Here is a 71,741-nt window from a genome sequence, read left to right on the forward strand (position 1 = left end):
AATACATGCCAAAGTTCTTTCAGAAAAATTCAAAAGAATCACTGGCTGTTATCCAAGGCAGCTTGTTTTCCATGAGAGAAAATCTCATGGGAATGCGTTGAGCTCTTTCGGCGGACAGACGCCCGCACAGCCTAAGAGATGCGAGTGCTTATCTGCGACCAGAAATATTGAGGAAGAATTCTAAAGGTCTCCAAAGGACCCTTATGTCCCTGATGTTGCGCGTGGGCCACTTGGCAGACACCCGTGAAGATGACCAGACCCCAAGGAAGCAGGAGGACCGGCCGGGGGCGGCTGGGGGTCCAGGGTCCAGGACTTGGGGACAAGAGCCGCAGCCAGGTCAGCCCCATCCCCAGGAGGCAGCTCCTCACTGAGCACAAGAAGAAGGGGCGGGCTTTGATCCAACCCTCCCTCGGGACAGAGTGCTGCTGGCGCAGGCTCCATCCTCCCCTCATCCCCTTGTCAGATATAAGAGATTCCGGGGCTCCAGGGGCAGCTCCTGGAAAGAGGACGCTGTCTTTCCCCAGATTCCAAAAAGGGAGGAACACACTGCCTGGGCGTGCTCCCCACCAAGGGCGCCCCTGACCCTCCACATCCTCCACTGAGGTTCAGATGGACGTGTCTATACCACGTGCTGTCCACACATCCTGAAAGGGGAAGTGAGTTGCCTCCCGGCTGCCCCCGCCTTCCAGCGAGGCTGCTTCTGAATCGCAGGACCACAGCAAGACGCTCTTCTGTCCAATAAAATAATTTTGATTTTTCTCTTTTATTTTCATTGCTGTCAGTTTTTATTGGCTCACATGAAAACTTGCTAGGATTTTATTATTCTTAGATAATGTTTTATAAATGTAGATGATTTAAATGTGACTCATAAATTAATTGATTCCATTATATATGTTTTTGTAGATAATGTAATTATAGTATCTTTATTGTGAACAATCACCTAAACTCATCCCAAAAGATGACAAAAAAATTATTTTGTCTTTCTTCTAGAATAATTTTGAAATTTTTCTGTGTTGGGTTTTACTGATATGATTTAAGTGGTTATACGACATCTCAAAAGGAGACTTGATAGCATAATTTTTAGGATAATGTTCTATAAGTATATATCACATAAATGTGACACTTCTTAAATTGTTTCCCTCTTATTTGACTTCTGGATGGTGCAATGGTATTTTTGTTATGACTACTTAACAATGTGTTCTACTGATCCAGAAGCAGTCAATTTTTGCCTTTCTTTGAAATAATATTGAATTTTCTCACATTTGATATTGCTGGTAGAGTTAAGTGATTATACAAATGCTCATACAAGCTCAATAGAATGTGATTCTTAGGGTCGCGTTTTTGTCCGTTGCTCATTTAGAAGTGACTGTCCCCAGCATGCCGAGCATTTCCCTCTGAAGTTGGCACGTCAGCTGTTCGACAAAGCCCATGATGTGAAGTGCGGTGAGAATTTTACATAAGCTGTCTCACAATTGGAGAATTTGGAATCAAAGTTTCTTTCCGTTTACCAAAGGGTAAATTTACTCTAGTTACCAGATTAAATAAATTTTGGTCTTCAAAAGCAGTTTTGGAGACACTGAATATGGCCTCAGATCCCTTGCTTCAGTATTCATTACGGGTGTTGGCGCGTATGTGGGAGGGATGGGGGAGGGTTTATGGAGGGCTTTGGATTCCTTCACCAACTTCCCCATTAAAACCCGGCACCTGCTTTGGTCAGGTGAGGGCTAGAGACCCTCATCCTCTCCCGCCAGGAAAGCACATGATGAGTGTAGGGGGAAGAGGAGTGGGAAGGGGAGGGAGAGTCAGGAGGTGAAGGGACGTTTGGGCCCACTCTGCGACGTCTGGCTCGGGTACACACACCATCACTTCCCAATAGTAGTGAAATAGGATCTGGTCCTTGGGTCCATCACACGATTGACCACTTACCATTGAAAGTGCTCTGACTTGTGTTCACGTCAGCAATGAACAAACACTATCTTTACCTGAGTGTTTCTTCTGAGTTGGAGGAAGGGTGAATGGCTGGTTGCTCCTAAAGAACTAAATTCATGGAGTCGCATACTGTAGTTTGAAATTTCATGACAGAATGAAGCTGAGCCCCTTCACCTCTTGTCAAAAACCTACAGCTCTTGCTTCTTAGACTCGCAACATGGATTCTGGCGCACAGGTTAGCACCTGCCTAAGCTCTGCTCAAGAAAGGGGCTGTGTAAGAGACCAAATGCAGTCTATTCTTTTGTTTAGAACGAGCAAACTAGCCAAACATGTCTAGATCATCGAGAAGCAGAATACTTTGACCACATGACCTCAATTATCCCCCCAGAAATGTTTTCATTCACTTATGAAAACAGCGTGGAAGTGGAATACACCTCCCCGTTTAGATTGCCTAAGGGTGGTTCATACCCTTGACAGTTTACAAAGCACTGTCACGTGAAGCGACTTCTCGTGTGACCCTCATGCTAGTCCATGGTGTGCCCCGTGGACATGGAGAGGGAGGTTCATTTCCACAGCACTCATGACGGATGGGTTTTTCATCATCAGACAAGGGTTGAATCCTTGGAATTAATGTCAGGAGCTCTCTGCAGATGTATTTGTGTGGGAACTTTTGTTTAAAAAAATAATCGTGCACCCAAGTGTTTCACTTTTGACTGGCGTATAGGAAACTCAGAGCTAAATGTAATATTAACCTGTAATAATAAGCTCGTCTCAGGGTGTTGTTACAGCTACTCCTTCTGCATCTTTAAGATGGTCTTTGTTCTTAATTGTACGACATCTCATTATGTTCACTCATGCAGGGTCTCTTAGGCACGTAAAGGATTTTGGATTGTATCCAAAGGGCAGTAGGAAGCCATAAAAGGGTTTTGGCAGGGAGATGACCTGATTCAGTAAGAATTTAAATGGAACGTCCTGGCTGTCATGTGTGGGGTGGAGAAAGAATGGGAGGAGAGAGACCAAGCAGGAGACGACTGCAGAGGCCTGGGACAGGGCAGTGGCAGAGGAGGACAGGTGGACAGAGTCAGGTCATGTTGGAAGTAGAATCGATAGGCTCCAGTGACGGTGTGACAGGGGGGATGAGTCCCGGGAGACTGGCTGATGGATGGTCGCTTAGTAAGGAGGGGGCGGGATGCAGGAGGAAGTTTGGGGAGAGAAGGGGAGGGGCATCCATGGGCGCCCTACTTCCCTCCAGCACACCAGACTCTACTATCTGGGAAATTGCAGGGATTGGAAGATAACAGAGCAGGACGGGAAGGGAGCTCGCAATTCTCAAGGAAATCAGAGGCACATGTACAGATCAGTGGTCCTTGGTGAGTTACTGTGGTTATCAGTGGGCACCCTTGGTGAGGTTTCCTCTCTGCTGGGTTATGGCTGGGGATCTCCCACTGTGAGCCAGGATGAAGACCCCTTGGTGGTGCTGGGAGGGTCGCTCACCTCTTCCTTCCTTTTCCCTCTCAGTGTGAGATGATGAGGGTGCCACTAGCTCAGTCTCTTGAATGTCGCCCCCTCAGGCTTATCCTATTTCCTCAGCTTAGGGACCCTCCCCTGTGACTCACTCCTCCCCTAACTGCATATTTTTTAGTTGGTTATGTAGTGAAGGCCATGTTTCTCTAATATCAGGATGACTGCTTCTCTTTTCTCTGTGACGACGTTGTCCTTGCCAGGTTCCCTCGGGGGGAGACTTCAGTCTGTCTCTTGCCTAATGTAAGTCCAAGACTGCAGAAGAAGTACAGGGAGCAGGGCACCAGGCAGGCATGACCTCTCCTGCCACATCTGGCTGGTCCCGGGGCAGTGCAACTGTCTTCCATGAAACAGACCTCTGAGTTACATTAGACAAGAGAGAGAAAGGATGTCCCAAACTTGAGCACGTCACAGACGCGGCCACATGGCACTCACCCAACAGCATTAGTTGCACAAACATCTGTTTCTATAAGATTCTGTCTTCAGTTTCACTTAGCGAGCTTTCCTAACCTAATTATGTGTGTCAACTCCATGGTTGTAATCAGTGCTCTTAGGTTAGCCTTCACAAACAGTCAGATTTAGATGGCTTTACGGGCTGGCGTAGGGAGTCCTTGGGTTACACTAGACATGACTGATTGCTGCACGATGTAACCCAACCATGCAGCCTGCTGCCCTTTCAGAGCACATTAGTAGTGACTGAGTCTTGGCACCACCTTGCCTTTTGGCTCTTGCACTGCCTTTGTACCTTAACGTACGGATAATAGCGGCCATGTCTAGCAAATTGCAGAGTGACCTGCACTGGCTCCAAGTTATGAGTACTTAGTGAGTTTGCTTAAGAGGGAGTCCAGCAATTGGCTCTCAAGCTCACCTCCCGTTCATAGCCCGCCCCTCACCTGCCCCCACCCCAGCCCTGGGTTAAGTGAAGGGATTATAAATTAACCCACTTTGGTTGGCCATCAAGATAAAATCATGTACATCGTCTCCTTGTAAATCCTGAAGGATGAATGAGCATTTTTTTTCTTTTTTCACTCTTTTTAGCTGTTTCTCCTCTGGCATAAATATGTGGGTACAACATAAGTGACAAGGGGACTTCTAGTTGCCTTGGATGTTTATGCTGAGTTATTTGACGTGTTCTGTAAAAGGTATTTTCCTAGACTTTTCAGGTTGTTATTGAAATTCTTTTATGTTTATGAAGCCATTTCTCTTTCTGATGGTTAGTTCTGGAGTTCCCTTTTGCTCAAATTCTCTCTTTGCCCTGGGGAATCCTCGTGGAGTAGACATTGTAAATCTGTGCCCAAGATTTTGTCAAAAGTGGTCATTTATTTTTAAATCAGGAACCATTGACCCTAACGTTTCAAGTCAAGCTATGGAACCACTTTATTTTTGTTCTTCCTGTCACTAAAGATAAATCTAAAATGACAGAATCATCTCGTGAAGGTAGGTAAAGTGGAATCAGTGTTTTTGGAGACATTATCAATATTCAACCATAATAAAAAATTAATGGGTAAAAGCAATCCTGACATGTAATAAAGATTAGCCTCATTTTACAAGGCAGACTCCTCGCTGGTTGAGAGGAATTGAAGACAAATAAATCAGCTTTCCCTTTTCTGGAAGATAACAATCTGGTTGCGTTTGATGTCGGGTACAGTGTGTATCTTTAGGGCTCACAGCCGAAAGCATTCAAGTTTCCTGCATTATTTTGCAGCTACCCTGTCTCTTATAAAAAAAGCAAAGTCAAATTTACTCAAACTCCCCTCTGCCTTTTCCAGAGCCAGCTTGTCTGGTTCTGTTGCCAAAAACATTTTTAGCCCTTTGGCATTTATGAGACAAGAGAACCTAAGGTACTTCAGAGCCTAAGTGAGGTGGTGTCACGTAGGGGAAGAGACACAGACCCAGGGCTGTGCCAGAGGCGGCTTGCTCTTGCTCATGAGAGCTGCACGTTCAAGGTTCAGGTATCGGGGAGCCAGCTGCCTTTACCTTGGTAGCTTGAAATTGGCCAATGTGCAAGTATTTATTTACAGGATGGAAGCTGGCCAGTGCTCCAGATCAGGGCTTTCCCACCCCAGCCACCCATGAGGTTATTAACATGTCCCAGCACACCGCTGCCTCATCTAGAATAGATGACAACCTGGGTACAGAGCCCTTCCCCACCTCCAGTGACTCAGACGCCAAAATGGGCCATTTTTGAGGAAAGGCCTTGGAACGCACTAAGCCTCTGTCAGTAGCCCGTGTAGCAGGGTATCTCTCACTCACATCCTGTTTCTCTTAAGTTCTGGAATAAGAGAAGCGGGTCTGCTCTGGGTCCCTTTCCTGTGCTCAGTTACCAAGCATTTCATAGGGACAGACGAGCTCCTGGGGACAAGAGGAAGTCCCGAGGAGTAGGAGGTGGAGAAGGCGGTTGGCACTTAGTCCCGACACCCGAGGGGGGGGGGGCTCTCACAGAGAAAGTCCAGGTAAAAAGTTTTATGAATAAAAACTGGGAAGGAACATTTAAAAACTCTCATTTTAATCCCAGTCACTGATCTTACCCATATGGAAAAAAAAATCCAGCAGAAAAGGTGTTTTTGAGAGGCCTCAGGGGGGCAAAGAGGGAATTATCTCCCTGGCTTTCTAGCTTGCTCTGGGCTCTGAGAATGAAATTTCACAGCGCCCATGAACAGCATGCGTTTCTTTCTGTGGATTTCTGAGTTAACAGCAAACTGCAATCAGATGCTTTGAAATCTTGGGTCAGGCTTTCCCCTATATCCTTACACTGACCCACAATTCTGGCCACATTACAGCTAGCAATGAGGTCTCTGAAGGCTGGTTCTCAATTTTTACAAACTTATTTTGTGTTAGCCAGCCAGCCGGTTATTTGAAGAAGTCTGAGCACCCGCTGTCCTGTTTCGTTTCATTTCAACGTTAGCTCTTTGGTTTTCTCCCTCTGCCTGCCAGCTAAAATGACAGGAAACCACCATGTGCAGGTGGCAAGGATATATTGTGAAGTTCATTTGCCGAGTTGTGTGCTCTGAATGCCCTTGGCCCCAGAGGGAAATTCTGAAGGAGTTACATTGCCGTGCCCTCCCCTCCTCTCAGTCACCCCCCCCCCCACCCCTGCCCCACTCCTTCCATTTCAAGGGGCCTGGGCATCAGAGCCTTTCAGGACTATTTCATCATCGAGGACTTTCAAAACACCAGTTTTCTTTTTTTTTCTGTTGTTACTGTTAACTGAGCATTATGCTTTCAGTGGCTTCACAATCTGAATTAAGCAGACGACTTGGGAACAGGTAGGAAATTCATGCAATTATTAAGGTTGGAACCTTGCAGTTGGAGGGACCCCAATCAATCATTCTACCCTAGCGGTTCTCGGTCAGGGTGGCTTTGCCATGCTCTTAGCCATGCCTGGACATGGTTGGTTGTACCTACTGGGAGGGAAGAGGACCTAGGGGCATCTAGCGGGTGCAGGACAGGGGTCTGCTCAACACCCTGTGGTGCCCAGGACGGCCCTGCTGAGCAGAGAAGAAACAGAGCCCAAATGCCGGTAGTGCTGAGGGAGAGACACCCTGGTCCGCCCAAGGACTGAGTCCCTTTTGGCCTCAGAATGGATGTGAGACTATTCACGGGAGAAGCATCCACCACCCGGAGCCCACCCCCAGCATAGGGAGCATGTGGCCGGTTGTCAGAGCAGCACGGGCCAGAAGACCCAGGAGAACCCATCTGGGGACAGGAAGTCTCCGGGGCTTGGTGTCTGTCTTCTGTGCTTGGAAGGGCATATGTAGTGATTCTAAGGGCAGGCTTAGAAACGTTGGGTAGAAGCTCTAGAGATGTCAGATCTGGCTTGGGTGGATGACTTGCCAGATCTCACCTAAGGGAGATTCACGACCCCCTGCCCTGTGCTGTCAGTTCTCCCAGATGTCACAGTGCAGAAAATCCCGAGGGTTCCTTTGTGCACTTTGTTTACTTCCATCTCCAGCCTCCTGCCTCCTGTTTGTGTGCGGTTGATTTTTTGGCCCCAGCAAAGCTCACATGGGGCTGGGGGGTGAGGAAGGGACAGCGAGGGATGAAATTCCAGGAGCAGGCCTGCGAGTCACTTCCAGGCCATGAGCACATGTCCCTGGCTCTCCTCCTGCTGGAGCGGCCTCCCTGTCCTGTCGGTAGGCTGCCTGTCACATGAGACCTGTGCATCTCGCCTGAATCGGGAAAAGGAGAGGCTAGCCGTTACTTCAAAGTTTAGGACGCAAGTGGGGCCTGAGTGTGGGGATGGCTTACAGGATGTCGCTTGCTTTCCTAGAAACTCTGAATTGCGCGGCAGTAAAACAGGGAGCCTCCGTGCTGGGCTGAGGAGAATTGGGGCGTCTCCTGGGGGCGTCTTTGACAGGCTGCCCAAACCGCAGCCCTAACCACCCCGACACGTGCGTGGTCTGCTTGGCCTCTGCATGCTCACCGAGTGGAAGCCCAGGAACACGGTCACTCCAGAGAACTAACTGCACTTCTCCCCTTTTCAGCTCCGACCCCCTCCCGCTGGTCAGCAAACCCCCTTCTTGGGCAGTTGCGTTGTCACGTGGTGCAGTGACTGTCTGCACAGCGGCCTCCAGCCCACGGCTGAGCCTCAGCAGGGCTCACACGTCTTTCTGAGGGGGTGGGACTCAGCCATTTGGCACTGCGGTGCTTGTTGCTGTAGTAATAATGTTTTACATGAATAATGCTGCTTTCACCAGACGGATTCTTAGGAACTCTACAAGCTTTGTTAAGTAAGTAGAGCAAGTTATGACAATTTAACTTGTTTATCGCTGGGTGTAGTTTCTGGGTGAATCACCGGGCTGTTGACCACACACAGGAGCAGGGTATTGATCACAGGCAGCATAGAACCTGGGGTCCCGCTGAGCTGAAGGGGGGCCAGACTCTGGTCTGAACGGCAGAAGCACTAAGTCCAACAGCTCTGCTGTACCTGCCGTGAGTGAGTCACTGGTGACCACGACGAACCTGGAGATGGAGGAGACACTGCTGAGGCGTTTTCCGCATTCATGGGGCATGCTTTTAAAACTGTCCACAAAGCCCTGTGGGATCCCAACATAAAGATAGGAAAACAAAACAGGACAGACTCTGAGTCTTGAGAGCAGGGACTCCAGGGGCCTGCAGGGCCTCCTGGCTGGCAGTGTTCCAATCTGCGCGTCCAGCTCCTTTGAGGGGTTTTGCTGAGGGAGGTGAAGGGTCACCAGGAAGCTGTGAGCCTGGTCCCTGCCACGGGCTTCCAACTGGCTTGGACTTCCATGCACGATTTCAGCTAGAGGAAAGAAAGGTTCCAATGTTAAAGAAAAGGAAAAGAACATTTGGAAAACTGAGGGGTGTAATGCCTGATGTTATGCGGGATGACCAGGGAGGGTGTGTGAGTGGTTTGAGGTCACGGCTGAAGTGGCCCAGCCCAAGGGGCCACCAACGACATGCTGATTTCAGAAGAGAGCAACTACTTCTGGGGCCAAAGGACTGGCCTCAGATGGAAGAGCCACATTTCTGTCCCTTTAACTTAAAAGATGGGTCCTGAGCAATGGGGTCTGGGGTGGTTGGTGCCTCTGCAAGATCAAAGGAGGGAGAGAAAGCTAAGGGCAGAGAGAGGGGAGTGCAGATCTGGGGGTGCTCGGATGTGGGCTCTGGAAATCAGCACACCCGCTGACCACATGGCACTGTACTCAGCACGGCTCCGTGACAGGCGGTCTCAGAGGCACACACTGAAGTCGTCCTCCCTACACCCCGACGCGGAGGCAAGCTCAGCTCCACTTTGCTGCTGCGTAAAGGGCATTTTGCAGAAGGTGACTGATCTGCGCAGAGATGCTCGGCTTTGAAAGTGGTGCTTTTGCCCCTGTTCACCCACCAGCCACCCCTCCCACTTGTCATCAATCTTAGGAGGGAGCATGGATGGCAGCCACGGCCCAGCCACACAACTGCTCCCCTACCATCCCTTGCACTCCCTTAGGGCAGTGGTGGCCCATTTATCCTTTTACTCTGAGCACCTGTCAGAGCACCTGACACATGGTGAGAATGCGATGGAGGGGCCTTGGATTTACTGCACCCCATTTGACCTTGGACACTGACCTCAGCTGTTTGGGGATCACAATCGCACTGGTTTAAGGTAATCTGTGATTGCATTTGCTTGGGGGAGGCTCCCTAGAATGCGATCTTGCAAGCAGGACTGTGTGACATCTCATCACTCCCTGGAAATGTGCCTGTGGGGGCAGAATAACACTCCCAAAGGCGGGCCTGTCCTAATCCCTGCAACTGGTGAACATGGCAGAGGGGGCGCTCGGCTTGCACAGGAAACTAATTAGGGGACCTTAAACCCGGGAGGTTATCCTGGCTTATCCTGTGGCCACAATGTAACCACAAGGGTCTTTAAAGTGCGGAAAGATGGTAGGAGAATCAGCGAGGGTCAGCAAAGGAGAGGTGGGGACGGAAGTGGAGGCCAGAGGGATGCAGCTTTTGGTTTGAAGATGGAAGAGGCCAAAGGCAAAGGAATGTGGGGGCCTCTGGAAGCCAGGAAAGGTCAGGGACATGTCCTCCTGAGAGCCTGGGAAGGAGGGCAGCCTTGCTGACACCTTGACTTCAGCCGGATGGGACCCTTGTCAGACCTCAGGCCTCCAGAACTGTAAGACAAGAAACGTGTGCTGTGGTCATTTGCTACGGCAGGAACAGGACACTAACACGACGCCCCACGGCCTCACGGGGATCAGGCTGTGGACAGCCCTCCCGGTTTCTGCAGGGAGAGTGGCTCCTCGTGACTCTGATGGGGCGAGTTTTGCCAGGATGTTTTCTGCACACAGGTGCCTTCTGTACGCACCTGAGAGACCAAATGGGTTCCGCTGTTGCCACTACGGGCCCCAGGGAAGGGCTAAGATGGAGGGGGAACCCCATTCCCTAGTGCAGCCACGCAAGGGGGGTCCTGGAGCTGCACAAGCTGGGCTTGGTCACCTGTGTGTTTCAGTTAATCTCTCGCCAGACTTGATGTAGATTTTTATAAGTGAAAAACCCCCCCAAACAGTAAGTGGCCCAGCCAAGGTGTAATTCCAGTGACCGATTTAAAGGCCCAGTATGTTTCTCTATTCAGAATCAATGGCCCCCACCAGGAGCTGGGCATGGCACCAGGTTCTGGGTGCCCCGTTCAGTCTTAGATGTCTCAGGCCAGTCAGGTCACAGGAAGGCCTGAGTGGGATGTGGGCAAGGATGACACGGCCACCTGCCTCTTGGCTCCATGTGACTGTCCCCATGCGAGGATACAGGCCCAGGTTTTTGGGGTTTTTTTTTTTTATCACTTTGATTTTCAGAGGAAGTTAGATATCTGGATTTTTAAATATGTGAAATATTTAAAAATATTTAAAATGCAAACGAATCAAAAAACATTGGCAACTAATTCAGTTTTCTGAAATAGTAGAGGCAAACAGGACACTTGGGGGCCGGATTCTACCCATCGGCCACTAGTTCTGAGCCCCTGGGCTGGTCAGAGCTGGTTTGGCTCAAATTGCAGCAAATGGCAGATGTAACCTGGGAAGGAAAGAGTGTGTGTGTGTGTGTGTGGGGGGCGGGTGGCGGTCATTGGAACGTCTCATCCCTTGGCCTTGACAGAACTTGCAGACGGCTTTCTGCAGCCACCGAGTCAGGTAAAACGTAGCCACACACAGTCCTCTCGGGCTGAGCGGAGGGCTTCCACGAGGAGTTTCTACATTTACGGATAGAACTGTGTTGCTGGTCTCAGTAGGAAGAAAAAGAGCAACAGTTCAAGATGAAGGAAATCTCTGTCGTTCTTCATTCGAGACCTTCTCCTTGGGAGTCAAGGATAAATCGTTTTCTCTTGAGTCGAAGTTCAGAGCTGAAGTTTTGAGTGACCTGCAGGTCACAGCTCATCGTCTTGAGGAAATTGGTTTTACTCTGCTTCAGCCAGCCACGCAGGCCAGCTGGGCTTGAAATCCTTGTGCTCTTGGCGGAGCCCAGACTCTGCCCACCTGAGGAAACGCCACCGCCATTCCATTCAGATGGAAGCAGCATCTGGAAGGGAGCTGTGAGGCTGGCTCCTCCTCTGCATCTACCAGGGGACAGTGGGGAGCAGCTGGGGCTGCCAGGTGCGGGGCGTCTCTCAGTAGCGTCCCTTGTCCCTTCCGGGGTCCGGTAGGATTGCTCTTCTGAAGCCCTTGTCGTCGAGTGGGACATGTGCTCAGCCCTGAGCTGTGTGAGGAGGTGCGTCATTTCCGAGTGCAGCCTTTATCTGGGCTCTCTTACCCCCCATCCTGTTTGAGCTGGAGACGGCTCCATGAGCCTGGTTCTCCAAGTGACTGAGAATCCCCAGCCGTCCTTCAGTGGACATCTGTGTAGGTGAGAAATAACCCTTTGTTGTTCAGGCACTGAGTTGTGGGGGTGGCTTATTACACAGCGTAACCTGGTCTATTCTGACAGATACATGAGTAGCTCTGTCATCCACTGTCCCTAACACTCATTGGTCAGTGGTCCTCGTGATGACAGCCAAGACACCACCATTTTCGGCAGCTGGATGCTCAGGCCCAAAATAACCAAACCATGAGACACTCACTCTGTCCGGGTTCCCCATTGCATTTCTTGTGGTCCCTCAGGGTACATGTTCCAAGACCATCCTGCTGGTCATTAGCACAGCAGCTGGCAGTCTCCCCTGACCGTCGGCCCAGTGCCTCGCCAGGTCCCTCCTGAGCATCTTGAGTCCGGCTTCTCAGGCTGCTGCCACTCTCTGTACCCAGCTTCTTCCCACCGTGGACACAGCCCTTCCATTAATTACTCAAAGTACAGAAAGACGCAGCTGTCACAGCTTAACCAAACTTGACTGAAGGCTGGGCCAGACGGCAGATGACAATGCCCCCAAGTCCACTTAATGGGACTTTCCACCATGTTTTCCCCAGCAGGGTCCCCACTGGCCCCATCTGCCCTTCGCTGACCCCCGTTGCCATGTTTTAGGGGCTGCCTCCTGCCTCCCACACTGGGGCCGCCGATGACCGTGCTCCCCTTGCCAGGAGTCCCCCCCACCCCGAGCACTTTGAGAGAGAACAGGGGTTTCTGTTCGTTGCAGGATCCCGCTGGTCTCCCTGTCGTGACGACTCCCAAATTACAAATCCACCTGCCGCAGAGGCAGTCTTCGCCGTTCTTCAGCGCACGCGGCAGTTTAGCTCTTGAGTATCTCCGGTGTGTCCGTCCTGGAGGAGGATATTGGCTTTCCCTGGCACAGTGCTTATTTAAATGTTTCGTTAATATGTTTTCCAAAACCGAGCAGCAGCCTGTCTTCAAGATGAACCCAACGGCCAGCCAGAGAAACGGGGACACTGCCACCATTTTATACGGCATCCTCCACCTTTCCCGCTGTTAAGGCTGCCAAAGCTTGGTGCTGAGCCTGACTCAGTGTCTTCGTGGGCTGGCCATCTCCCAGCCTTGTCACACGTCTGAGCCCGGGACTCCTGGTGGCTGTGTCACACCAAAGTCCCCATCAGCAAGCAGGATTCCCCTAACCAGCCAGGAATGCAGCCATCTCAGGGAGATTCTGACGGCTTCATAGCACTGCTCGCTCTCCCTCACATCGGACCGCTGGCGCATTGGAGGGCTAGGGTCTTCATAACATAGGATCTACTGGGCAGGAGTTGAGTGTCCCGTTTCATCCCCATTCTCTTCAGCACGTCCTCCTCCAAGGCCTGGGACAGGCACCTGTCCTGCTCTTCTGGACCAAGGATGGAGGTACCCAGACAGCATCCTACCAGACCTCCAGGGGCTCCCTCCCCAGGCACCCAGGTTGACACCTTTGCTTTTCCAGCCCCTCTCTGGACTGGAGGTGGAGCTCCTGCATGTGACAAGGCACCTGCTGTCCCAGGCCCAGGCGCTGTGGGGTCCCTTAGACGCTTGACTGTTTTGTTTGGACCTCGTAGCATTTGCAGCTTCTCAAGAAGTGAAAGGGGTGTTGTGTCAGCTATGACCCTTCTCCCTTGTTGGGGTGGAGTGGACTTGCAGCTTCTAGAACAATGGCGAGAGCGCACCCTGCAAACGGGATGGAGGCACGGCGAGACACACTCGGACTACAGAACAGGACAAAGACGGCCTGGGGACTTCTGACCCGAGCACACCCAGTGCTATCGCTCTCTTCCCATCTTTTTTCTTCATATCATTTCACATCACAACCCAAGCGTTTTCCCTGTTTACCCAGCGTGTTCTTAACTACGTTTTTAATGATGGGTAATTTACCACTATTTCATCACTCATTGTAATTGGACATTGTTATGGTTTAAACTGCGTTTTCCCCAAATTCATATGTTGGAGTCCTGACCCCGAGAATGACTGCCTGGGACAGTGAGGGGGCCTTCCGTTTCCTGTGGGCCGTGGGGAAATCAAGCAGACAGGGTGCTCTGGAGAGGCCGAGTTCACACGGGGAAATAAAACTAAATAACCATTTCCCCTGAAATTTTATAGTTACTATTGCTATAGCCTCCTGGCAACGCTCCGTGAGCAAATTCGGGTTGGTTATCTAAAGATAAGCCGCAGTGAGTGTGATGAGCTTGAGAGGACACCTTTGCCAACAGCAGGGCTGCCTGTACACATTGCTTGGGTGGCCCCGGAAGCCCCAAGAAGTGCGATGACCGGACCATGGAGGGCCGGTGGGAATCGGCACCTTTAGTAAGAGACGCAGCCGACATTCACACATGGCCTCTTCAGGTCCTGGTGCTGAGGGGCATTGATCTCGTTCCGTCCTCAGGGTGACCTCTGTCTCATGACCTCTTGGATGGGCTTTGGGACAGCCACCTCGGGAAATCAGGGCAGCTGGGGACTGCTCCCATCCGGGGGGACCTCAGGTGGATCCTGCGCATTTGGAGGCCCTGCTCCCTCATCCTGACCACTCCTCCAGCAGGAGTGTGATGCCAGCTGACAGCCATGTTGCCCTCAGACCTCAAATCCAGGGGCTGCAGTTCACAGCATGGTGAGCCAGCAGCTTCCCAAACAGTCAGGCACCTGAGTTTCTTTCCTCTTGAGTTCGGACCTACTGAGTGAGTTTGCAGACTTCAGAGGGCAGGCTGCCCCCCAGCCTGGCAGCACCATGACCCACACTCAGACTTCCTGTCGTGGCCGCTCCCTGTGCTGGAGGCTGTGAGCTGGGCGCACAGTGAGCTCAGGAAAAGCTGGGTGGATGGATGCACCACGGGGCTGGTTGTGTGTCTGGCTCCAGCTCCCACATTTTCCTCAAGGCCATGTTGGCAGGTGTTCCCATCCTAAGACTAGTCGGAGCGTTCAGACGGTCTTCTCATTTGCTGGAAGCATATGTTCGAATCCAAACCCTGAGTGTGTGCTTTGCTGAAATCGTCTCCTGGACCTTTTAATTTTCTCTCCATTTACACACCCAGAACACACGCGACTCATATTTTCACTGCCATCCATCACGGGGACTTAATCTCCTAATAAGCATATCTGGAAACATACCTCCAAGTGTTTACTTGGACTCCAAAATTAAAATACGTGCTGAATTTAAGCACAGGGACACACAGGGACTGAGGTTTGCTGCTGAAAATACCCGATAGCTTTTTGGGAACATAAAGTTCTTTTCTTTTTCCTGTAAGCACGTGATGGGGAAAAGACTTAGATATCAGGTTTGATTAAAGAATGTTTTTCCAGAACATTTATTCTTGGGGATGAGTGAGGGCTTGAGCCTCAAGCTGGGGCTCTTTCCTTCCAGGAATGTAGTCTTTTGGCTGCATTCTCTCTTGGAATGCTTTTGAGTAAGTGGCGATTTGAAGAAGGGGGTTCATTGGATCTGTGCCATCATCTCACAGATAGGGAAACTGAGGGGCGGGCAGGGGGTTGGCCCTCCCACATGATTAGTTCATGACAGAGCTGAGACCTGATTCCAGAATCCCAGCTCCAAGACTAGTTGGGATTTCCTCTGCACCCGGCTGTCTCCCCTGATTGATTTCCTGACAGAGACTGAATACCCTGCTTCTGAGTAATGTCATGTCTTTATATAAACTCCAAGTCATAATGCACGCTTTGGGGCAAGGCAAAACTTCCTTCTAACTCAAGAAAACCATGATTTCTTTATAAGACGGTAGACTTTAAAATACATCTAAGTTGACTGTAGGTGTAACTTTCACTGGTCAGCTCAGAGAAAAGAGGTATGACCATGCGAAGGCAGTTTCTTGCTGTGGTTTTTGCTGCAGGAATCAGGAAAAGGAATCTCGTTTCTCTCCATTTTAGTCAATTGATGTGGGGGTTATTTTGTGATTTTTGAAACCAATCTACTAAATGTCATACTAAATGTAGGAAGCTGCAAACAGGCTTTGGGGCCTTTATTTTTATGTTGTACTTTTGCTTTCTTCCTGAAGGCAGCAACTTAAAGAATAGAATGACTAAAGGGAAGATGTGGAAATTTAGCTCAACAGTTGGCTCAAATAATAGAACCCTTTCATGTTCTCTCCAGAGTTCTCTATTCATGTATCATGATGCCAAGTTTGGGTTAAGTTACAGCCAAGTATGTTGCCTTTGCCCATTCAATTTATTCCTGGCAAACTTCAGAGAGTATTTATAATAAAGTCCCATTTCGAACAGTCTATTGCCCCAGTGGAGTTCTAATAACACGGGGTATTTATTTAATGTCTAACTCGAGGAGTTCAAAGCACTTTACAGACATTCCTTGACTGATCTTAATATCCTTGCAAGATTTACAGATTGCAAAAGTCAACCGAGGCACGGAAACGCGCTTGAGATCACCCAGGAAGACCACGGAACTCTCCAGACGAATCCCACACCTCTGACATTTAGAAGTTTCCTTGCCTCAGATGGTGAAGCACCCCCAACCTCCTGTGTCAGTGTGGTTGTTTATTTCTCCATGGAGATCTTTAATTAAGGAAAGCAGACACCTCACGAACACTTCTGTTTGCATGGCACAGCATTAATTGGGCAAAATATCTTTTTAATACTTCGATTCTTTGGCAGTGAGGTTAGCATTTTGGTAGCTAAATAATAGACAGTTTGGGAGGCGTGCCATTTGGATTAAAGCAGTAGCATGATTTTTCCACAGCTCCCAGAGGAGATGCACTCTTGCCTTTAGGGTGTGTGTATGGGGGGAGTGGGGGTGAGGGGGCGGGAACCATGGGGCTGTGGGGTGAACGGTGGAGAAGCCGTCAAAGGCGATGGTCAGATACCTCTGTGGCATCTTCAGCTGGAAGACGCCAGCCTGAACATCATCACCAACCCACCACCTGCGTGTCTGGGGCACTGGCTAGAACATGGTTATTTAGCATTTTCTTGGCACTTTCATGTTTGCAAGTTACAGTTCTGTTAAACTTTGTATTGTGACACATGAAACTTGTTGAAATGATTCAAAGAAGGAGGCAAAGTTTGAAGTATGAGCGCCAGCTGACAGGCCCGTGTGCAGGGCAAGAGGTTTTCCTGTGTTTCACGCGCTGCCAACTGCTTCTCAGACGCACGGTGTGGAAAGGCCATTTCAAAGACTTTCTCTGAGAAGCACAGAGGGAGCGACTGCAGCAGCAGCCCTGGCACGGCGCTGTGGGGAGCTCTTGCAGAAAAGGCTCTTGTCTGTACAACCTGCTCATCTTAGGACCAAGATGTGGTCCCAGGCACCTCTCCAGGATTGTTTGTAGGAGCCGGAATCTAAGCTGGCACTGCTGTTTCCCAGGTTCTTCCTTTCCCGTCACCTGGGGAACCAAATGCTGGAACCTACGCAGTTGGGACCAGTCACATGCATTGGATTGAAAGGCTTAAAGGGTGTTTCACGAGGCTGACTCTGGAGCCAGACTGACTTGGATGTTGGCTCCAGCCAGCAGTTGTATGACTGGGAACCATTCACTTAGCTTCTGTGTGCCTCAGTTTCCTCATCCGTAAAATGGGAATGATAATAATAGTATCTTGGCACAGAATCAGTGCCTTATTAGTTTATTAGCTATTGTTATTATTCCTATGAATGTCACAGAGCAGATAAACTGTTCAGCTTCTGTCTCTCTCCTTGAAACTGATGGCAAAGATTAACGGTAAGACAAAAATAGGTGAGAGCAAATGTCATCAGCACTGAGAGTAGAGGCAGGAGGGTCTGTGGTGGGGAGCACTGAGGCTTTCTGCCAGACGTGGCAAAGTGACATAGGACTGCAGGGGTCACCTCATCTTTCCCCAGAAGTCAGTGAGGGTCGTGAGTGTCGGTAGGGGGTGTGCAGGGAACCTCACCGTACTCCAGCCTCGGAGGCAGGGCCCGACGTGACACTGGGCCACCTGGAGCTGCCTCTTGGCTTCCCTTTGCCCCCATCCACAGTGACCCTCAGGGAGGCCCCCCGAAACCCTTGCTGATGTGAAGTTCGTCTCTCAGTGGCCCCTCCCGTCCCAGTGGGATCATCTGATTTCACCAGCACGTTCATGACCCACAGTCTCATTCCAGGTGAGAGGAAGTACTTCTCCAATTTGGCAGGTGTGGTGCCAGACAGAGCCATCCAAGGCCACCCTGGGTGCTGGAGTGGTGGGCTGACTGGGCGGGCAGCCAGATGTGGACAACTGGGTATCCATGTGAGGGTCTCACCAAGAAAGGGGACGCCAGGCAGAGAGCACGTGGTCGACCAAGGCCACACTCCCCACTAGGGCCCTGCGACCCAACATGTCAGTGCAATTCTGTGTCTGCCTACCCTCCAGCTGAAAGTCTGGGTGCATGTGCAGGGAGGAAGTGTGGAGAGAGGAGGCAAGCACAGAGCGGCTCCCACTGTTTTGGTCAGATAGCATCCTGTGACATCCTAGACCAGCACAGTTACCCAGGAGGAGATTCGGCAACATGAGAGGACAAAAACTTTCTCTCTATGTAATCGACAGAGAGAAACATACTAAAAAAATGTACCACGGGAAACGGGAATCTAAATTATGATCTTTCCCCTCTTACACATTCTGCACAGTAAAATACGAACTATAATAGAAGACAGAGATGAGAAAGAAAATGGCTGGCAAGAAAACAAGGTTAGAGAAAAATAAAGCTGTAAGAGAATTTAAAATGGGATTCGAAAGGTAAACACAGTCGGAATTCAGAAAATTGAATCAGGCAGTCTTTAGACGCTCTTTAAAAATATGGTGGAAAAGATGAAGAATGTCAGAAAAAAATATAACAGCTATGTGTGGATGACAGGGTGGTGTTCTGATGTACTGATGACTTTTATTCTTTTTTAAAAAAGGCATTCAACGCAGGAAAGAATGCTCATCAGGCAGATTGTAGAAACACATCTGTCTGGACCTTCAAACCAAACCGAACAACAGCAAGAACAAAACACTTTGCATTGACGTTAGGGAAAAGGGACTTGCCAGAGATAAACAGGAGTGGAAGATCGTTCCTTGGCTTTAAGAGATCAGTTAAAGAAAAACATGAGCGTGAGGATTTGAATGCTGTAAATCGTAACTGTGAATTGAGAGCCGAGAGTCAACTGGTATACCCTCCAAAGGGAGAATCCGGCACCTTCTAACTACCCCAGGGGACATCTGCAAAAATTGGCTATACAGTCAGCTATTTTTAAAAACCTCAATAAATTACAAAGAACAGAAATAGTACTATCCGTGTCCCTTCACCGCCATGCAGTAAAACTCGAGCGAAATAATGAAGATATAAACAGGAAACTGCGGCCACGGGAAAAATGAAAACAAAGCAAGACAAAGCAAAACATTCCTACATAGTTGGGTCCAAGAAGAAATGGAAACCACAGTTAACAGGCCACTAAAATATATGATGTTGTGCAAAACTTCGGCCTCAGTGAGGAAAGATGCATCCTACAGCACTGATTCCAACAGTGAAAAATGGAACATCCAAAATAGCCAACAATGAGGGTTCAGTTAAAAACATTACAGCACATTCTTGCCCTTGCAACAGAATAGCACACGGCCATTAAAAGAACTTTATTGACATGGAACGATGCCCATGACATGTTTTAAGTAAGAAAGCTAGGTGTACAGATTCGTCCCCCTTTTTAAAACTGAGGTTAGGTTTTCTCTGTGGGTGGTAGGGTAATGCACAGATTTTATTTTTCTTTCTGCTTATGGCTGCTTTCTGCTTTGTCTGGAGGGGCATGCATTAATTAGGTCTCAAAATAGGCAAACATATATAGACAAAGGAGGGGCTAGGGTAAAGATGTGACATCATAACAAAGGAAAACATCCAGTGACTTCATGTGGGTCCCCGAGAGTATGGAATTCATTGTGCGGGGTTTTGCCTGTTTAGCATCTTCGGAGAATGTGTACTTCAGATATGCTCATCTGGGTACATTTTCATTAGCAACTTTATGAACGTCCTCTGAACAGGCCCCCGTGATGGTTTCCACTGTTTGCGTGATAACTGTACCCCACTAACTAACTGGCAATGGTTTAAGGATCCTGGAACCAGTTGCTAATGTTTAACTTTATTTGTAGAAACACAGTGGCATGTGTAAACAAGACAAATTCCTCTGAGCTGTGTGCCAAACGCTGGCTGCAGGGTACAATCACCCAGGATACCCCCAAATCTGCCCTGGTCCAGAATCCAGTTGCCAGAGATTCTGACTAGATGAGGTGACTCAGACCCATGGGGTAGGACGCTGGCCTCCAACTTTGTGGTCATACTCCCTGCATTGCCCTGGAATGAACCCAGGGTGACGGCTGTCAACACATCAGCGGGTGTACCTGCATACGGCACCCGCTCCCACTCTGCCTGTGACCCAGCTCCCTGAGCCTTGAATGCACGCAGGTCTGGACCGGGGCTAGCCCCTACCCAGCTGAGCCATAGTTTGGACCTGGGACCAATGAATGTAATGAGTCTCTTTTGGTGCTTGGTGGGGAAGTAATAGGGAGCTGAGCAAGCATGAGCTCATTGAAACAGAACGCTGGACTGTGAGGGAGATCATTCTACAGGGGTGCAGAGGGTCAGTGGTGAGAGATGATGAGGGGGAGAGGGAAGGGAGGGCTGGCGGAGGGGCAGGGGAAAGAGGGAGCGAGGACAGAACAGGGGGGTGTTAGCCAGGCCCATGCACAGACCCCTCTGAACTTGACACTGAGCTCAATGAGGCAACCTGCTCCCTCCCCACAAATGCCCCATTTAGGCTAGTTGGGATCCTGTTACCCACAACCCAACAATTAACAGCAAGGCCAAATATTTTGTGCTTGAATTATAACAAACCTGATGTTCGTACTAGCAAACACTAAGCAAAGGGAAACAGCCTTAGCATGTAAATGACACTATAACCATAGTCACAGTTTCTTCTTAAGCATGTAACAACATTTGCAAACCTTATGGACAAATCAGAAAAAAACAACATTTGTATAAAGCAGAAAGCCATGAATTGGGTTTATACAATTCAAAAACTATTTACAGAACTCGATCCCAGTTAAGAGTCAACAAAACATTTATAGGACAGTGGTGCCATGGACTAGAAATGTTGAACAACAACACGAGCGTCTAGCTAGGAACCATGCGACGTCCCAGGCAGCGGCTCAGGCTGCACAGCGCTTAGTCCCTCCTACAAAGGAGGAGTGAGGTGACGGGTCGGGACAAGGGAGGGTCGTCCTGAGCGCTCTGGTCAGCCCATCCGCCAGTGCTGTCAGATTTAGCAAAGAGACACACAAAACGCTCAACTAAATTTAAATTCCACATAAACGTTGGCTAAATTTTTTTCAGTGTAGGTATATCCTAAATACTACATGAGCTATATTAAGACAATTTGTTGATTATCCGCAATTAAAATTTAGCTGGGCATCCTGTATTTTATCTGGCAACCCTACCCCATTATCCCAAGAATGGCTTAATTAGTTTTCAAAAGTCATGTTCATTGAATTGTCTTTTGTGTTTTCTCCTTTCTCTCTCTCTCCTTGACTTTCATCACTGTGTCATGTAGTCCCTTTCCATCCAGAAGGTACCAGACAATGCGCTTTATCTCAAGAGCCCTGCAATACCGTTCCTGCAGTGTCACCACATTTAGATGACGCTGGTACCTTGAGTGCAAAACACCGGCAACTGTGTGTCCACATGTTTGGTGCTGCCTGTATATTTCCTTGGGAAGCAGTGTGTCAGCATCTTGAAAGGGTGAGCCAAGTGGAAAACTGGCTAGATGCTCTCCCACCCCAGAAGCAAGCTTTTGAGAACTTGAAACCTAAAATCAGCCCCGCGGAAGGTGACTTACTGAATTTGTGTGTTAACAGCACCATCTGAACCATTTTCAATTTCTTTGTTGGTGTTTGGTCCCACAGAGCGGGGACCTGTGAACTTAGCATCTCTCTCCTTCCTGAGCAGGGACAGGTGACAAGGCCTAAGTGTATTTTTCTTCAGGAACTTTGGCCCCCACGGGCCATCTCTCTATGTGCTGGGGAATCGTAGTGGTGTCGACATTTCAAAATGATTCCAGGGTTGTTATGTGAAGCCTTTGTTTCGTCTTCCGTTCCTTATTTTCTTGACTCAGCCCCAGCTGACTAAATGCCCTGAGATATCAGCCAGGGCTGGGACTGAGAGGCCAGCGGGGGCCATGAGCTGCACCCCACCGCCCGCCACCCCAAGCAGTGGAGCAAGTGAAGGAGGTGCTTGCTTTAGGGGTTCAGGACACATGGCACCTTTCTGTGCCTGCGCGTCTATCTAACTGCCCCAGGGAGAGACAGTAACTTCTGCAGGCCTCACCCTTGTTTGCGCCTTGGCTCCAGCAAACATGCCCGTGAACCCCACCCAGCAACCAGCCTCTGATGCAGCCCCTTGGCTCCCCTTCCTCCCTGAGGTTACCCTTTCGTCAAAGGAAAACAAAGTGGTACTTAGTCATAAAAAATAAAATGCAAGTTCCCCCTTTTACTGGGACTCAGGCTATACCATTGTTTCCTCTGGCAGAAGGGGTCCAGGAGGGAGGCTGGCTGGTCAGCGCTGTCCACTTACAGGCGGCTCCAGCTGGATGCCCCCACCCCCACCCCCAGCAACTGGTCTGTCCTGCACTTTCATGTTGCAGATGCTGGGCCCAAGGTCAGAGAGCACAGGTGCCCGCTGACCAGGGGCAGGGGCAGGGGCAGGGGCAGGTATCCTTGTCCTGGCTCCTGGGCCAGTGTCACGTCCAGGGGCGGGGACGGAGAAGTCCACAGCAGTCGCCACCCCTTTCCTTTCTCTTCCTTTTGAAGTGGGCTTGAGGCATCAGGGACTTCCAACAACCCGACACGAGCAGAGCAAGCTGTGCGAAGAGGGGTTGCAGCTTCCATGGGCTGATGCTGCCCTGAGGGGCCTCGGGCTGGGGGCTTCCCACCTGCATTTGAGCCACATGAGGCTTTTGGATTTTCAGGCCAGGAGTCTTGGAACTACCTTATCATGAGACACAATTAATTAGAAGTTTAATTGTGTTCTTCCTGTGCCATTTGTAGCTAAGAAAACAGAGCTCTCTGAGTGCAGCCCCCACATTGTCTACCCTCAGGGGCAGGTAGAGGGCGGGAGCTCAGTCTGGGGACACAGGTTCCTGCTGGCCACTGATCCGCCAGCCAGCCCCGCAGGCAGTGTTTTTGCCTGATTTCGCAGTGACGACCCCCCAGGATGAGGTGGGCCATGTGGTTTACCAAGCGGGCTGCTACAGTGCACTGGAACCCAAGTCCCCTGCTCTGCGCCCCAAGCCAGCTGTACTTCTTGATGGGTTTCTGACACCATTGAGACCCCAGACACCTGCAGACGGTGCAGAAGGGCAGTTCTGAGAATGAGGGTCTCATAAACCTCAATGAGAGAAGAAACCAGGGAGGCAACTTGGATCTCTTCCACTTCCAACCCTACCAGCCCTGTGACTTCGGAATATGTTACTCTCTGGTTTTGTTTTCCTGGAATTCACTCAGAAGAAAGAGGGTGTGGATCTTTCTCGTAGGAGATTTTATTCTTGTCTCCATAGACTTAAGGGCAAAAAAGTGAACACAGAAACACCTTGATCTGCCAATTTCCAGGAACCCAGGTTGGCTTTGCTTCAAAGAGAAGCAAAGCAGCTTCATCCGCCCTGGAATTTGGGGCGGGAGCTTGTCCTAGACAGACCGCGGCTCCCGGGGAGCCCTGAAGGCCAGGACACTCTGCTTAGTGCGAATCCTGACTCTCACAGCAACCTGCCAGGTGGATGAGGTTCATCCCCCCGCTCGGTCTGGCAGATAAGCGAGCTCATGCTGAGGACAGATGTGACCTAAGGTCCTTGCTGTGAATGGCGGTGCTGGGATAGAACCTACTGGCGGTTCCATCCCCCCAAATGTCATTTGTCTACAAATAGACAAAATAGTAAGCCAGGTAAGGTGTGCCTGTGTTCCATCTCCACTTTCTAAATCTCCTCCTGGGTGTGAAACCCATTTAGGGCTCCCAGTAGCGGCCCGTCTCCAACCTTGTCTTCCTGTGAGAACAGAATTCGCATTCGTCTGTGGTCGCTTCCCTTGCTGTCGTACATACGGCCCGCGATGTCTGAACTCTCTGAGAGCCTGTGTCTTTCCCGGAGCTCAGTCTGTCTGCCCCTCAGGGTGTCTATATAAGGATTAAACGAGAGGGTTGTGTGGGCTTTGGGCCTGGTGCCTGGCGCACAGGAGAAATTCAATATTTAATGGGTAATGATATTAGATGTGTAATGGTCACGTATTTCAGCCATTATTTTACCTCGAGACAGTTGCATTTTGAGACTTTCTCCTCCACCAGGATTAAAAGACATTCTGTATATGACCTGTAGGCATGAGACGTGTGAATAGAGGGACCCCACAATCACTCCACGAAGAAGGCCAGTCCTAAGGTCAGAGTCAAATGGCTGCATGGCCCAGCCACTGACCTGTCATGACCCTGATACCGTGGAGGCTGGGCAGCAGGCAGTTACAGTAGATTCCAGAAGAGAAGCCTGGCCCAGCCCACGGTGTCTCCCTGAGAGCAGCCCACCTGTCTGCCTGATGGAGGTACCTGTCAATGTTGGCTGTGGAAATCCCAGCTCCAGAAGCTTTTGGGGAAAAAGAAGGCCAGTCTCTCATTCCTGAATCTAAGTCAGTTGTAATCCCAACTTCAACTGCTCAAAGCAGAAGGAGAAGGTCCATCCATTTTGCTGTGCCTTGGGCGCCAGCCCCAGCCTGCCTCCCCCGCCCTCTGCACGAGAGAACCTCCCCCTGGGCTCCACCCTACGTCTAGGGTGCAGGAGGAGCCAGTCTCCCACTTACTGGCCTCTTCCTGGCCTTGCTGATGCCCTGAGCTTATCCCAGACCAAGGGAATCTAGGCGGGAATTTCTTGCACGGAGATGGTTTCAGCGTCTTCCTCTTCCTTCCTGCTCCCTGCAAGCCCCAGGAGAGAGCATTTGAGGCAGCTTCCCTGCCTGTGCTTCCTGCAGTCCACCAACTGCTCGCTGCTCCAGCCAGAGGTCTCAGTGACCACTTCTGACCCTCCCACCCACTCACAAATGGATCTTGCATCCTCGCACCCTCTGCCTTTGTCCATATGCCTGGGATCCTGCAAGAAACTGCGCTCAGCGTGCTTGCACATTGACCACTATGTCCTGTCTCCATGCAAAAGCCAGGGTGACAGTTTACAAAACATCTCTCTCCTTAAAGCCCTCTGAAACCCCAACACTTCATTCAAAATAAAATAAAATCCCAACTCCTTGCCATGGCCAATTCCTGCCCTGCCTGGCCCTGCTCTCTTACTGAGCAACCCATTTTTTCTGTGTTTCTCCCCATCTTTTCGTGTTTCTCCCCATCTTTTCCGTGTTTCTTTTCATCATTAATCATGTCAGGCTTTTTCCTGCCCCAGGCCCTTTGCACATGCAGCAGGTGCTCTGCCTGCATCACCCCTTCCCCTCTGTTAGCAGGGTCACTCCTTTTCATCCCTTAGTCCTCAGCTGAAATGTCACCCTCCAGCTGATCAAACTACCTCGCTGGGTCTCCTGCCCCTCGAGTTCTCTGCCACTTGATCCCCGTGTGCCCAATAACACTTAGATTCGGTCACCACCTCTCCTGGGCCATGGAAGGGCCCAGGGGCAGAGTCAATCCCTTCTGCTCACCACTGTGTCCCCTGGGACTGCAGAGCCTGGCGCCAAGCAGGGCCTGGCTGGGCATTGTCTGCTGAGTGGCTGGTGCAGCTGAAGCTCAGCTCTGCCAGCGGTGGGTGAGAGCAGGTCCCAGTCCACATCCTGCCCTGCGTCTGTCCCCCTATGATGCAATTCTTACCGCCTCACCCCCTAATCCAGCACTGCTTTCGCTCTCAGTCTCAGTTCGCCTTTTATGATTATTTCCAAAACTGGATGCAAAATGCTCGTCAGGCAGAAGCTGAAAACCACCGGGCCCTATGGAAGCGGCACCACCCCTTCATGCCTGGTGTGTGTGTGTGTGTGTGTGTGTGTGTGTGTGTGTGTGTGTGAGTGTGAGTGTGTGTGTGCGCGCACCTGTGCACACCACTCAGCTGCTAGCCCAAAGTGGGATGGACCCTTTTGGAGTGATCTGTGACAGGCCAGGGCTTCTTGCATTTGACCTGACAGCAGGCCCCGGGCCGGCATGCTGGGGCCCCAGGAGGAGGCTGACTTGTGCGTAGCAGGCGGATATGAACCCAGAGATGTGAGCCTGACAGCTTCCCTGGGCCCCAGCCCCACAGCAGCACCCGCCCCAAGCTGCCTTCCTTAACCTGCTGTGGAAGCTTCTTCACCCCCTCCAAGCCCAGATGTGAAGCTGTTTCCAGACAGGAAGTGGAGAGGGGACAGTCTGGGGCCGCTCAGCCTTCCCTGGTTGTGTGGAGCTTGTCAGCACTTGAACAGCAGTCCAGAAAACTGGGGTGTCCTCACCAGGACTGACCGACATGTCCAGGGCAGGGCCAGAGCTGGAAATCAGCAGGAGGGCAGGGCCGAGAGGAGGCCCAGTCAGAGCCAGGGCAGGCCCCCTGGGGTGTTTGGGAAGACAGGCTTCAGATGTGGGGTAAAGGCAGACAGCACAGAGGACTCAGATGGAAGATTCTGGAACAGAGTGCACAAAGTCAAGGGTCTCGCTGGTATGACTAGTGTGGAAAGCAGGTCTCCTGCAGGGACTGCCCTACAGACCTGAGCAGAGCCTCTCAGAGGCTTGGAGAGGTGACACCTGCCAGGAAGGATGCCTCCCAGCTGTGTCACCTGCATGCCTGGGAGGTTTGCTGAAAGAAAAATATGAGGCCTGCTCCGGAATATGACAGCATGCATTTGGGGCTTCAGGTTGGCAAAGCAGAAGCCTGCACTTTGCATGTCGGATGGATATATCAGGGAGTCGGGCGGGGTTTTGTTTCTTTCTCATTGCTGAGCTCATGGCATCAGGACCATGGGTTTATCTGCGACTCCGGGGCCGCTCTACCCCTGGCTCCTGCACACAGGCCTGTATCAGACCTGAACATCTGCCTGAAGTCCGAGCCTCCCATCCCCTCCCATCTGGCCTGGGCTCCAGGACGTGAGGTCCAGCGGCTGTGGGTATGTCCCCATTGCAGAGGGTGAGCAGTCCTTTCATGAGCTCCCGGGAAGGGAAGCTATCCATTGAGCTGAAGCCACTGTGGGTGGTTCCTTTTGCAAAATGATCCATAAGCCCCTAAGTTGTCTGTCCTGAGAATTGGCGTTTTCACTCTTCCAGGTTTTTAAAGAGGAGCTACAGCTGCAATTCAGTTTATTATGAAGGCTGTTTATTACAGAAAACTCTTTTATGCTTTTTCTTTCAGTTCCCTCATCTGTAAAAGCAATCATAAGGTCCCCACTTATCTTCACGGAGAGCTCCTGAATGCCGTGGGAATAGAAAGATGCTTGGGGAATGACTCTGGTTTCCAGGGTGATGCCTGGGCTGGGAGGGGCCATGAGCCGTGGCTGGGGGTGGGGTGTTGCAAGAAGGGCTTGGAGCCCAGACCTCACTGAGGTGGCTGCCTCTGCACCTGAGAAAGGGTTTCATTGAGCTGTTCCAATGCCACAAGGTGTGTCTCTCCCACCTGCACAGCACACTCCCCTCCCCCCTGCACTTCTGGGTCCCTGGGGACTCAGAAGACCTGGGATGGATGCCAGGCTTGGAGAGGGGCACTGCCCTTCTCTGAGAACCATGATGCTAAGGATGGTCCTCTAGGGGGAGCTCCTGGGTGGGGGTGGGCTGTGGAGTCTGTGGGGGTGGGACAGGTCCTGTTCCCAAGTGGAGACGGCCCAGGAATGCTGATTTGGGGTCGAGCATTTTGAATTGGTTTGAATCCAAATGAATGCATATCCAAAAATATGACAGGCATTCATGTTCCAGAAATACACTCAGAGAAAGCCAAGTAGCTCAGGGACCACCCAGCAGACAAGCTCAGCTGACAATAGACACTCCACTTGCAACCCAATTTGCTTCTCCAATTCTGGGGGCTGGGGAGGCGTTTAGAATGTTCTACTTAAGTAAACACACTCGTCAGAAGCAGAAGATGAACTCACCCATGTCGGGGCCTAAAGCACCAGCTGCATGCTGTCCACCACTGTTGGCCGCTGCAGATGTGGGGGGTGACCCTCTAGGGCTGCACTCACGCCCCGCCCCCCCATCGCCCGGGTCCACCATTTCCCTGCTTTGGTGCACGGAGTTGGGAATCTGAGACGTTGGTGTAGCATCCAGCTACTTTGGTCAAACCTTCCAATTTAACCTTTTTACACCCAACTGAGCAATTCCTAGGAGTTGAAGGAAGGTATTGACACAGGAGGATTTGAGGGCACGTGCTGCTTCCGCCAGTGAAGAGCCTGAGCAGGTGTCCGTGTGCGGTCACCTCGAGGGTCGAATGTCAGGCTGAAGTAGATTGTTTCCTAGGTGGCTCTGAGCTGCAAAACTACCTTAGCGTCTGTGAGCCCTGTGGCCCGAGCAGAGCTGGTAAGAGACGGGAGGGCTGTCTGCTGGAGGGGAGCACTTGGCGTCACTGGAAGTAATACCCTCTGTCTCAGAGCTGTGGCAAGGGGAGACAGCTTCCAGGGGGTGGGGGAGGGTGGCCCTTGCAGGGAGCCTGACCATTTATTCATTTCCTGGAGGTGGGGCAAATTATAATTCGGAAGGTACTTACAAAGTGAAACCGAGTGTCCTTAGGACTTCAAATAAATTTAGTTTTAAATCCTAGAAATCATATCCCTCTCTCTCTACACCCCTCAGAGACCTAGCCTTTCCCCCAGATAATCAGCGGCCCCCGGGGCAGCAGAGGACAGTAGCCGGGACCTGACTAATGGTCGCAAGGTCCGGACCTCAGGCGGGAACAGGGATCAAGAGAACATCTTACCTAAGTTGTGTTTCAGCTCCTGAGCCCTAAGGGGGAGCGACACCCGGGCTACTTTCCCGTGAGACCGGACAAGGGACCGGTCAGTGCTGTCCTCAGACTTGAAGAAATGACTCATTCCCCTCACCTCACCACCAACCAATCAGCTCCTAGCACGACCCTGAACCCCTAACCCACGGTGTCTTGTGATTTTGCCCCACAGAATCTGTAACCCACTCACCATCGAGGAGTCGGGTCTTTTGAGAACAAACTCCCTGACTTCGTGTTGGCCAATCCGACATTAAACTACTTTTTCCTTCTATACTGTAAACTCCTGCACGTGTGTTTCTTGGGGACAGTGCATGTAGGTAGGTGGACTTGAGGAAAAAGCACTGGGGTTCCCGTAACAAAAGTGGTTAATCACGAGAGTCTTTTTTTAAGCTAACATTTACCGAGGCTGTTCCGTGTGAAAGTACATGTGTATGTAAGGAAAATGAGAGTCGGGTGCAGCAGCAGGTCTGCGGCAGGTGCTGGACGCTGTGGCTGAGCCCCGGCACCTGAGTCCACAGCCCTTGCCCAATGACATCTCTGCTGCCTCTTGTCACCAGGCCAGGAGAGCCCAGCAAGCATGCCGTGCAGGGTGATCATTCGGCACTGCGACCTGTCTGGTCCTCAGCAGGGACACGCTGCCCCCATCCATACCCCTCACTTTCCCAGATGGCGCTCTGTCCTGGGCACCCGTGGCCACCAGTCCACGTCACCTGTGCACTTTCTGTCCTCAGAAGGAAGGCCCGTGGACTTTGTGGGTGAGGGAGTCAGGCTTCTCTCTGAGGTGAGGTTTGCACAATGCTGAGGCCATGCCCTCACGTGTTGGTAGGACAGTCTGACTCTTAGGGGACCCTTTGCTTTTATTTTGTATTCTAAGTTCAGGGGGACATTCTGCCTCCTTATATGGTATGGTTGGAAAGGACAGTCCTTACATTCTCCTTCAAATTCTGAATCCACTCATCTGTGAACTGTCACAAGGTATATTCTGCAGGATTTTTGCCTGAGTCGTAGAATAAGATGAAAACCACATTAAGACGTAGGGGGTCTCAGCTTCCTATTTGTCGCTTTAGGTCGCGTGAGGTAGGCGTGCAGACCATTTGGTCAGATGGCACACCTGCGCTTCACGTCCCTTTCTGAGCATTTCTCCAAGGAAAGGAGCCAGGGCGAAGCATCGCCCTGTTGGAATCAAGTGATGGGGGAGGGCTTGTCTGTTTTTAAGGACTGTGTTTTGGAATGCCTCATTCCTGCACTTCTGCATTCCACGGGGGGCAGACGGAGCCCCGCAGAACCTGTCAGTCAGGATAGTGATTGAAAAAAAGAATGTTTTCTCTTGGATTTGAGCCAAGACATGGGGTCCAGCCATACCCACTGCATTCACAGGTCACCTTCTGGGGAGCTGGTCCCCTCCCTACCGAGCGTTCCTGCCCGCCCCCCCCCCAAAGTCTGTGCATTCATTTGTGCATTTAGAATCTTGGAGTCTCAGCAGGGAGAGACCTCAGAAACATCTAGTCCGATAAACTCCATTTCCAGACAAGGAAACTGTGTCCTGGAAAGATAGAAGGGGCACTGGCAGACAGCGAGCCCTGGCTGAGCTGAGTGTCCCTCTGTGACGTGGCCCTCATCCTCACACGCTAGGGGGTTGTTATTTGCATGTTTTAGATAAACAAACAAAAAGACAAGAGTTGGATGACTTGCCTGAGGTTGAAAGACAGTCATTTTTGGCTTAGGACTCAAAGGAGTTTCCTCAAGTGCATGCATTCATTCATTCATTCATTCATTCATTAAGCTCCTTTTCAGGGACAGGGGACAAGCTACAAAGAAACCTGGGAAACCCTTCTCCTTGAGGACATAGGCAGACAGACAGACAGGTCTCCCCTGTGCCCTCTCATTACTGAGGTTTCCTGGAGTTACAACCACATCTGTCTTCTTCTTGTCACAGTTAGATCTTGGCCGGTGGGTGTGGGAAATGGATGAAGGGAAGACGCAGGTACACCTTGCAGACCTCGGCAGGAGGAGCAGCTCAGCGTCAGGTGGCCCCCACCCTTCTAGGCCTCTCCTCATTCCCCGCCTTGCCCCCTGGCCATCACACAACGAATGGGTCCTGCGCTCTCGCGGCTGCTACCTGCCCTTCACTTTGAGGACAGCTCTTGCACAGAAGTGTACTTGTTGTGTTGCTCCTGTCCCCATAATGGTGGGGTCCCACTTGCTCATGATCTGGACACGTCACGGACCATGAGGGCCTGAAGCCCCTTCTCTCAGTAACGGGGGTTTGGTTGCTTTTTGCGTCTCCTGTACAAACTAGGTAATAAGTCATCTTCCTTTGGAACTCTATGAGTGATCCAAATGGTTACATGGTATTTCTGTTCAGATATCAGCCTTTGAAGCGTGGATAATGGAATATGGTTTGAGTTATGTTTTTTCCCTCATTTATTGGCTTTTCTGCTAATATCAGATGTGTATTTGGCTTACTTAAACCCGAAAGGAGCATGGGTCTATCTGAACATTTCAAACTGACATTTCACTGAACACCTTCAGGTGTCGAAATGAAACAGAATTAACCTTTCTGCCCCGTTCACACATTATAATTACTACCACATTCCAATATTTATGTATACTGCTGGGTTACCGTCTCTATAAGGTCTTAATCAAATGGTTGAAAAAATACAATCTGCCTCAGGTCTGTCAACTGGCCAGTATTTTCCTGTTACGCATAGTAATGACATGTACCATTATTAAATTGAACCTGACCTCTTTAAAGGCAGGCCCAATCAAATGTCACAGCCAGTATTCCAAAATGGCCTTGTGAAAACGCATTCTCCCAATGACAGCAATCTTGGGAGAAGCCATTTCCCAAGAAAAGCCAACTCCGGATCCCGTGACACCTGTCTGGGTTTGAGTTTCCTCGATCAGATTACGTCCTGGGTTTCGGGGGACTGCAGATGACAAACCAGAAGGAAGGCCTTTTCTGAGTTGGAAGAAAAACAATAAAATATGCAAGATGTTTATATTTCAGCAGCTCAAGTACACACACACCACCACCACCACCACCACCACCATCACCACCACCATCGTCACTGAAAATATATACTTTTTAATGAGTGCCTGTAATCCTGTGTGTTTTCTGTGCATGAGGCTTCGGCATAAAAATCAGATTGCATCTGGAACAGTTCAGCAGCGGATAGGAGAAAAAGTCCCAGAAATCTCTCTGCTTCCTTGAAGCCTGTCCCTCTGAGTGACCGTGACCTCTTTCCCTGCCCTGCCTCCCACCTGACTTAGGGGTCATCTCCCCCTGGCCCTCACCTACCTGCCCCAGGGATGCATTCACCTCCTGGTGGTTACACCTTGGGAATGCAGGTGTGTCTGCAGGAAAAGGAGCGAGCAGATGCTGTCCAAAGGGGTGGCCTCCACAGTCCTGAAAAGTGGACATTTGCATCGTCCACTCAGGCTTACAGCGACCTCAGGTCCTCCTTGGCTTCTTCAGGCCTCACTGAACCGTCCGCTCACAAGAACCCAAGGCTGATTGTTCTCTGAGTTGGATATTGAGGAAAATGGCTCCATTTGTAGACCTCGGCAGAGGGGAACCAAGGACTGTTTCATAAACTACTTCCCAATGGATCTGCGAGATGACTCCCATCTGCCCCCTTGTTCTCCATCTCTCTCTGAAGTTCTGGCCGCTTCGTGCTGCTGCCCGCTGGCTCCTGGGAAACTGTCCTGTAAGGCGGAGCCTCCCTCCTGCCCGCCCACCTGTCTGGTTATTTTGTTCTGCTGATGCTCTTGCTAATATGAACTTATTTCCCGGTTCCCCAGTCAGAACTGATCTCACTTAGATAACAAATGCAGTCCTACACTGTGCGACACCCTCCTCTCTCCCTGTCCCCACCGCCCCTCCCCCAGTGTGCCCTCTGCTGGAGTCCCAAGACTCCTTTAAGTGTTGTTATACCCCTCTTCCCACACTCAACCGGGAAAACATTCAAGGCACGTAATTGTTTTCAATATTTTGCCTAGCGGGTGATTATAACATTTGCTTGACCTTTACTTGTTGAATACACGGAGGACTGCATCACGCATGCTTGAACGTATGAATCCTGCTCCAAACTCTTAAAAATGTGGGGCGATTTGCATTTCATCACTTGTTGATGTAACAGCTCTCACACCATAGGACTCTTATGATAATGAAATGAAATAACATCTTCACAAAATGCTTCATACACGATTTAAATGCTGCATAACGTACCGTGGGCTGTATGTGTCATCTACCTCCCTGTCTCGTAACTTTGGACACGTGGATTATAAACACAGGTGTGGTAGACATCAGCATTGCATTTTATATCAAACTCGCCCAACGTGTCCCCTGAAAAACATGTCACAATTAGATCTGATGCTGCTAATAAGAAGGAAAAATGGGACGTTTCTAACCTTTCCAGAGAAGATACTTGTTCACAAGTTGGCCTTTGTCATCTGAGAGTGTTAGTGCTTCCTGGGCTCTCCCCGTGCCTGCCGTGGGCTTTCCACACAGAGAGGAAATACTGATGCACCAAATCATGGGAAGTCATGTACTGTTAATGACACCAGTGGTCAGGCGCTGGAGACGGACCCCCCACAACAGCCCTGGGAGGTGAGTGTGGTTGTCGCTTTTACAGATGAGCAAATGGAAGGTCAGAGATGCTCCATAACTCGCCCAGGCCCTGCAGCTGGTGAGTGGAAGGTCAGCTTGGGAAGAGTGGCTCACGTACTCTGTAGGGACAAACACATCAGAAGAAAAGGAAACAAAGCCATTGCATGGATCCAAGCGCCTGTCTGAAGAGGGGAGCTGGGAAGAAAAAAATAAGGGTCTATTCATACTTTCATTTATGAGGCTTGGAAAGATCAAGGATGCAAACTTTTCCTAGTTTTTTTTTATTTTTTCAGGGATGCACTTGTTCTCCTAGTCAACCACTCAATTAGTTATTAATTTGATTGACAGATACTAATGGAGCCTCCAGCAGGTGCCAGGCTGGGGATATAATGGTCAGTGAGGCAGGCTGTCCTGGGTGATTCATGGAGAGGCAGCGACTGAATCATCTCACACACACATGCGCACACACGCACTTTAATTACAACTGTGGTAACTGTTCTAAAAGACAGAATCTCTCCTGAGGAGCCAGGGAAGAGTTCCCTAGGAAAGGAATATCTACTGAATCCCAAGGGAAGAGGGGGCTTAGCTTGGCAGGAAGAAAGAGTCCACACCAGCAGCAGTAGGAGTATGCGCCAGGCCTGGAGACGGAGGAGCAGGGTCAGCCGACTACGGCCCATGGGCCAAATCCGGCCCACCACCTGTTTTGTCAATAAAGTTTTATTGGAACACAGTCAAACCCATAAGCTTATATATTTGTCTTTGGCTATTTTTGTGCTAAAATAACAGAGTTGACTAGTTATGACGGAGCCCCTATGGGCCACTGAACCTAAAATATTTAGTTATCTGGCGCCTTATAGAAAAGGCTTGACAATCCCAGCTCTGGAGCTGGGACTGGTGGGTGAAGGGCTCCTACTAGGGCAATAGAGGGTGGGGTAGCCCACAGGCCTTACAGGTGCTGGCAGCCACACAAGGGAGTTTGGCCCTTTTCTGAGACGTAAGAGGGAGGCATTGAAGGTTTTGAGAGAGGATTAGATTTGTGTTTTTAAAGGATTACACTCTTCACTTCACAGTCCTTAATGCTCAGCTCTAGACTTGCTTTTCTTGATTTATAGCAGTTACTTAAGTCTTATTTGCTAAGTGGATGAAAAAAAATAATTGTAAAGGGTTTAAGTGGTAATCAGATTTAATAGGAATATAGTAATATCATAAGGCCCTTGATTGTTTTATATGTTTACTTCAAGCTATTTATTTTTAGAAAGTATGCGTCCTATTAATAAACCAGCCTCAAATCTTTTTTATGAACACTTTCCACAATGCATTCCTTTTCTTCATAGTGACTTTGTATTTCAGTATTTTACCTCAAAGCAAATTAGCGCCTTAGAGGGAGGGGAGTAGTGATGACCCTTATGATCACAGTCACATTTGGATTTCAATGTGCTGGGTTTCTTTTGACGAGAAGCCCAGGTCCCCAGCTATACTGGCATGAGTCAGAAAGGTTAGGAGAAAGTTTGAGCTGATGTGGCCCCTGCTTTGTGGGAGCCCCTGTGAGGTGACATTCAAGGGTCAGAACAAAAAAGTTAGTTACTTTCTTAAGTCAAGTTGTTCTGGCCAGAAAGTTCATGAACACTCTAGTCTGACCATCTGGTCAACCTGAGAATTAACTGCTCCTGCTGGAGTGAACCCTGAGTCTCAAGAAGCTGCTCCCTCACTGAGCCTGCACTCACACTGACACTCATTCTTAACTGCTTGTGTTGTACTGGTCAGTGTGATGGTTAACTTTATGTGTTACCTTGACTGAGCCCAGACATTTGGTCAAATGTTATTCTGGGTGTGTCTATGAGGGATGAGATTGGCATTTGAATAGGAGACTGAGTGAAGCAGATGATTGTCCCCCTCCCCCATGTGGGTTGGCCTCAGCCAATCAACTGAAGACCCAAATAGAGCAAAAGGCTGAGTGACAGGGCGCTCCCCTGCCTGACCGCCTTGAGTGGGAACACCAGTCTTTTCCTGACTTCCAACTCCAACTGAAAAGTCAGCTCCTCTTGGCTCTCGAGCCTGCTGGCTTTTAGACTGGACCTACCCCACTCGCCTGCTTGGGTCTCCAGCTTGTCAACTATAAATCTTGGGACTTGTCAGCCTCCATGACCCCAGGAGCCAATTTCTTATAATAAACCTCTTTATATATGTGTATTTCTGTTTCTCTGGAGAATCCTGACTAATAAGTAAGTGTTTTCATCAATTGCCACCTTCCTCAGCTTACTCTCTCTGCGTTATTATTTTCTTAATATTTTCCTTTATACTGACTTACTTATTTTTGGAATACAGTGTGTTAAAAAGGGAACTTGAAATCGAAAAGCATTATCACTTGCCGCGAATGAAAGCCAAAGAATGTGATGGCCTTCGGGCCGTTGCTGTGGCCTGCCCGGGCTCAGCCTCGGAGGCCTGCTCTTGTTCTCTGCAAAACGGGGAGATAAGCAAGCATGGGGCGTTAAAGACAGACTAGCAACAAGGAGAGATGCAAAGTTCTCACCGTGTGATTTACGATTTGATGCCTTAGGCCTGTCCCACACTTGCAGTAATAGTGGCTGACCCCTGTCCTGTGGGCTGACCCATAGCCTCGGCTTCCCTCAAGGGTGGGGGTCAAGAGAAGGTCAGGCAGTGATCCTTAAACTTTCTTTAATAAAATCACCAGGGGAGTTTGTTAGAAATGTAGTTTCTGAGACTCCCGTCCTCTGAGGTCCTAGCCTGGGGAGGTGCTGGTGGTTGACACAGGTCACTGGTGTCGGGGTCGTTTTTGTGCATGTGGCCGGTGGCTGCACTCTGAGAAGCATGGTTGAGGGCCTGATCCATGGAGAGCCCGGGTGGAGCCTAAATGAAGGGCCCCCAAGCACATAATAATGAATAGCTCTCAACCATCCTGAGACAGCGTCCTGGCTTCGGTCTTCCTGGTGTGGTTTGGAAAAGTAACCTGTACATTAAATGTGCATGGAATTCAATCTACTTTATAGGAGGGATTTTGGCTGGAGGCAGTTTATTGCCAAATTCTTGGAATGAGAAATTGTCAGATATTTGCTTAGAGCAAATAAGAGTTAAGTAAAATAGAAAACACATTTTACACTGTTTGGAGGTAAGAGGGGTATATGCCATCTGAATCCTGGGGTACCAAGGAAATTCAGGCAATGAGAACGCAGCTGTTTCCTGCTCATCGGAGGTCTGACCAGGGGTTCATTTTCATCCCCTGTGGTGGGCGTAGTGTTCGCCCCGAGAAGATATGTGTGTGTCCAAATTCCTGGAACCATGGATATTGCCTTTTGTGGTAACACATTTAAGTCAAGAATCTTGAGAGCCGGCAGTTGTCCTGGATAATCCAGACAGGCCCTAAACCCGATGACAAATACTATTATGAGAGTGAAGCAGAGGGATGCTACAAGGACAGGAGCGGAGGAGGCCGTGTGAAGATGCAGGCAGGCCCCTGAGTGGCGCTGCCTCTGCCAGCGAACACCTGGAGCCTCCAGGAGCCAGAAGCGGCCAGAAGGAAACTCTGCTGGACAACGCGGAGCGAGCCCGGCCCTGCCGACACCTTGGACTCCTGGCCTCCTGATCGGGAGGGAATAGACTTCTGTTGTTTTAAGCCATCGAAGTTTTGGTAATTTATTACAGCAGCCTCAGAAAACTAATACACAACGCAGAGCAGGATCCAGGAACGAAACTCAGGGGGCTGTTAGCATGGCTTCCTACAAACAAAGCAAAGCTCTGGGCTTCCCACATGCAGATTAAGATGGAATGACGGAGTTACTCATGGGACAGGGACACACACACGCACGCACACGCATGTATGCACACATGACTGTGCTACAAAGAGGTGGCTGTTCCACCCTCTCACCTGGGAAGGTTTGGCTGAGCTGGTAACCTACCCTTCGTGGACGCCCAGCCACACACCACTCCCCTCTACCTGTGGGCCCCATGCTTACCTGACTCTGAGCGGCATCTGGGGCAGAGAAGGGCACACTGGCACCCTCAGGGAAGGTCCAGAGCAGCCTGCCCAACAGAAATACAGCGTGAGCTACATACAAAACCATAGTTTCTAGAATCTATATTTTAAAAGTTTTCAGGGTGAAATTAATTCTAATAGTATATTTTATTGGACTCAGTATATCCAAAATATTGTCATTTCAACATGTGTTTTATATAAAAATTACCAGTGAAATATTTTACATTCTTTTTTTCTTGTGTTTGGTGTGTATTTTACACTCCTAGTGCATCTCAGTTTGCACTAGCTGCGTTTCAAGTGCTCAACACGTGACTAGTGGACAGTGCAAGGTTAGGGCTCAGCAGCTGCCAAGGACGCGGGCATGGAAGGGCTGTGCTGATCATCTGGCAGCCCTCAGCTCCGAGTTTTGGTCTGTGCGGTCCCTGGCACTGATCCCTTGCAAGCGTTTCCAAGGAACCTAGTCTGTGTGTGCATTTGTGTGGGGTTGTATTTGGGGCCATGTGAAAGCAAAGGAAGGAAGGGTCATCTGAAGGAGAGAGTAAAGCAGACACAAAAGTTAAAATGACGGCTGTGGTCCAGAGATCAAAAAATCTTTCTACCAAGTCTGAGTGAAATCCTGGGGCTACTGGCTCCTGTCTGGGTTGAAGTCGCGAGTTTGTGGATCATGAAATCTTCTAGAACAAAATTCTCTCAAGTGGCATCCATTCGTGAAAGCATTGAGGACCCCAGACTTGAAGTGTCTTTAGAGAGAGGATGGGAGGAGAAATTGGTTCACCTCACTTTGAATGGAAAGTTAATTGCTTTTTGAAAAGTGGTTTTCGGCCGGATGAGGACCACACGGAGGAAAAAAAGCATTGCCCTCGAATGGAGTTTAGCCAACAGTGACAATAGCCGTCTGCTTTTCTGAGTCTGATGGACATGGAGGGCGACCCGAGGCGGGAACATTGTTTATGCTGACAGCTTACCAGCAGGCGTGAGGAAGAAGGGGTTGCGATGACAGTGGGAAGCCATAAACACTTAATCTGTCACAGAAACTTGGAAGGAATCAGGCGCCAGACCAAACCCTTAATTGTTGGGTACTTCGCTGTCTCGGGCTGCCTGCTTCTGCATTCATTCATTTGATGCCAGCACGGCAAAGCATTTAGGCCAGGACCGCCCACTGGATGGTGTGGTGGCATCAGTCCCCTGAGATGTGGGAAATATGATGGATATTCACCTGTCCACAGTGCTTGTCTCATTTATTCAAATTAGCTGGTGCCCAGAGCTGGAAAGAAATGGATCTGGACTCAGACAAAGATAAATTGCAGTAAAAATGGAAATTACAACCCAGAAAACTAATATCATCAGGCCACTGAGATTTTATTAGCTAATCATGGCCATGATATTGGACGTCCGCAAACGTTGCTTTGATTGAATTTTCACCTTGCATCCGTAAGGACTTGTCAGGATGCGTGTTTAGTGGTGCGAGGAGGGGGTGACATAGATTGTAATGAGCTCTTTCAAGCCTTTTCTCTAACGTTTTTGTTTTGTTGTTCAAGTACCATAGATTTCTTGCAGTTGACAATTCTTACAGTCGTAATGTTAGACCCAAGTGGCAAGCCACCACCCAAGACCATGTCAAGCGTTATTCAAATCTCTCAAGGACGGCTCCCTGTCTCGTCCCAGGGATGCCATGTGGGAGCTTTGAGGGTATCAGGCAGTGAGTAGCCAGCTACAGACGGAGGCAGTGTGATCGTTAACTTCGGGTGCTGTAGCAACTGCCGCCAGCATCCTGACCACGAGAACATTCTGCATTGCTTGTGTTTGGCTTTTTCCCTTGGCTACGTCTTTAGCACTGTGACAGGGCATCCGCCACAAGCTCTGACTCTTTCCATCCTCACTACCCCTCAAATCTCAAGCTGATGCTAACTCACGCCCCCCAGTGTCAGCATCCTGGCTTCCTAAGCCTGAGCTCTGTAACTCACCTCCTCTGGTTCCCTTTCTGACTTCTGCCTGCGGGTGTCCTTATCTGATAGCCTCCAGCGCACGGAGAGTCTTTCATTTCCTGCCCGGGGCTTCCCCAGGGGGCAGAGACCCCAGGAACCTACTTGTCAGTGCAGAAGTGTGGGCAGCCAGTGCCCCAGGGGGTGACTCTGGGGGGTGGGGGCGCAGTGAGCCAGTGGGTAAATGAACCCTTGGAGGGACAATTCTATACTCTCCTCAGAGGGTCCCAAGCAGGATCCAGGGCCCAGTTTCCTTCCTGACTGAGCGTCTTTAATAACGTATCCTTCCATTCACCTTCCTTCCATTTTCCACGTTTCCCCTGGGGCTTTACTCCAGTTCTCTGACAATCCGCTGATCACCAGTATTTTGCTGCAGGTCTATGCTAAGTCCCAGGTCTCACCAGGGCATGAAAACCCACAGCAGCTCCTAACTATTGCCTAGTCCCAAGGTGCCAGGTACTGTGTGCAGTGCTTTGTGTGAATGTTTCTTTCATTCTCACTGGCGTTTTACACAGAAGACAATGTTTTTACGCCCATTTTACAGATGAGGATATCGAATCACAGAGACACGTAAGAACTTGTCTGACCCAGTTGCACAGCTCGGACTGAGAAAAACTGGGATTTTAATTCACACTGTCAGGATTGGGTCCCACTACACAAAACCCGGCCTCCACAGTTCATTAATTTTTTCACGATAACTGTCTTTGCCTTGTACTCCTTGAAACCAGGACTGCACTACGCTGAAACGCCGATGGGTCTCTGAGACTCTGATTCAACCTGTGCTTGGAGAGAATGAACGTGACAACGAGGAGACAGTGTCCGACCTGAATTAGTATGAAGGCAGGGCTGGTGCACTCGGCCCTGAGCCGCATCCTGTTTTAGGATAATAGGAATGGATTGAAACCCAGAGAGCCCAGACTCCCAGCAGACATGTGCTTTCTCCTTAGGCGGCATATGAAAGGTCCTCCTGCATGCTCTGGTGTAATTTGATAACGCTGATAAAAATCGTTTATCATCGTATGCGCTGCACAGACTGTCTTATCAGAAAACATGACTGGAGGCGCTGAGTTGGGCTGATCCTGACATGTTCGTCAGGGCTTCCAGAACCCAAGCACGAGCTTCTCTTGCAAGTTGGGATGTGACTCCATGAGCGTTTAACGCCTCCCTCCCTTTACATACACACAGGATCAAAGAAATACGAAAAAAGGAGCAATCCCGTATCTTCCCTGGAAAATGGAAAAGCGGCCATCAACAGGCTGGAATCACGAGGGATGTCTGCAGGTTGGGGAAATCATCCCCGTCTACAAGCTAGGGGAGCAGGATTCCCACAGGGGCCCCAGAACTGCTGCATTTATTTTCCAGTCTGTTTTTATCGCTCGGTGTTTCTCAAAGTTTAGCCTGCAGCCCATCGCAGGACAATCATGTGATTGTAACCGAGATAATCCGGGGGAGCTGCATTGGATACCAGTGTCCTTGGGAGTACCCGGGACTCTGCATTTCCCTTAAGCTCCAGGGCTCTATGTACGCACAGGGCAGCCTCGGTAACCGGGTTCACAGACCTTATTCACCGGGGTGTGAAATGCGGGTCCTGGACGCACAGCTGTTTGGAGAATTCAGACACCAGAGGCCAACCCTTTTGAGCTTCGCCATTTCCTTCTCTTCACAGCCAACAGAGCGCCGTGATCACTTAAAATGTTTTGGGGCTTCTCCTCTGTGATCTCATTCCTCTCCCAGCTGGGGGGCTTCGGTCACCAGAAATCGGCAGGGCCTGCATAGCGGGGACACATTCTGGCTGGGATTTACCACCGCCGGCCTCTGTGGATTTTCAAACTCTGGACTCAGCTCCAGGCAGATGGGGACCGCATGCGCCAGGTCCACGTCTGTGTCTGGTGTTTCTCAGCAGCCAAGTGGAGCGCATACAAATATCTCTGGGAGGTAAATGTTTAATTAAAATGATCCCAGTGACTGGCATTGACAAGCCAAAGTTCATGTGTTTCCGAGAGGAGTTATGCATTTCATCAGGCCCTTTCTGTGCCTCAGTTCCCAACAAACCTTAAAATTGGGCTTAAAGTAGGAGGCGAATATCTCACTTGACCCAAAAGGGTCACGTGAGTGGGTCAGGTCAGGGTCAAGGCCACAAGGGCCCACAGGCAAAGAACAGCCATGAGAAGGAGGCTGGCCAGCAGGAGTCTGGACCCAGAGGTCAGGCGTGCAGGCAGGACAGGGGTGAGTGGGGTCAAGGTCAGATCCCTGGCCAGAACCAGGGTCATGGGGGGTGAAGAAAGGAGCTGGGTGAGGTGGCAAGACTGCCAGTGACCCGAGCTAGTTGGACTCTTGGACTTGGAGAAAGAAAACCAACTCAGACTGGCTGAACTGAACAATACAGATTTATTATTGGGATATATGTTGTAGAAAATATTTAAACACGTATATGATACATCCGTGTTTGGTTCTCTAAACAGAATACTATACTTAAATGTATAAGATGTCTGTATAAAGCAGACCGCATATGCACCTTGCATTTTCAAGTGTAAATAATGAACTTTTATCAACTAACTGGTGGTGGTGGTTGTAGACAGGTCTCTTTGAGTTGGGTGGTTTGACTTTTAGCTCACACTTACGTTTTCAGACACACATGAGTGTGCTCGGGACATGCGTGGAGAGTCATCCGATGCCTGTCAGGTCAGGTCTGGTCCAGGAACAGCACAAAGCACCCCATCCCCAGCCTGGTGGCGCCTCTGCCATGACTTGTGATGATATATGGCTGTGCCATGGCTTGTTATGTCACATTCGTTGATAACTCTGTAAAATTAATTTGATGCCATCTGATGCAGCAGCAGGTTAGACATTTAAGAAATAAAAAGTCGTCCATGCCCCACGGAGCACATCTGTTTAATGGCATAATTCAAATTAATTCCCAGCGATGCTGTGGAACCTCCTGGAACTGCTGTGCGTTTCTGCCCATCGTCCTCCCGGCTGCGGGGAGCCAGGCTCTGCAGAGCCGTCCCGCTTGGCAAGGCTTGAGCCCATTCACCTGAGACACATGCTTTAAGTTTTCTTTTATTTTAAAAGCATGTCAGGGCTACAGAATTGTAAAAATTATACACAGAGTTCCCGCAGACCCTTCATCCAACCCCCCAAGTGTTATGCCATCACACTACAAAGATTCACCGCGGAATTCACTACTCAGACACCCTTATTAAGTGATAACAGACCTTATTCAAATTGACAGCTTGTCCCCTGATGTCCTTTTTCTGGCCAGGATTTCCTTGTCATGTTCCTTAGTCATCTCCAATCTGGGACATTTCTTTCTGTCTTTCTGTGCCTTTTAGGACTTGAACACTGTTTTCAGGAGCACCGGCCTGCTTCTGTTCAGCTTTGTCCCTCCACTTGGGTTTTTCTGTGTCCCCTCACGATTAGATGGAGGTTATGCGTTTTTGGCAAGAACACCACAGAAGTGCTATTGTGACTCATATTGAGGCATAGGACGTTACTGGTGTGGTTAAGGTCCTTCTCGTGGCCAAGGTGGTATCTGCCAGGTTTCTCCACTGTCAAGTTATTATTTTTTTCCGTTGTATTTCATAGGCATCTTGTGGGGAGATAGTTCAAGACCATTCAAGTATCAGGCTTCTCATTCTTCTCTTTGCCCGTTAATATTAGCATCCAGCAACGACTCTCGTGTGCAGCAATTATTGCTGGCACTTTGCGAAGCGGCAGTTTTCTATTTCCATCTTCTATTCCTTCTACACTTGTTCATTGAAACTGTCAGGAAGAGCGCGTCTTCCTTTTCCCACAGAATTATTTTTTTATATCAGTGTGCACTGATAGACATTTGTTTTATTCTGTGGGTTATAATTTATTTGCATCATTACTTATTTGGTTGCTCAGACTGTTCCAGATTTGGCTATTGGAAGAAACTTCAAGAGGGCTGCCCTGGTTGTCTGTGTGTGCGTGCGTGTGTGTGTATGTTTGACTAACCTCTGTCATTTTTTCAGCACTCACATGAAGCATATTTTAAAATCTTCAAATCTGTGAATGGTGCTACCATAGATCGAAGATAAATTAAGATGAGACAACATGGCATTTTTGTTGGAGTTTAAACTCCCACAAAAGTCAGATACCAATTCTCTAAATTTAAAATCATGCTAGTTTCTTATTAAGGAAATGCTTTCTCATAGCTGAGAGGATCTCTGTGGGAGCCCCACTTGGCGTGAAATGGCTTCCAGACCCGAGGGCGGCTTTCACATTATTTATGTTCCCAGAACCTGGTCGTGCATCTTTGACCTGGTGGCTGCTCAGTACATGTGTACTGAGGGAGAATGAATGACTGAGGTGTTGGAAGGGCGATGAGAGAGAGGCAGCCGAGTGTGGTGCCTAAGAGCGTGGCCCCTGGGGCAGCTTCTCTGTGCAGCGCGCACACAAACCACCCAGGGTCTTATTAAAGGGCCTGTGCTGCTTCAGCGGGTCTGCATGGGGCCTGAGATTCTCCATTCCCAACAGACTCCCGTGAGACATGGATTCTGCTGGTTGAGGAGCAGACCTTGAGTGTCAAAGTGCCCGGGTTCGATCTGACCACATCTACCACCCGCTCAGTAGGCAATCATTTGACTCCTTTTGACCTTAGACTCATCATTTATAAAAGGGGAGTAACCATAACAGTGCCCCCCTCAGGAGACTGTTACAAGAACTAAGAGAGATTGTGCACACGTTAGGTACGCGTCGCCGGCACCTGTGTGCTATGCCATTACCAACACAGTCGTGTGCCACAGACAGGAGGACGAGTCGCTGTTCCCAGCGAGACAGGGATGTGCGTGGGTGCAGCCCCTCCATCTGATTCAGTGTGACATGATTAGAAGCAGGGTTTCCCTCGTGTCTTGGCACAGGTCTTCACAGCCGACATTCCATGCGACGTGTGCCCATGTACTGGGGAGAGAGAAACACTGAGTGTCCTGAATGCTGGACCCGAGACCATGTGGGAACAGAGGACATGACCTGAATTAGTGTTGCCACCACTAGACGGGCCAAGGACTACGCTCGGGAGTGTCTGCAGGTGGTGCCCCCAAACCTCACACATGTAGTAGATAGTGGGGAGTGGTCCAACATGGCCCCCACGTAGGTGTTGAATCAATATTTAGGTTCCAGGGGTTCAGTGATGAACCCTGACTTCATGGAGTTGGTGTTTTCGGATGGGTCAGACATTCATTAGCTAGAGACGTAGCTGTGATGAGAAAATAGAACAGGGGGATGTGATAAAGAAATTGGGGGGTGACCACAGCTCAGGGAAGGTGTCTTTTTGGATGTGACATTTGAACTTGAGCGTCATGACGAGAGGTAGCTAGCCATGCAGAGGCCAGTGAGCCGGAGCTTGCCATAAAAGTTCAAAGTTCAGAGGCCCCAGAGTTGGCACCAGCTTGGTGTGCTAAGACCTGCTTTGTGCATTTACCTGGTGTCTGTCATCAGTCCATCTGTCCGTCTGATATATTGTCACCTGTCCTGGGAAGGCAATGTGGCACCGTGAGATGAGCACAGGCCTGTGGGCCACACGGAGGGGCTTCACTTCCTACCTCTGTCACCAAGCTTTTGAGTGACAAGTTACTTACCTTCTCAGAGCCTCAATCTTCTCATCTCTGAAATGGAAATAGCATCACCTTTCCTGCAGAATTGTGAGGAATACGATGACATACATAATTGAGCACAATGCCTGGGACACAATCACGCTGAGAAAATGCAGTATCTTCATCCCGTCACAGGCATGCAGGCTCATTCCGTATGCGTGTGTGTATATCAGATATGCACGTGTGTCTGAGGCCTTATGCACACATACACCCCTCATCCCACCACCTGATAAACTCTTGAACTACAGATTCAACTAGGATTTATGAAGGAACAAGGCAAAGGAAACAAACATTCATTAAAATCTGATCATTCTTATTTTCTGCTTAATGCCATTTTGCTGAGCCATCTGGGAACAATTTATTGAAAACCATAATTGTGCATTAAATATTGCGATTTGTTCCAGACTCCATCTATGGAATAAACGACATGGAGATAGATTGTGTAGTCAGCACGCCGGGCAGCCCTGCAGCTTTTGTTACCGAGACACGTTCCATCATCTCCATGGCCCCCTCCCGTCTTTCACGATCCCATCAGAAAAATAAATGCTGGTTTCCATAAACATTGTGCAGGAGAAAACAGCACCAGTGAAAGCATCACGGTGTTCGGTGCCAATGAAGGCAGTTCAGGGAGAGGTCAGCTGAGAAAGGTGTTTTCTCTTTACCCAGGTTGAGGGAGGTCCCCGGGACCCCCAAGAATGCTTCAGCTCCACCCTGAGGAAGGAGAAGCATTGTCCAAATGGCAGAGCATTTAGCCCCGGAATCCCCACCTGCCCTTAGGAGAGGCCTTACACAGAAGGCTGGGCTTCTGGAGAACTGGGGACTGTCTCCGGTTGCTCTGTGGCCAGTGGCATCAGTGGAGGTGGAGGTGGGATGGTAGCGGGGCCAGGCTGTTGGGGTCTGGAGTTTTGGGCAGGATGGACCAGATTGCTTTCGGCCATGTGTCTGGGGTGCAGCCGAACAGGACAGTTTCTTAGCCCTGAACTAGGCTTTAAGTAAGAACAAAAGGAAGTTGTCAGTGCTGAGAAGCTGGTTAAAAACGGGGAGACAGAAACACAAAAGGAAACTAACAAAGGCTTTGAATTATATTATGGTTTAATGCAACTTGAAAGAAAGTCTTAATGTCCCCCTTTTCCATAAGTGATGCCAGGGTCTTGAGGATTTCAGGACATTGCTCTAATCTCCCCACTGGTATGTCTCAGTGGGGCTCGAAACTCAGCCACCTGGTTCCATGCTGGGGCGTCCCGGACACTCACTGCTAAGCGGCCTCTGGGTGCAGAGTGGTCTTGCGCACCCCCTCCCCTCTCTGCTGGCATCCCACCAGCCTTTTCCCGCTCTGGCTCCCTGTATCACTGTTCCCTCTGTAAAGGTCTCCCCAAGAGCAGGCTGGTTTCCTTCCCCTAGAGCTCAGCTCAAAGCCCTGAACACACGTGGGACAAGCCAGTGACTGCCATGTGGCCCCCGAACAGCCCTCTGCAACGCCCACCAGTCCTCCCATGGACCCGTCCTGCATCACCTGGTCTAGTCAAGCACCTTAGTATTGTGTAGCTTGTCCACCCGGAATGACGCTGTGTTTCCTTTCTTCTTGGTTTTCTTTCCTGTCCTCGCCCATCTCACCTTTCCCACTCGCCCCGTCTCTCATGGGATCTACTTCCAATGTGGCATCAGCAAGTGGGGACTTCTGGAGGAAAGGGCTGCGGGGAAGAGGCATGGGAATTGGCACTTTTCTGGGTTCCTGTCCAATGCCTGACACTGTCCTGTTGTGACCTTTGGCCCGTAAGCAAGAGGTGAGGACAAGTAAACGCGCAGAGGTCGTTTGGGAAAGAGGAGGTGGAGGTGGTCATGAGCTGTACTCACAGGGAGCTGGACCGTAGCAAGAACAGGCAGCATCTTTACTTCAAAAAGTCAGGTGTGGGGGACCCTCAATTTTGTTAAATATGCATATTTACCAAAGGTACACACACACACACACACACACACACACACACACACACACACACACACACCTGGGCACAGAACTCACTCTAGAAAGTAATAAAGGTAATAAAGTAATAAACTACAAAGTTAAGTTATTGTATTTGATGGTAGTTTTCCTTTTCTTTCCTTTTTTTTTTTTGCTTTATTTTGTATTAATTTGTTTTTTTTGTAATAATCAAAGGAGAGCAAATACCATGGGTAAAGCAAGCTATTAGGAACAGGGTTCCGTATTGAAAACCATCCTAAATGTGCTCAGTTTTCTGAGGGCTTAGTGTGGTGAGACTGGACTCTGGTTTCGAACCCCTTGAGTTCCAACCCTGTCTCCCCACCTATGCGTCATGATCTTTAATTTCCTAGTGCCTCAGTTTCCCTAACTGAGAAGCAGAATTAATAACAGCACCTCCCTGACAATACTGCTATAACAGTCAAGAAGTTCGTTTGTGTACTTAGGCATGAAAATACTTACTAACATATTTATAACTCATTAGCTTTTAAGCATTAAATTTTCAACCACTAACACGGTACATTTACATAATCAGTTCGAACACTGGTGGAGAAGAATGGGGGTAAAGGGTGCACGTAGTCACAATGCTGTATTTTTTCCTTACAAAAAGAGTAGAGGCTGAAGTCAATATGAGAAGGAGGTGCTCACTCCAGTGACATAGAACGCGTAACGTCCTCAGAAGCGGCGGCTGGCTTGTGAAGCTGGCAAGGGAAACTCTCTGCTCCCCTCTGGGGCAGGGAAGGCTGCCTGGGTTCTCGGGGTCGACTGAGGCCAAAGCTCAGCTGGTCGGCCTGGCTCACACCCCCAGGTCCCGGTCCCAGGAAGTCACAGGACCGGCATCCGCCCCGCTCCAACACATTGGTGCTTTCTCTATCCCACCTTCAGCCCTGCTGACTCGGGAGGAGACTCTGCAGGACAGAACAAGTCCGAGGGCCATCTGCAGGAAGCTGTCCTGCACCTGAGCTTCCATGCTGCCACGCTGCTGCCCAAGCCACTGTGACACGCACCCAGGGTCGATGGCTACGCAAATAAAAATAGAGTGTGCCTAGTTCAATCTGGATTTCGGATACACAGCCAATTCTTCTTAGAATAGGTATGTCCCATGCAGTGTGTGAGATATAGTTACACTGACACAGATGATCGCCTGCTACTCTGAGATTCAGTCTTAACTGGGCCTCCGACGTTTGACCCGGCCGCTCTGTGTACCACAGATTGGTGTGCCCACACGAGGTGTACTGGCACAGCAGAGCAGCCCGTGTGCGTAGGGGGGCAGGGGAAAATGTCCACTCCAGGGAAAGGCGGAGGACTAATTTAGGACCAGAATCAGCAAGTTATACCCCGTGGGCCAAATCTGGCTATGCTCTTGGTTTTGTAAATAAAGTTTTATTGGAACTCAGCCCTGTGTATTTGTGTACAATTGTCTATGGCTGCTTTCAAACTGCAATGATGGGGCTGAGTAGTTGTGACAGATGCCAAAAATACCTACTATGTGCCCTGAACAGAGAAAGAGCGCTGACCCTTGATTTAGGGTATCGATGAAGGATGGAATGACAGCTACCCTTCCAGACGCTGTCAGGGCTGCTTTATCCCACCCACTTCTGAAACTGATCCCCTTCAAAGAGGAGGGACCGAGGTTCAAGGAGTTCGGTGTTCTTGTCCAGGCTCCTTAGGACTCAAGACGTAGGGTAATTGTGAAGCTCTCAGGGAAGCAGCTTCCAGAACATCTAGCCAGGGGTCGGCAGTCGGTGCCAGCAGGACCAGCCCTTGCTCTGCCTCTCCACACGGCGCGGCCTCACATCCCTGGGCATCCCAGAGGCTCTGTGCCCTGCAGCTTCCTCTCCAAATGACTGGTGACCTCAAATGGCAGCCCACCCCAGAGAGCACGGATACTCGGGCCCAGTGTGACGTTCTGTTCTGTACCTCGCGGGGTCTTTCTCCCGTGCGCTGAGCCTGAGAGAGAAGGACAATCTCATCTAGGCATCCAGGACTCCCAGCCCCGGGCCCCAGGCAGGGCCGCTGACGCTAGCAAGTGGGGTGGGTGCATCATCAGGCCAACTGGCTCACTGTCCAGGACAGTTACGCAGCCTGTGAGTGAGCGGGACGGTCTTCAGAGTCCAGATGCCAAGTCCGTTCCTCCTCACTGCGCTGAGGGCAAATACTGAAGACCCATCTGCCAGCGAGAGTATTGTGGGGGAGGAAGCATAAGTGCAAGGCAGTGTCTTTGCAACGTAGCATTGGGATCCAGCCTACCCTCAGGAGAAACGGCAGCCAGTTACTGAGGACAGACCATCACTAAAGGCCCTTGTCCAGGAAAGGCTTCTCAAGGTCACTTTGTCGGAGCCAGATTTCTGGGACAAAGGGCACGAGTGTTTGGGACCAAGACATGTCACCTAGGGATAGAATCGTGTCTGGTTAGTGACCACCCAGCAAGGAGTGGGTCTCTTTCTCAACCTGAGGGATCCCTCCTTCTCTGACCAAAAGGCCATGCAAGTATGAACCAGGGGAAGGGACCTGGACTTGTGTCCTTCCAGGAGCTGCTCGGCTTATTGTGGTGGCTGCTTGTGCGGCCGAAGCTCCTAGTCTGCCTGGTGAAGATGGACGCTCTGCTGCTTCAACCAGGAACAGACGATGCAGGACGGGAAAGGGGCAGATGGTTTGAAAAGGCAAAGAGAGAAACAAGCAAATGACAACGTTAAAAACAGGACTGTAATCCCCCTGCCCTAAATACACTGATGCCTGATTTGAGAGGGAGTGACTGAAAACGGCCATTTACCTGTTGGTTACCTGTCCTCCCTTCCTGTGTGTCTGGATGTTCAATTCAGAGGTCACTGGAGGAAAGATTTTAGCCCTGGTGACAACGGGAAGGTCCTACATGACACCTGAGCTTCAAGCTATACTTTTTCCTTTTAGTTCAAATCTATAGCCTCCACCTGAACCGTTTATAATCTGTGGAGAAAAAACTCACTTATTCTTTCATTCATTCATTTTCTTTTATTATGTATTTGTAGCCTACAGTGTTTCATACTATTAGATTTAATCCACTTCTCAAGGATTAATTTTTCTTTTAAACCCTTAGTCAGTAAACCGAAATCTTATCCAGAATCCCAATATGTTGAACAGGTAAGAGCTGGGTCATAACCTTCAGGTAGATACGACTTATATGTCTGGGGTCACGTATATATGTACGTGCTTGAAAATTTTTCAGTTTGCAGGACTCTGGAACTCTCTAAGGTGCCTGGCAATCTGTGAGGACATGGTTGGAAATCCCCCTGCCTCCCCACATCCCTTCCCTGAACCCCCATCCTTACCCCTCCTGTACCTCCCTCTGGTTGAGGAGAGGACGTCCTGGTTATCTCAGCTGAATCTGCAGCACTGAGCCCATTAGGGATGCTTGGTTGGTTTTCAGAAGATTTCAGCTGACTTTCGCAGCAGCCACAGACACTAAGAGTGGATTGTTGGATTATCATGCCTCACCCCACCCCCATTTTTGTTGCTAGCAGGAGACCTTGCTATCCAGCTGGCTCCCCCTGGGTCCTGGGACCATGAGGCTGGCATCTGAGAGGTTTCTGTGGGGCAGAGCCCAGCAGTGTGAGAACAGCACCAAGAGCCCACTTCGGGCAGAGTTGGAAGGCATCTCAGCTCCACTCACTGTTTTATTCTTTCCTGAAGCCAAGAGTAATGACAGCCTCTTAGCGATGGAGACCTTCTTGCCATGAGTCCCGGATGAGGGCTCACCTGCCTTCCACGTGAGTGGTCTTCTATGTCAACAGCCCCCAAATCGGGTCGTATATCGCACCCAAACCCATTTCCCTATGACTAGTGACCCTAAAGATTTAGGAAATCAGCCCCAGTTCTGCTCTACATGTCTGCCCTTGCAGTATCTAAACATGGTGGTCTTGTTCTCCTCAAGTCATTTTTTCTCACAGCATCACCAGTTTTTTTCCATCGTTTCTCATGAATCATGGGTTTGGACTTTTCCTGGAGACGCCTTTTGAACACTTTCCTGCCTGCCAATGTCCTCTTTAATGTCTGGTGTTTGTAGCTAAAACTGGCGCTTTGGATTTGTACTTCCTGGTGCTAAAAAAGGTGACCATGGCCTTTCATTGAGACGCCAGGCTCAGGTCTTGCTGGCATTTTCCACCAGCCCTATGCAGGCTTAACTCATGGGAACTTTGCAGTCAACTAAAATACCTAAGATTCTTCAGATACATGTTTCTTCAAATCTTTCTTTTTTCATGTAGACACATTAGATGTAGTTTTGAACCCAAGTGTAAATTTTTAAATGATCGTTATTAAATTTCTTCTTGTATATTTACTCCTTTGCTTTAGTTGTCAAGATTTTTGTCAACCTCTCTTGGTCATTATATTGAGTTGAATTGTGTCCTCCCAAAATATGTCTTCAAGTCCTAACCCCTGGTACCTGTGCATATGACCTCATTTGGAAATAGGGTCTTTGCAGATACAGTTGAGGTCACACTGGATTAGGGTGGGCCCTCATTGACTGACTGGTGTTCTGCAGAAGAGGGAAATTTGGACGCAGAGACACAGACACAGGGAGAAGGCCATGTGATGACGGAGGCAGAGAGCGGAGTGATGAAGTCCAACCTAAGGATAGTGACAGTCACCAGAAGCTGAATAGAGGCAGGAAGGACCCTCCCCTGGAGCCTGCAGAGGGAGCAGGGCCCTGCCAACACCTTGATCTTGGACTTCTGGCCTCCCGACCTGTGAGAGAATACACTTGTGTTGTTTTTAGCTGCCCACTTTGTAGTACTTTGTTATTGCCTCCCCAGGAAGCTAATACAGTCATGTATTGTATTGAACTTTCTTCCCAGCATTGTGCCATCTGTCAGTTTCACACAATTCCAGGCTTCTTCCCATGGAATTCTCTGGGGTGATCAAAATGGGAGCTATCCTGGACAGGCTGGAACCCACTGCGGTTAGTCTGATGCCACCACAGTGACAATTGACATTGAGATCCACAGCCTGACCTTTTGTTCGTCACTAGGACAAATGAAGCCTTTTATGTGTGTTGACAGGTATCCATCAGCCCTTCCTGGGAATAACACCTAAAGGCCATGATGGTCAGTGACTGGGTACACTGAGTTACAACGTCACTTTCCAACTCAGAACAGCACTGCAGAAATCTCAGGGCTGGGGACGAATGCTCTAAAATGCACTGTGGGAAAAAAAAAATTCTTTACAAAACACGGTGTTTGAAACAAACAAACAAAAACAAAACCATGTTAGTACAATGGTGTAATATGAAGTTTACAAAATCAGTGAGTGACTATTCTTCAAACATAGAGTTATATGATGTATGTCATTGAATCAGATGGTGAAGGCCGAATAGAGGGCTGGACTGAGAAGAGCAGGTATTCAGTCCTCTCACTCGAGCAGGCTCACGAATTTAATCATGCCCGGTTTCTACACACTGGTATGTAATACAGGGTTCAAGTGTGCTCCGTGAAGCAGGCCCCCAGTGCTCCTTAAAATATGGTTCTGTGGTCGAGGAGTTTGGGAAATATCGCATATTGTATTCTCCTCCTGGAAATTAATAATTCACATTGCAGCATTACACACTACAAAAAAAAAAAATACTGCAGTAAACATACCTACTTAAATAGTGTTTAATCAGTGATTTATAAGCTTGTTCGAGCATCAGGCTCTTTTGTTATTTAATACCTGTTACCGTCCTGTGGAATTACTACTCGAAAGGATATTCCTTGGGAAACGCTGTGGTACAATTTTCTCATGGATTAAGGCCATTTCTTTGTTTCCAGATTTCTCACTTTCCTTAGTGCAGCTTGGTTGCAGGTGGCCTCGGTCACTGTGGGACCACTTATGAGGATGCTAGGCAACGTTCCTTTGTAACATTTGTCAATATAAACATGCTGATTAAACCAGAGGTCAATTATAAAACTATTGCTAAAAAACATTTTTATCAACGGTCATAGTTTTAAAAGAGGAAACATGATACACAGTTTGAGTTGATCTGAAAATCCAGAAAGTTTGCATTCCTTTTGCAGAACAATGCATTCAGGAATCTCTGCTGATTTTCTCCAAGGTGGGCTAGAAGAAAATGCACAGTCCTGGGAGTGCCCACTGGCCCCACCGTTCTCTCCTGAGCTCTGACTTCACCGATGGATGGAAACTCTCACCTGTCGGTAGGCACCTGTAACTCCCACCTCTCCTCCCTGTATCTGCACAGGCCTCATCGTGGCGCAGACCTTCCTGTTCAGATGAAAACATTTGCTGACTTTCCAATATTGTTCATTCCTTCTCTACCAGTGGGTGTGGATGTGACGGGGGGGTTGGGGTAGTGTGGGTCAGGTGGGGGCACCCACCTTGCTGGTGAATTGGGTGGAGCTGGGTGTTTTGCCTGTGACCTCAGAGTGTTGGTCAGGGGCGATGTTACGGCTGACCCAGATTTGCAAGTGCAAAAGGAAGTTTCAAAAGCAGGAAACCTTAAAGTATGAACTGAGATCCAGGAAAGAAGATGAGGAGGGGCCAGAAAATAGGGATGGAGAAAGTGAGCCAAGGCTGGCAAATTCCCAAGACCAGTGCAGAGTGGAAATCTGAGCCATGACTTTCAGGAGCCCAGGTGGGTCTGCAGGGAAAGCTGAGCGTTGTGGGTAATGCCCACCTTAGAGTCTGAATCCACTTCCGCTTACACACTGTAAGAGTCTCTCTATCTTAGTCGTCCCTGGGACATCATTCAAGACATATCAGCACATCAGACAATAACCAGCGTTGGTGAGGGTGCGGGGAAGTCAGAACCTTCAGACATGGCTGTGGGAGTGTAAAATGTTGCAGCCATTTTCAAAAACACACTTGCAATTTCTCAAATGATCAAACTCATAATTACGTATGATCCAGTAATTTCACTCCTGGCTATATACCCAAGAGAAAGGAAAATACACGTCCACACAAAAACTTGAGTATTAATTTCATAGCAGCATTACTCATCATGGCCAAAGGTGGAAAAAACCCAAATGTCCATCAGCTGATGAATGGATAGATAAAATACTATTCAGCCATAAGAAGGGCTGACACACGCTTCAACATAGATGAACCCTGGAAACATGCTAAGTGAAAGAAGCGAGTGACAAAAACCACATATTACATGATTCCATTTACATGAAATGTCTGAATAGAAAATCTATAGAGACGGGAATTAGATCAGTGGTGGCTTGGGGCCGAGGGCATAAGAGGATGGGCTTTGATGCCTGAACCAGACAGGGTTTCTTTTTGGGGTGAGGCAGATGTTCTAAAATTAGCAGTGGTGGTGGTCGCACATCTGTAATGTGCTAAGAAACCATTGAATTGCACACTTCAAATGGGTGAATTGTATGGCATGTGAATCTTAATAAAGGTGTTTTTTTTAAAAAAAACAAACATGCAAAAACACACATGTCAATAGCATGCTCTCTCCAGAGTGTGTCAGGCCCAGGGGATCCTATGATGAGGACTCAGCCTTGCCACCCCGATTTCCTGACACTTAAACTTCTCTGCCCTTGATGCCTGTTCCACCCGCCGCACCCCTATGCACCATCTTTTCATGCCAAAAAATGTGTTTTGTCTCCCCCCTAGAAATTAAGGCTCTTGGTGGGTAGGTGGCTGTGTGCCTTTTACTTTTTAGGGTTCCCCAGAGCCTGTGGGGTGGGATGGAGCAAAGAGCCATGTGCTTGTAACTGTCTGTAGTAAATGCTTGCAAAGGATGCTAATAGTTTTTATTTGTCCTTGTAAACTGCATTTTGTGTTTTTGCCAATGTAATCCTTCATTAAAAAAAAATAAAAAATCAGCCATTGAATACATTTGAAGGCATGGCCAGTTCCCAAACTGTCTGTACTAGAAAATGGGTTATAGTTCTCTTTGCTCCCGCATTTTTGTGTTTCTCTCCTGGTTGGATTTCATGTTCGTTTGTTCTCCTGTCCAGTCTTTCCGTCATCTCAAATTCCAAGTTATTGGTGTAGCTAATGGAGTCACGAAGTACTATTTTCTGAGTGCAAAGGTGTCACCAATGACTGACTGCGGGTGGGATATACACTATGAGTAGCTTCTCTATCTGGAAGGATGTACTTTACTAAGTTATCCATAATTTTAGTTCCTCAGGTATCAGGTGAGAGGATGGGTGGATGGATGGATGGGTAGATCGGTGGATAGATGGATGGATGGATGGATGGATGGATGGATGGATGGATGGATGGATGGATGGTGGGTGGGTGGGTTGATGGGTGTGTAGGTGGGTGGATGGGTAGGTGGATGGATGGATGAGTTGTAGATAGATAGGTAGGCAGAGAGAAATTCTTACTAGAAGGATGTTGGCTTAAATGTTCTCTTTCCCAGAGAAATCACGTGGTCTAGTAACAATCATATGGACATAAAAGTATGACTGTCTTGGTTTGAACTCCAGCGCTGCTGCTGCTTTACTGTGACTCTTGGGAAAAGGACTCACTGTCTTTGAGAATTCATTCCCTTACCTATAAGATCAACAGAACAACAGCATTCCCCACCTGAACTCCTGCTAGAGCCTCAGGAGGTAATCGGCGCAGTGTGTGACGCATGAGTAGAGGCTCGAAGGTGAGCGCTCTTACCATTTTTATAACTGTTATTTCTCGTGAGTGAGGAGTTGTCCAGGGAAGTGTGAGGGAGTTACCTGAGTCTCACATGGTCAGGGAGATGATGGGAATCCAGGCCGCTCTCGTTCCCAGGCAGTGCCTTTCTATTCTACACTGTGTCTCTCTGGGCCAAGTATCTCTAATGACAAACAACCAAGGAAAACGCACAGAGATCCCAGTGGCTAGCCACTAAGATAATAAGGATGTATCCATGTATCTAGAGTCTACAGTAAGTGTCTTCATTTGTTCAACTAATGTTTTTGAATGCTCCCACATGCCGACCACTGCTCTGGGTACTGGGAATACAACAGTGGGAAACAAATGAAAACAGAGCTATACCAAACCCCTTCTTCATGAAGCTTGTATTCCAGCGTGGTTGTGGGATAAAAAATAAGCACAATGAGCTAGTAAGATATATAAAATGTTGAATTGTGGTACCTGCTAAAGAGAAGATGAGGAGGTAAGAAGGAAGTATGTCAGTGTGTGTATGAGAGAGAGAGAGAGAGAGAGAGAGAGTGTGTGTGTGTGTGTGTGTGTGTGTGTGTGTGTGTGTGTTGGGGAAAGGTGTGATTTTAGACATGGTGGCCATGGAAGAGGAAGTGATGGAGGGAGCCATGAGGAGATTTATGGGAAGAGCTTTCCAGGCAGAAGAAAAGGCAATTGAAAGTGCCTGGAGTGTGGGGGAGAGTGGAAGCTGGTGTGGCTGGAGAAGAGTGGGGGGAGAAGAGTGGGAGAGGGTGGGGAGTGTCAGAGGACGTTTAGTCTTTGGAAGGGCTTTGAGTGATTTGGGCAGCCATTGGGAGGATTTAGGTTTCAGCAGGAGATGTGACCTCTATTAGTAGTAATATTTTAATTTGCCTTAGGTCTACTACTATTCTTTCCTTCTCCTTTCTTTATAAAATCACTTCGAGATAAGGCAGGTATTTGCAAACCAGAAGTAGGTCTTGATTCCAGTCACACTGACCTATGAGGAAAGATATTGAATCCATGTAGTTTGATTGTAACTGCAATCACGGACCATGGTGCAGGCAGCCGCCTAAGCCGGCCCAGTCCCACCCACTCCCAGCTCCCTTTGCTTGAAGAGGTGTTATCTGAGGCCCTCCTCCCCTCCCCCAAAGACCCAGCCGCTCCCCCTGAGGCTCCTGCTCAGTGAATGCCTGGGAAGGTGGGGGAGACCATCCCCAGGTGGGAGGAGGAAGGATTTCACACAGATGGGACTGGCTGGGCCTGGGGGTGGCCTGTGCCTGAGAGGTCCTCTTAGGACCCCTTCTTGAGTCACTTTCTCTTCAGTTATCTACCAGGAAAGCCAAACTTTCCATAGCTTTAACTTTTCCCCTACAGAACTACAATTCCGTTTTCAAAGTCACCCCACCCAAAATACGGAAATGTGTACCATGTAAAACCTCTGGCTGGCGGGTGCAGCAGGGCAGCCTGCCCCCCTCCATGCCCCCTGGAGCCCCTGGCATGAAGCGGGGCCTCATCCTTCAAGTGACCATGCACTGCCTCTTGACTTGCTCTCACCAGAAAAATCGTGGGTTAGGTGCTCCTCCGTCAACTGTCTCTACAATTCAACGCCACAGCAGGAAGCAACGCATGTTTGTGACTGTGGTGTCTTCATCTAGAATTGTACATTTGATGAGTCTAAAATGACCGAGTAGAGACGCATATGGGATTCTATTGCCACCCCTCTTTTCATTTTGTTTAAGTGACTGATACATGTTTTTGCTTTTTCACTTTTCCGAGTCATTTTGTTTAACGAGTCTCTTGGAGGCAGCATTTGATTGGATTTATGGTCCAACCAAAAATATTCTCTGTGACCTCTTCCTCCAGACAGATGCGCTCTCTCAGAGGTGAGGAGAGCCTGAGCTGCCCAATGTATTCATGATATTGCAATGTGTGGTTTTTTGTAATAATATAAGTTTCCTTTTTTCCTCTCCCTGCCCCACCTCTGCCCTCCTAGGGCAGCCTTCATATATAGTCTCCTGGAATATTATATTAGGGACTGATTCCTGAAATTTCTTTGAAAAAGACTTTGGAATAACATACTTACCTCCAAGATAGTTCCTAGTCTGCTAAGAATGCAATCATTTTGATGCTAATAGTAATATTTGAAGGGTAAAACCTTTTAGTGTCTTGCAGTGTCTCCATAGACCAGTTTATACTGTGGGCAAATATGGGTCGTTGCATTTGAGTCAGTGCTCTTGCCAGGAAGCCCTAACCAAAGCCTGCTCTTCCATCTGAATATCTGCAAACCACCGGGAGGTGAGGCAGGTCCTGCCATGGGAAATACCCAGGAGCCCCTGCAGCAGGGAGCAGCCCATGCCACTGACTCAGGAGGTTCTGGAAGCAAAGGTATGCCCATGTTCTCCAGCATGAATTTAGCTCAAGGAACAAGATGGCCTTGGTTATGCTTTGGGCATAAATGATGAAAAAAGTGGTCTGTTAGGATAGGAGAAGTTCGACTGAGAAAAGCAGAGGCAGGAGAAGCTGAGAGTAGCAGAGCTGTTTCCTCTGGTTGAGCAGAGAACAAATATCCAGTAGGAAGACGGGGAATGAGGACCCCCCTCTACCCACTTGGCTCTCTCTCACCACTAACTACGTAAATCTAAGTATCACGAATGGCTACGTGTAAAAATGCATTATCTGTTTAAAAAAATGGGTTTTGACATAGGGTCTCTAGCCCTCAAAGTTAACAACACAGCAAAATAAGTTAGAAAGTAAGACCCTAGAACGAAGAAGAAAAAAACATGAGCAAGAGAGTAGGCCCTATATTTGGAATGAGCATTAAATCTGGTTCTGAGCATCCCTGAACACAGAGAAAAGATGAGGAAAAATTATCTCCTGGTTTCCATGATTATAAATAGGAGAATGTCAATTCCTCGGGGTTGACTAGATGTTTTCTGGCAGTGAATTATTAAAATAAGGATTGCTATGAACTTCAATCCTTAAGAAAAGGCCCACATAGTGCTTTCATAAGAAACCCAAGAGCTGTTTTCTTACGATTACTTTTTCTTACAGTAAACCTTGATAAAAGGTCAGGACATGGCATGAACAGGGTATGGTCTGAACCTCTGGATGAGGTTCAGTTTATGGGGTGCAAGTACGCAGCTTCTATAATATTCTAACTTGATGCATAGATCATGTGTGAGAAGAGCAGAGAAATGAAGGGCAGCACGCAGCTGACACTTGTCCTCACTTGTCCACGGTGGGACTAGTTTGGAATTCCCATGAAGGGCTGTGACCTACAATCCCATGGGGCTGACGGAGAGCAAGCCATGTCCCTGGGAGTCCAGAGGCTGGGCTGGCAGGACTGACCTCTCAACGCTGGGAAGGAGGAGGCTTCTGGCTTCAACATGCAGGAAGTGGTCACAGGGAAAATCCAAGAGAATCTTTGGGTGTGTCTTTGGGACCAATCTAATATTAAGTCTGATCTTTAATAAGAGCCCAGAGTTCCATGCTCTAGGGTGTGACAGAGACAAGTGAGGCCTGAAACATCTGCAGGAGAAGTGTCGCTCCTTGTTGTCATTGTAGGTCTGGGAAGGTCCTGGAGAAACTCTCTTCTGTGTGCCAAAGCAGCTCAGGATGCGGGGCCCTCGCCATGGTAACTGAACTTAACACATTGACTGACTCATGAACTCACTGAGTGATGGCTCGTTGAATGATGGCTCTTTGAGTCTTGGAGAAATTTCTGCAAAGACAAGGACTTTAGAGCTGGGGTAGTTCCACTTGAGCTGCTCTTCCTGGTTGTGGTTAGGTCCTTTGAGGTCACTCTTAGTTCATGACAATAAGACTGTGCCATCAGCAGAAAGGAGGAGATTTATCTTCTTTCCTTTTCTGGGAGGGGACACACATCCAGTTCCTTAAAAGCTCTGTGAGACCATTAAGATACAAGTTCATAAGGAAGGATTGAAAGAAAAAAACAAATGCAACTTGGTCTCATGCTGGTTGTGACCTTGACCCTGTCTATTGGGTTACCATTCCTGCCTCTTCTCATTTGCATCATGGATTTGAATGTGGACATCTTGCCAAAGCCCTCCGAGCTGAGGAAAGCGAGAATTGTTTTATTGCACTGCACAGCTTTGGTTTGTAACTTGCTTCAGAGTATAAAGTACAACACCTTGACTTCCTCCGCTGCATGAAAGGATATCACACCACCTGATTCACTCACAGCGCCGTCCCAAAGAGCACCTTTTGCAAACGCAAAAATACTTCTGAAAAATCACCAGTGCATCCCATTCACAAATGTCTCTGCGTGTCAGCTGAATTTCATTAACGATAGACATTTCTTAAGCGCTTCATTTTGCCCACAAATATGAAGTTGTTGACCATCCACTGTTCTCCGGGAGAGAATCACCATGCACAGAGCATGAGTCAGCACATAGGTCCACAGCACAGACCCGTTGGCCAGGAGACAAAGAGAGGGCCACACGCGTTTATCAGTGCTTTACAAAGCCTGCGGATTCTTACTTCTGTGCCAAAAATAGTAGAACAAAACACAGTGTGGTCAAAGACGCAGAAGTGGGGAAATCCCTTCATTCAGAAAAAACATGAAGTGCCGTTGTAGAAAGAGAGCTACAGGAAGGTGCAGCTTGCTGAGTTTTCCTGAGGTTATTTGCTTTCAATACGTGGCTTCAGTGCTTGCCCAATTCCTACCATCACCGAACTTTGGCTCCGTGCCTTGAACATGGAGAATGAATGGAGCATTCACACCAGCTCAGGGGTTGGGGCACTCAGTGTCATTGCCATGGGGCCCTGTATGTACAACACCTCCCGCTAAGACCTCTCCTTTCCCCACCCGCTGATGCCCACACTTCTCAGGAGGATGCTTCTTAGCACTGAGCTTCCAGAATGGAATTTAGCTTTCAACCACAATTGTTATTTTTCCTCCAGCTGAAACCTTGTGTTCGTCAAGCTGGGTGGTCTACTCAGCCTAATGGCTCTAATTTCCAGAATTCATACACATTATCACCAAAGGATAAACCAAGATGTGCTGCAATTCAGGGTATAGATGTTTGTTGTGAAGAGATTATTCTTAAGGACCATTCTCACATCACTGGATAACATCTAAGACGTTTCAGAAGTAGAGGGTTTACAGAGATATGTGAGTGTGACTCTATTTCTATCAGATTTTCGTGCCTGTCCCTCCAGGACAGCTTTATAAAACTGTTGGGAGAGTCCCCCTGAGAAGTAACTCTGGGAAATAGATCCACGTGACATCACAGCCATGGGTTTGAGGGGCTACCACAGTAATTCCTGCCCACTGGGGGTTCCTGAAATTAGTGGTAGGTTTTGCAGACATATCTCACTTCTTCTAGAATAGCACTATGACTTAAAATCCACCACAGGGTTAGAATTCATTGACATCTAAGATGGCTTTGTGGGGTTAACTAAGAAGGAACTAACAATTGCCAACTTAAGAAGTTTCAACTGAGAAGGAAGGCCGTGTGCAGAGAAAGTGAAGTCAAGGGACTCTGAAAAGAAGGAGAGAGCATCCATGAGCCTGTGGGACGGCGTTCCTGCTCAGGATAAATATTGCTGCAGGCTGACGGCTGGACAGATAGAACCCAAGATTACTTTATTTTGGATCGGAAAATGAAGTGTGAAATTCACAAAACTGACATCAGAAGCTTGCGTGTTCTACTAAAGTTCATTGCGGTAACTCCTATATCTGCCTTCAAGGAATTACGCACAGCGAGCAGCGTCTCACACGACCATACCCACTCCCAGCTCGAGATGGAAAAGGTGGAAGGTGTATTTTTCGAATGGCGCTCTGCATTGCTCCTCTGTTTGCACCGGCACATAGCTCTCCTGTGAGTGAGCCACGCACGTGTTCAGGTGAGGAGGGTGGGGCTGTGGTTAACAGTGCACGAGAGGCCTGACTCACACGCAGAGTCTGACAGGCTGGCAGGTCCCAGCTCGCGGGGGCTCTGCCTTCTCCTGGTTGATAGTTCTCACTGTCAGGACTGAGCGCTACGTGCTGGATCCTGCCAGCTCCCCAGGCCAGCATGTGGGGTGGCCGTGCCTACAGGCTCTCTGGACGAGCATGCTTGCTCCTTAGCTGGAGACGACTGATTTTTTTTGTGTTTGTTTGGAAAATTGTTTCCATGGTTCTTTTATTAAAATCAGCTGTGTTGGGCTCTTCTCAGTTATTCTTAACTCGACAGACCCAAACCTGTCAAATAATGAAAGTGTCATTTAAGTTGTAACATGGGGAGGCGGGTTCAAATCTTGTTTCATGTAAAGATGGGACCAGGCAAAAACCCATCTCTCCAAAGATATGATGGAAAGAGAAAATCGGTAGGTGCGATGGAGGAGGGGATTCGGTGAGGGCTGACGAGTCCTGCAGGAGGAGGGACGCATTGGTAGATTGGCCGGCATCCATCTGAGTACTTGAGTCAAGATGGAGTTCTGGTTTTCTAGGTGAGAAATGGTGAAGCAAAGGGGTGGGACCAGCTTCCCCTAGGGACAGAGCAGATCTTAGAATCCACTGGATCTCCGGAACTGTAGTCGATATATCCTTGGACCATAACATAGCGCTGCCCGGTGAAGCTGAAACAAGGGAAGGCTCAATGCTTCACGTCCGTCTCCCTGTCCCGAGACGCAAGTCGGCACTCAGTGGGTTCCAGTCATTCCTGCAGTAATGAGATCTCTGTGGGCTGAAAGGCCCCAGCAGCTGCTTCCCTGCGGGGGGGATGATTGTCACTACAAATACAGCTTAGCTGTTGAGTGTCTTCACCGTTGATGTTCTTACTGTATCTGATACAGGATGTCCTGGTGTGTGACCAGCTGACATGTGGCATGCTAACCGTGACTGCAGACTTGGATGGAATGTGCTGGATACAGCATCAGAAATCCTAAATAATTGGCAGAGAGTCTATAATTGGTTTCAGATGCTCCTCCCTTGGAGTCCTCTAACCTTATTATTTGCATGGAATTCACAAAAGCAACTGTTATCCCAGAGGAAGCCTGAGTTTGCAGTTGATCTCTTGCATTCACCTTGAAGTTAGGACCTCATCACCTGCAGACGACCTTTGCTCGGCTGATCACATGCCAGTCCTGGGCTGTCCTCTGAACTCACCATCACCCCGGTAGCCGTCCATCAGTCTGTCTGGTAGCTCTTTCCTTGTTGCCGTTTGTTGTTTCATTGCCTTTTCCTGTTCATCTATTTCTTGAGCCTATTCATTGAATCAGCCAACACTTAAAAAAAAAAGTCCTTTGAATTTCTTCAAATCTAGAAAAAAAAATCGGTTAAAAAATCTATGATGTTATTTACCAAAGTGAAAAATCATTGATTATTTTCCCCGTCACTATTTTGACATCTTGTAATCAAATCTGTGGACACATTTTAAAGACCAAAGTATAAAGTACCATGACATCAAGAGATGAGGATATTAGCTCCTTTTATTTACTTCTATGGGTGGGAATAATGCCGTCATATGGCCTCACCTCGCCTGATTCATGGAAAGCTTTACGGTTTTCACAGGTTCAGTCAATGTCCTAGGTGTCAGTGATTCTTCAGAGCAGCTGGGTGGGAGGCAGGGCTGGCCTCCTTACCCTCCTTCCAGGGGAGATGCAGCTTGGAGAGGATGTGGTTGCTCTAAGGAGCACGGTCACGCAGGTCGCACTGGTGGAGACAGGTATTCTGGGGCCGTTACTTCCCATAACTTAGAGCCCCTGGGCCCACAAGCGGGGTGAGGGTCATAAGGAATGAGCGAATGCTGCTGAATCACTCTGTCCTCTTGCAGGACCTCCATCCGAGAGCCTGGCCCCTGGGCAGTGGGGTGGACAGGGGGAGCTCAGGAGGTGAGCCAGGCTGTGAAACTACATTGCCTGGATTCTGAGACCACTCTGCCCCCACATTTAAACATCTTTCTGAAATCCAGGATGTAACTCCACGTATGTGGAAGAGTTTCCTTTCTCTTCCTGTTTTTGAAACTGTTTGCCAAAGCCCATTACCAAGTTAGCTACAGTCAACACGAGCCCATCAGAGGGCGTATGGGAAGGTAGGAAGCAGCAGGAGGGTGGGGTCTACCTGCGTTCTCCCATTACATGTCTGTGTTGGCCCTGAGTGTGGTTGGCTTGGTCTCATACTTGACGTTTTTACGTCTAAAATGAAGAGATTGGGTTGGATTATTTTTAGGGTCCTTTTCTAACTATCAAACCAATAAGTCAGCATATGCACAAGTGTGGGGGTGCAGATGTGAGTGTCCAGAAATAAAGGAAGTCATGTGGAAGGCTGATGGGGACAGGTCTTTTGGGGGTGGACTTGGGATTTGCCCTGGGCAGCAGAAGGTCCTTCGAAGGGTCAGAGAGGAGAGTGCCTGGGCCGAGAGAACAAGTCAGAGGCAGGGGATGGGGAGGTGACAAAGGGAGGTTGAAAGGGAGAAATCGTGAAAGTAACTTTGTATCAGACAATGTGTCAATAAAGATGTGGCTTTTGCTGTCCCTGTGCCATGATGATAAAATCAAAAAATAGCACTTGGTTGTTTTAAAAAGACCATTCCTTCCAAAGCTCTCACCATTATCCCCCAAACAGTGTTTTGCGGCTTCGGTTAGGCCCCAAGGGACCTTTACGTTTCCCTTTGATAAACAGAGCCATGGAGAACTGGAGTATTCGATCAAATTCCTCGGCAGGCAAGGATGGAGACTGTGGACAGGTACTTGCTTATCCCTTGGGCCTGGTGGCCTCCTACAGGGAGGGACCACTTTCTTTGAAGTTGAGCACAGCCAGCACCGGCGGCTATGATGACTGCTCCTGCTGGCTGTCCCCAGGGAGCTACTTGTGAATCAATCCTCTGACATCCAGAGTGACCATCTAGGTCAGCGCCTAAGGGGTCCCCTGTGCTACTGCCTGGACCCAGTGAAGTTGTCCACAGCTGAGGGCCTTGTCTCCAGGCCCAAGTGCTGAGGCTGCTGTGAGGAGTACAGGGCAGCCCGGTGGGGACTGACCACATCTCTCCTGTTGCTGTTTTGCCAGCATACACGACTCTGTCTGCTGCCGATGGAGTTTGGGCACAAGTGTCCCCTCTCCTCCGTGCAGACAGAATCACTAGCCCCCAGGGATGTCATGGAAGAGGCATCCGATCCCCTCATGTCTTGGTTCCATCTCTCAGATCACCAGCTAGGGGTGTCTGGGTTGGTCCCCCAGTTCTGTAGGAGACATCACTTTCATCTCCTGCACTGGGGTTTAGTCAGCCCACATTGAGTTTTGTTTTCTGGAATGTTCCCCCAGAAATCACGAAAGTAACTTTGTATAGGACAGCATGTCAATAAAGATGTGGCTTTTGCTGCCCCTGTGCCCCCAGCTCTAGAGAGGGGCTTTCTGGAAGACATGCCTCAGAAGGCTCACCCAGAGGCAGAGCCAGGCACCTCTTGCAACCATCTCCCCCTTTTCATGCGGAGTGATGCACTAATTTGAGCCCATGGGACTCTTCAAAGAAGTGCAATGCCATGATTAGGAAGTAGTGGCATTAAATAATTTCCCTGGGCTTTATTTCCTATCTCAGTGGAATACCCAGTGTGCCTCCCAACCTCCCAAGCCTTTTCACTTAGTCGGCTGTTTTATATCCAATTCCAGGACCTGGCTTATCCAGGCTGTGAGCATCCCCGCCCCCCATCCCTCCACTGAGTCCTGGCCATTGAGTCCAAGATATTTTAAAATCACAGATGCTTAAGTCTGGAAAGCATTTTGGCAGGTCCCCTGGGCTGAAGTGAAATGCCTTTTCTCCTGTTTTGCTGAGTGAAGCCAGAGAATGGCAGAGAGCCTGGTGGTTCCCCGACAAGCACACTGGCTCTGGATGCAGCCGCGCTGGGCGGGCTCCTTCAGTGACTCCATCCAGTGGCTCCTTCCAAGGCTCTGTCCCTGGAGCCCCTCCCCTGGAGCTAGCCTGCCACCGGGTTCCCCGGGGAACATCTACGACAGGATAGACAGAGCGTGGCGGCAGCCAGGCCCGGGGCCCCCAAACATTAGAGGGAATAGCAGGTCGCCTTGCATTAAACAGGGTGTGAACTACCTCGCCCCTCCAGAAGGCACAGCTTGCTCCGGTCTCCCGTATTCCCAATGGGATTTACAGCCAGAGCGCTCTAGTTGTGGCCTGGCACGTGCCTGGGGGCAGGGTGACAGATTCAGCCCTTGATGGTCCCGCTGCACTTCTAATACTGTCTGTGCTGAGATCCATCTGACGGTTTAGCGTGTGTTTAATGGAAGCCGCCGATCGTTTTCTGCGCAAACTCTTTATTTGATATTTGCATCGATTGTTTTATTCGTCTGACATTTATGGGAAGCACTGGTGGTTCCGTGGAGAACAGGCAGCTATGACGGTCACAGCTCAGCTGGAGGCCAGCAGTCCCCATCACAGGCTGGTGTTGGGTACAGTTGTGGGAAATGTCTTGAGGGAAGGAAGGCGCACTTGGAAAGTCATCCTGGAGCAGGAAAGGCTTCCTGAGGAAGGGAGTTCACATGGAGACCTGCGGGATGGCTGGTGTCACCGGCAAGGAAAGGAAGTCCCAGGAGAGAAGTGAGGAAGGGCCCTGAGCAATGTGGTCCACGAGGGGGGCAGCCAGGCCAGGTAAAGACACGCAGCTTTATGGGAACGCAGCGGGAAACCTCTAACGGCCTTCAGTCCAGGCGTGGTCCACACCAGACTGGCCATTTTAGGGACACCGTGTATAGACTGGCGTGGTCCAGCGTGGAAGGGCAGCGCCATCAGGAGGCTGAAGCCCTGGTCCAGGTGAGCCAAGGTGAGGGATGGAGATGAGGCTTCCGTGGGATCCACGGCTGCCGGAGGGAGAGAGGTGGGCAGGTGGTCGGTGTGAGTGGCAGGTCGAGCGGACGGGATGTGTTAGTGACTGGAAGACAAGCATGAGCGCGGGTCGCCAGAGCATTGTCCTCTGAAAGGGAGGAGCTGGCAGGTGGGGTGAGGCAGGACTCGCCTGGAGGCCTGTGTGAAGCGCCTGTGAGCCACCCAGGGAGATGTCAAGTGGGTAGGTAACTACACTAGGGAATCAGAGGAGTTCACGGTTCATAGAGGGAAACCTTGTACTCACAGGCAATGTCTGGGCCAGATGTGAGCTAAGCCTTGGCACATCTCTGGAGCAGAGCTTGCAAAGGGAGGAAGAAAGGCCAGCACTGAGCCTCGGGCCTCTCAGATCTTAAAGTGGGGGCTCCAAGGAGGATGCTCAAGGAATCCATGTGTAAAGTAGAACAGGGCCCCTCCTATGTGGACCTGTGACCCGGCCCTGTGTGAAGTGACCCATGGGTGTTAGCTCACTGAATCCTCCCCCAGCCACACGAGGTCCAAATGCTTTCACTCCCGTCCTACATCTGGAGAAACAGAGGACGCATCAGGCAGTCTGAGTTCTTCAATCCTAGCCGTCCCCTATTCAGGGAAGCCGGGCATGTGGGGGTTGGGGGTGCAAAGGCCAGGGCCCCCGGGGAGGCCAGTAGACACTATACTGAGTCATGGTTGCCATGGGAAGGGATACAGGTCAACAGACCCTTTGAGTTTCTAAGAGCATCTGGATTTTTATGTAGTTTCCCACTTTTTAAATATTGCCAATCTGTTCCCATATTTAAAAAGTACTGTTGGAGCCAAAAACAATTGGGGGAGCCAACTTCCCACTGTGAGTTTTAAGTCTTCGATTTAAAGATTGGAAGGGGGGAGGGGTTGTCACAAGATATAGAGAAATTGGGGTGGCCAGATGGGGGTCCTGGGCCTGCCAGGGCTGGAAGCAAGGGGGTGTCGCCCAAGGAAACTGCAACTTACGGTTGATTTTTCTCCTTGCATGTGGTTCGTCCCTCCTCCCGGGGAGACGTTTTTCTCCCCATTTGTGGTCAGCTGTCTGAATGTCCTTCCCGCTTCCTTTATGAGGTCCCCTTCATTCTGTACCCCAGAAGAAGAGGTGGGCCCTGACCACCTGGGTCTGCATCACAGCCTTGCCTGGGGAGCCCCCAGCTGAGGCTAGGCAGTGATAAGACTTCTGAGCAAGCGTGCCAACCCCTCAGCCGCTCCGTGCCACCGCCACAATGTGTGGTGCAGGCCTGTCTATTTTGGGTTTGATGAGTAAATCATGTGGAACAGTCAAAAGCTCGGCTGAAGTCAACAGATGACATCTGTCACTTTCCCTTAATCCATCAGGCGGGGTGGGGGGGCACTGGATTAGTTCAATAGCAATGACTTTTTTTTCAGCGCACTAGCAAGGGAAGTTAATGAATTTTCACCCTGGTTTTCACGTTTGAAGGGTCAGGTTTTGAGGTCACATGTCCAGTGTAATCCGTGTCTCTTTAAAAATGCACGTGTCGTGACCACTAGTATTCGGTATTCCTATCGCTGAAACCAAGCGTTGCTGTTTCTTTATGAAATGTGTCCACTGCAACATAAGGACCCATTCACAGACGTCAAGCAAGTGGCACTGCCTGGGCTAAGCTTCCTCTAATTGAAAAGGGACAGAGTCTCTGGTGGGCTGTGATTAATCCAGTTTAATTAAATGGCATACTGCTCTGTTTATCTGCTTAAACAGTTAAAGGCCGTGTATTGGGAGGTCACTGCGTCCTCTAAAAGGGCCTCTGCCCACTGTGGCCACTGGTCATCATCTGTGTTTATGTCACTATGGACACCCTCACTCACCTGCCGGGAGTGAGAACTTCTGATCAGGCAATGGCCTGTCTCCCACGACCTTGACGTTGACACAGACTTAGGCGTGGGGTGCATCCTGCACGTGCAGGACCCTGAGAGTGAGGGCACTCTCACCTCCTCGGTGGCCCATTCAGTCCTGGTCCTGCCCGGGTGCTTGGTCATCACTGGCTGGGGCCTCAGTCCGCTGGCCACTGGGCTACGTTGTGCTTTCCCACCACACTTCATCTGGAGGCCTCTGGGGTTTGTGTCCTACTCAGTTTTCCTGAAACTCGCCTTTCCTCATCCAGTCTTCCCGGCAGCTGACTTAGTGTGAGCTGAGCTTCCATATACTTCTGCCTTGACGCCCCACCAGGGGGAAACTGAGGCAGGATAGAACGAGCCTTAGGCTTGTAGCCAAGAGATGTCACTTGAATATCGGCCCTTCCACGTGCCACCTGTCCAATCTGAGCGTCGTCTGACCCTCTGAGCTTCTGTTTGCACATGTTAGGAGTAAGCATAGCAATATCATTCTTATAGAGGTGTTGAGAGGATTCAGTTACTATAGGAAAAAGAGTCTAGATGGGTCCCTGGCAGACAACGGTATTTAATAAACATTAGTCAAAAATCAGGTTCCTGGGAATTGCACTTCCGATAAACTGTCGAAGGAAACGCAAGAAACCAGCGGGTAAAGAAAACGACTCTCAGGGAGTCATTGACACCAAGAGTGCTTGAGGAATAAACCGCAGACAGCCCAGCCCTTTCCGGGCGATCATGGGCCAGACGCTGAGGTTTGGGGCCAGGCAGCAGAGAACAACGCTGCCGGAGAAGGAAATCTTTGTAGGCCAAGGGGAAGCTGGGAACACTGTCAACCCCGTGGGCTTGTGTTTTGGGTGTGAATCTGTAGGAAGTCCAGCGTGAAGAATTCTCTGTGCCTGGCAATTCGCCGACGTGGGCGTTGTGCCAGGTGCCTGGGCAACTCGAGGGCCGAGGGGACTGGTCACGTGACTGACAGTCCATCTCACAGCCTTGAGAGTCTCAGCCTTGTGCTCTTAGCATTTTGAGGTCTTGCAACCCTGAGGTGTCTAAGCCCAGGTCTTTCTGGAGTGAGAGGTCTCAACTCTCCTTTAAACAAACCTTTGAAAGCCAGTGGTGAACTAACCGAACTTAGAACCAAATTTCCACCTCCTTCAAGTTCTGAATCTCTCTGATCTCTTCGTTTGCTGCCAGCCAGAGAAAGCACCCACGGGATTAGGCGTAGCCTCACCCAGATAATGCAAGACAACCTCCCTGTTTGAAGCGCAGCTGCTTCATCACCGTAACTGTATCTGTGACATCCTTTTGGCCAGGTAACGTGACATATTCACGGGGGTAGCACCAGGGGGGAAAGGTCATGGGGCCCAAACCTCGCCTACTACCCTTCCTGTTCCAGAACCAGTAATTCACAGAAAATAAAATCCTCTACAATTACATACATCCTTCCAGTCTTAATTAGCTGTGTGAGGAGGATAAACACTGTGTTTCCCGAAAATAAGCCCTAACAGGAAAATAAGCCCTAGCATGATTTTTCAGGGTGACATCCCCTGAACATAAGCCCTAATGCGTCTTTTGGAGCAAAAATTGATATAAGACCCGGTCTCATTTTCGGGGAAACATGGTAGGTGGGGGGTGGGGTGCATAAGGGAGGCGCAAATCCTCACCTGACCCCCACTTTCTGCAGCAGCTCAGAGGGCGCTCTTGGCCTGAAAGATGGTGCCCAAGTGGAGTAAAGAGACACCCGTCAGTGGCCTTCTCTTTCCTAAGCCTTCCCCAAGGCCTCCTGGGCCTCTTGCAGGCAGGTCTAATTCTTGTTGATTATTTATTTATAGACCTATAGGCTTTGCTTGAAAACTGATATGAGGCAACTTATGATGACACATAGTAGAATCCGATAGGATAGGGGATAAATAGAAAAATTAAAGTGAAAGGGACAAAAGTCAGCTCCTGGAGTTCTGGACACTTTTAGAGATGAGCCCAAACTGGGCTCAGAAGTTCTGGAAACAAAAGGGTTCTATGGTCAAATTCATCTGGGGAAACACTGCTTCTTTGATCCCAGCTTTGGCCACTTACAGCGCTTGTCTGAACATTGAGGGAGCTGGTTCCTTGTGGTAAAGAATCCAATTTACTTGCTGTCCCCCCCCCAACACACACACACAGTGCTTTTTTCTGTTCTATAGTGATAATGAGATAAACTGAATATACTGTTTTCAAACCTGCTTTCTCCACTCAGTAACACGTCACAAACATTTTTGCAAGCCATTAAATGACTTTTCTTAAACATCTTCCTTACTAATTGCATTAGTATTCCATTTCATGGTTATACTATAATTTATGTCTCCAAATCCTACTGTAATAAGTTTATGTTGATTCTCATTTCTTAACCTACAAATAACCTTGGATGAACAGCTTTAGAGCTAAATCTTTGCAGACATTCGTGATTATGTCCTCGGGAGCTATCCTTTGTTGTGACATTTCTGGGTCAAAACATAGATGGATTTTAAAATTCTTGATACATATTGCCGTTGTTGAATCTTTACAATAATGGAAGCTTATTCTTTTATTGTTTATTTTGAAATAATTTTAGATAAACAAAAATCTTGCAACAGTAGCATAAGGAGCTTTTCCCCTGAATTCGTTGAGAGAATGCTGTTGCCATCGGCCCCATCGGCCACAAGTGCTTTGCTGTGAGTTCCATGCAAACAAGGTCATTCTCTCCACAACCACAGAGCAGCTGCTGAAGCCAGGAAATTATAGTTGATACATTACTCTTCTTTGATTCCCAGACTCCTTTCAAGTTCGAGCAGTTGTTCCAGTAATGTCCTTTAGAGCAAAATGATTCAACCTAGGTCATGGATTGCATTTAGTTGTCCTGTCTCTTTCCACTTCCTTCATCCTGGAACAACTTCTTAATCTTTCCTTGACTCTCATGACCTTTAGTGCTTTTGAAGATCACATTCGTGTTATCATGGTTTATCTGGTGCTTTCTTACGATGAGATTCAGATCATTTATATTTGGCAAGAACACCACAGACACGATGCTGTTCTTCTCATTGCGTCCCATCAGCTGCCAGATGAGTTTGTTTCATCCCATTGCCAAGTGACATTGATCATTGGTTAAGATGGTGTCTACCAGGATTCTCTACTGAAAAGTTACTTTTAATAAGTATTTTGTGAGGAAATCTGTAACTATCCCATTCTCTTTAAACTTTGACCCACTAATTTGGACATCCATTAACTGTTTTGGATGCTATAGTAGTTGCCCAAAACGGTGATTTCCTAATTCTATCACATGATCTGCATTTATTTCCCCAAAAATAAGACCTCGCCAGACCATCAGCTCTAACGTGTCTTTTGGAGTAAAAATTAATATTAAGACCCAGTATTGTATTATATTATATTGTATTATATTATATTATATTCCCAGTCTTATATTAAAATAAGACCAGGTCTTATATTAATTTTTGCTCCAAAAGACACATTAGAGCTGATAGTCTAGCTAGGTCTTATTTTAGGGGAAACACGGTAGTTGTCTTTCACCTTTCACAAGGAGCTTTCTCTTTTTCTTATTGGTTTTTTCATGGATTCCTATTTTACTCAGTGGGTTGTAGTGCGTTAGCATCAGTCCTT

General features: G+C 49.0%; 1 long non-coding RNA gene across 2 annotated transcripts; it reads right to left on the bottom strand.

Annotated features, from left to right (window-relative positions):
* Positions 1-29,052: 29,052 nt before the first annotated feature.
* Positions 29,053-41,129, bottom strand: LOC109452150 (uncharacterized). Of its 2 annotated transcripts, none has more exons than XR_002138103.2 (5): positions 40,812-41,129; positions 37,251-37,317; positions 32,899-33,015; positions 31,969-32,191; positions 29,053-31,629 (listed from the first exon to the last, which is right to left on the bottom strand). It is a non-coding gene; the product is annotated as an uncharacterized LOC109452150 (long non-coding RNA). The 2 variants fall into 2 exon arrangements; XR_012490397.1 differs by having other exon boundaries at positions 32,899-33,398.
* Positions 41,130-71,741: the final 30,612 nt, after the last annotated feature.

The sequence above is a fragment of the Rhinolophus sinicus genome, linkage group LG01 (genome assembly GCF_036562045.2).
Source record: "Rhinolophus sinicus isolate RSC01 linkage group LG01, ASM3656204v1, whole genome shotgun sequence".
In the NCBI taxonomy this organism is placed as follows: Eukaryota; Metazoa; Chordata; class Mammalia; order Chiroptera; family Rhinolophidae; genus Rhinolophus; species Rhinolophus sinicus.